Here is a 72,089-nt window from a genome sequence, read left to right on the forward strand (position 1 = left end):
GACCCTCACACTTCATCTCGTCTATAGAGACTCACACTTGTGCTCATCTATAGAGACTCACACTTGTGCTCATCTATAGAGACTCACACTTGTGCTCATCTATAGAGACTCACACTTGAGCTCATCTACAGAGACTCACACTTGAGCTCATCTATAGAGACTCACACTTGAGCTCATCTATGGAGACTCACACTTAAGCTCATCTATGGAGACTCACACTTCAGCTCGTCTACAGAGACTCACACTTCAGCTCTTCTATAGAGACTCACACTCAGCTCGTCTTAAAGATTCACAGTTCACTTTTCAGATCGTCCATAGGAACTAAATTTTCAGCCCGTCTATAGAGATTTACTTTTCAGCTTGTTTATATTCTCTTCCGCTCGTCTATAGAGACTCACACTTCAGCTCGTCATAGAGACTTTCTATGAGCGATCTGTCAGCTAATATAAATACTTTGTGCATTTTAGTAAATTTTCCACAATTTTTTTATTTAAATTAATTTTAATTTTGATTTTATGGAAACTTTGTATTGCAAACAGCAACGGTTGGATGATGATGACCAAGAAAGAGACCATGATTTCTCTGGAAAGTCAAAGCTCTTCGCTTATTGTAAGATATGGAATAGACGCATTTCATTCAAATACAATTTTTATATTCTCTACCAGGTCATACCTATTATTGATATACTACAATTGTATTACTTATATTTACAAGTGTATTTTATATTGTATCATCAACATATTTAATGCTGTCATTAACACTAATATCACCCACACCCCTGAGCTTGCAACACAACAATATTTATACATCCAACAATTCATCCTCCAAAGTGAACTTAAGTCCTTAATTTTAAACACCATTTATTGTCTATGTAAGAATGAGATAGAGTGTTTTCCAATCAACCCACCAAAACTCCGTTTGTAAACCTAAATGCCCGGTTGTCATTGAAAAATGTTGGCGACAGGCGAAATTATAGCTGCTAGAGTAATACATTGCCAGGGCTCAACTGCAATGCCTTTGACAACCTGATGGTCTGTAAAGGATTAAACTTATTGTGAAATCCTCTTAAGTTTCGAATTAAAATGTGGTTTTCAAACACAATACACGATGAATGAAGGGCCGGATCAGCTGACCATGCTGTTAAGCAACAAAGACTTTAATCGGACCACAATGCGAAATACAATTGCGAATGATGGGCGACAATAGCAATATAAATTGTGAGTTATGGACAAGGGTGAAGGTCATAGTTACTTGAAGCATGACCTATGACAAGGGGAATGATTTATAAATCTACGAAAGTTGTAAGTCCTATGATTTTTTTCTGGTAGTATGTGGGAAATAAGATGAATGCAGGATTTAAAGTAATGTTGTTTTGCGGGCACCTTTGTGATGAGTTTATGGAAAAATTTGTTGTCAAAAGTAAGAAAGTCTTAGAGAACAAAACTATACGTAGCTCGTGTTTATTCTATTAATAATGTATTCTTTTCACTTTTTGTAATGTAACTGGACATAATACTAAGTAATTAAAGTTTTTGTCTTTTGAGAAATTCTTTAACTTACCAAAGAGTATTCAAAATGCAATCACAGTATCATGGAAAAACCGCTTACCTGTAAATAAGAAAAAGGGAAAAATGGGTAAATAATCAAACTCACATTAAAAGGAGAACAATTATTCAAAATCGTATTATTACAGACTAAAAGTCCGTATCTTATGAGCTATGGAATTTAAAGCCGAAGTCCAGTGTATGATTTATTTCAAATTTACCCAATATCCCAGCAAAAACTTGGGGGCTATAGGAGTCGAATTATACATTAAAATATAATGTAAATTACCATCTGCATCGGTCCCACCTAAATTATTACAATTAGATATTCTTTGAACAGTTTGTTGAAAAATTTAAAAGTCAATTTACAGAACAGCCAAGCAATTGCTATCCAGACAATCAAGTTTATACCAAGCGTACAGTTATACTAAATTCGGTACAATTTGGGTTTGGTTGAACAGATTGATCTAAAAATATAAAATGTTGGTATTGGGGTCTATGTTGGTGTATGGGGTTAAGAAGTGGTTCGTCTTGCGTACGAAAGGTACTAAATTTGGTATTGCGTGAAAGGATACTGCACGAAATTGCGTGAAAGGATACTTCACGAAATCCGAAATTTGGCATTAGGATCATTGTTAGATTGCAAGCTGCGATTCGAAGGTAGCGTTGGAAATACGTGCTAATCTGCTACTAAAGGACTGAGTTGGAAGTTTGAAATTTCGCATTACGATCACCTTTTGTGCAGTTTGGTTGATACAAGGTGGGAGAATTGAATTGAATTGAATTTGAAACAGGGTTGATGTTAGGATGAAAGTTTGGATATGTGTACCAAGTGTAAGAACTGTGCTAAATGGTACTAAATTTTGTCCATTTTCGTTTTAAGTGAACGCATGAAGCTGGTAATTTGAAATTTTGGTATTGTAAATGTGACTTAGAAAGAGGTGGTTTTGGAAATATGCATTACAAGTGCACGAAAATCACTTAATAGTACTTTGGTACAATTCGGTATTTTACGAACAGATAGTGCTTGAAATCGAAAATTTGGCATAAGGGTCGCTTTTCATGTGCAGCTTGGACAAATGGAGGTAGTTTCGGAAATGTGTACTATAATTGTACGAAAAGTACGGAATAATATTATATTTGGTATTGGGCGAAGGAAAGAGAGATAAAATTCTGAAATTTAATATTTTGATTAGCGATTATATCTTCGTTTGAGATTTGACGGTGATTTGGAAATGCGTCCTATATTTGCAGGAAAAGTACGAAATGACACTAAATTTGCTATTGAGTACATGAGTACATCCCAAAATTTAATATTGAGGTCTCTGTTATTGAGATCTGTTGGTGGTTTAGCAAATGCGTAAATATAAGTTTTCGAAAAAAACCTAAATAGTGCTGAGTTTGAATCAATGTTTGTATCTAGTATGTTTTTGATATGTGTACTAAATGTTACTATATTTTGCATTGGGTTAAGAGATAGAGCTAAACTTCTGAAATACGATATTTACTTCATTGATGGGTTCTACATGTGTGTCCATTGTGTCCATTCCGAAAACTACAAAATTAATTAATAAATGGGACAAAACAGACGGCAATCTCAAAGGGATTTCGGTAGACAAATACCTATGTATACGGTAATGTTAGTTGTGTATACAACAAAATTAATTTTTGCCACCATTATCTGACACAATCAACCACGTTGTGTCCCCCATTTCTTGGCCTCCTCATTATCAGCATGTAATGGACCTCATTACCGGACCATGTGGTGGAATATGTGACGCGAAGGCAATGGCCAGAATGTGTGTTATATTTGTCATTTATTTCCCGATCTGCACATTATTAATATCCGTTTGGCTAATTAGAGAAACTAAGGCTGAATGATGTTAGCCCAAAACTAGTCCATTAGCCAATGATTGCTCAAAGAAGAAGTCTGAATAAAAATTTAATATCAAAATGTATATTATTCCTATAAAAAATTAATTACACCTAAGTCTGTTTTTACACGGTCTTTTTGTACACGGTTTTGATATAACGCGGTTTGAAAATTGAATATTTTTAATTTTTTACACGATTTTATTCCATTTAGCACGATTTGAAATTTTATGTATTTAAATTTTTTTGTCAAATTTTTGCGAGGTATGTTCATATCACAAAAAAAGTATTTATGAAAGAAAAAAGTCTGAAACCATCGATAGTTTGCGAACACTAGCTTAAAGATTTAAGTGAATTCCCCTTTAGCGCGTACAAACAATTTTTACTGGTCAAAGCAAATGTGAATAGCACTATGTGCATACAATAAAATTTACTGGTCAGAGCAATTGAAACGTGTTAATATTTTGTGAACTGTTAATGCAATAAGATGTGTTTGGTAAAAAAAAAAAAAAATCTTGTTTTTCACTAATTTTAATAGGTTTTAGAGATTAGGGACAAATCACCCATTTTTGTATAAGATCAATGTCATTTTTACCCGTTTTTTTTTTTTACACGTCTTCTTCTGGAACCAATCTACCGTGTAAAAACAGACTTAGGTGTAATTTGATTCCGATAATTTGCTTTGGCAGTCAGGAGCTGTCAGATTTGTTGAGTATTTTAATTATTTTCGTGTGCCTAAAAGCATGCAATGTTCCTTAAAATGTTTTTTATTTGCATAAATATATTTTACGTTCTTCTCAAGAATCCGTCAATGGTCAGTTAACACATGATGTTAAAAATGGTGTCAATTCGGGCATTTTTTTGGAGATTTTACTCAAAAGCGTAAAAACATTAAATGTATTCAATTTTAAATAGTACCAAGTACTAACCAGTAAAGAAAGTTTTAAAGTCGGGCGGGGCCGACTTTAGGATACCCTACACCACTTTGCTAATTCAGTAGAGCTCCACATAACAAACGTTTTTATGAGAGAATTCAATCATACACGAAATGATTATAAACATAATTTTAAGTTCAAAAGACTAAATATGCCGAAGCATTTGTATTTTTTTAAATTAGGATTTGTATTGCCCATTTGGTGCACAATTAATTTGAAATCGGATAAAGATATATATGGGAGCTATATATATCTGAACGGATCTCGATAAAATTTGGCAAATATATTTCTGAGTGGTATTTGATATATTTCCCTGAATATCGTTGTTACGGAGCTCATATTACGGCCGTGGGTAACAAATATAACAAATCGGATGAACATTATATATGATATCTATAGCTATATCTGAACCGATCTTCACGAAATTTGACATACTAGCTTCTAGACTCAATTCGGTGGTAAGTGCTAAATTCCATCCTATTTGGACAAATATTAGACGTTTGGTGCACAAAAAAGTGTAAATCGGACGAAGTTATATATGGGAGCTATATCCAAATCTGAACCGATCTCGATAAAATTTAACAAAGGTATTTTTGAGCTGCATTTGATGTATTTCCACAAATATTGTTGTTACAGAACGCATATTACGGCTGCGGAGGACAAAAATAACAAATCAAATGAACAATATATATGGGAGCTATAGCTATATCTGAACCGATTTCGATCAAATTTTGCATACTTATTTTCAGGCCTAATTTGGTTGTATGTGCAAAATTCCATACTATTTGGGCAAATATTAGACGTTTGGTGCACAAAAGAGGGCAAATAGGACGAAGATATATATGGGAGCTATATCCAAATTTTAACAGATTATCTCCAATTTCAATAGGGTTCGTCCTTGGGCTAAACAAATGATATGTGCAAAATTTCATCTGGATAGGCCAATAAATGCGAACTGTACTTTGTTTACAAAAATACATGGACAGACGGACGGACATGCGTAAATCGACTCAGAATGTGATTCTATGCAGATCATTAAGAGGAACTATGGGTGTATCTCGTTTCCTTTTGCCTGTTACAAACAAATGCATAAAGACATAATACCCTGACCACCTTGTGGTGTAGGGTATAAAAAGTATGTATGTGACGATGTTACCATGTTTTGCGATTTTCAAAGTCATTACTAAACCAGTAAAGACAGTCTTAAAGTCGGGCGACTTTATGATACCCTACACCACTTTGCATATTTTATAGAGCTTCGTTCAACAATTAAAATTATTTACGGGGAATTTGTGAGAATTATATCATACGAACTATGAGTTCAAAAGACTAAATGTACAGCGTGCATATTGCAGCTGCGGAGGACAAAAATAACAAATCGGATGAGCAATATATGGGAGCTATATCTGAACCGAATTCGATCACATTTGGCATATTTTTTTATTTGGTCGTATGTGCAAAATTCCATACTATTCGGGCTGATAATAAAATAAAAGGCAAATCGGACGAAGATATATATGGGAACTATATCTAAATTTTTACCGATTATCTCCAATTTCAATAGGGCTCGTCTTTGGGTCAAATAAATAAATTGTGCAAAAATTCATCTTGGTTGGGCAATAAATGCGATCTGTACTTTGTTTACAAAAAATATATGGACAGACGGAAGGACGAACATGCATAAATCAACTCAGAATGTGATTCTATGCAGATCATGAAAAGAAACTATGGGTCTATTAAATTCGTTATTGCGAGCCATGGGGGAGTTTTTGGAGATTTGTACTTAAATGAACATGAGAATACTGAATTCAGAAATTTCAAAGCCAGGACTCTTAAATTTGGTCACAGTCAGATCCAATTAGTCAATAGGAATAAAAACAAGGGTACCAATGGTACTAGATGTGGTATGCTGGGAAGGAGACGGGCAGATTGAACTTCAACATCTTGAACTTGACACCAGGATATATAACTGAAATTAATGTATTTTTTCTAGTTAGATGTAGAATTCTGATATTTATGAAAATTTTTACCATGTGCACAGTAGATTGATTTAAAAATTTTTAAATTTGTCATTAAAAAGGGTTTTTAGAATTCTGATTAATATTGTGAAAAAAGTACTGAATATTCTAAATTTGTGACGAGGATCGATATTGGTATTCAAATAAGTATAAATCAGTGCCCACCTTTCTATGAAATTTTGACTTTATATGGCAATGCACTCCACGAAAAGAAAGCATCTCCTCCCCACACAACAATTGTTCTATTGTATTTACTATTGCTATTGTTCTTAACTTTTCTTTTTCGTTCGCCTGTTGTGATTTTGGCTCTTTTTTACTCCAATTCTTTTATTTAAGCCTTCATTTAATATGAATGAGTATTTGGGGCAAAGATGAAAAACTATTATGCGGGCATAATAAGGAGAACTGTGCATTATATTGGAAGTAATGATGGAGAACAGCGGCTTTCAGGGATATTTAAATATTCTGTCAAGTTACTCCTTCGAAAACAAAATATTTGTATTTAGTTAGAAAAAGTTTAAAAATATTTTATTTTTTTTTTAAGCTTCTGCCCCAGAACAGCAAGGAGTCACAAAGTCATTAAATCAAATTGTGTATTGCATATATCTAGGGGCTCCCCGGCCGATACATTTTCAGCTTTTATATATGGTTTGTTCACGTTGTTTCCGGTATTTTATAAACAAAACCAACACAAGTACACATGTCTTCCGGTTAAATGACAAACAGTTTTACCGGAGGTAAAGTATTGTTGGATGAATGGGACAACGAATGAATGTGTAACGGAATATTTTTTCGCATATACTAGGATGGAAATATATATAAGTTTGGTTAAATTTTTTATTCGTCTTTAGTAGAAGCCTTAAAAAATCCATGATTGTGGATCAGATGGTACAAATATTGATTAAAAAATCCATGTTTCCCAGTCTTTTATAAAGAATTCTCTAAAAATTCACGATAGTGAATAGATTTGATCCCAAACCGTTGAATTCCTTCTGTAAACATCAACATCTGTATATTTAACAAAGTATCCTTTAAAAATCTATGATTATGGATAATAATTTACAAATTTTTGACTAAAATTAAAGATTATGAATCTTCAAAATTTCAAAAATCTTCAAAAATTCAAGTTTAATGATCTATCAGTTCTTGAGAAAAAATATATGAAAATCGACGGTGTTTAACTTTCACGAAAAATTCTTTAAAAATCCACGTTTAATAAGCTGTTAGTCGGTAAAAAGTCATTTAACAATCCATTTTCCTTGAAAAAAATTCTTTAAAAACCAAGTTTGACAACCTGTTGGTCGGTAAAAAAGTTCTTTAAAAATCCACGTTGGATCTTGAGAAAAAATTTATTGAAGATCCACGTGGGTCCTTGCAAACAATTTCTTAAAAATGCACGTTGGTCCTTGAGAAAAAATTAGTTGTTGAGGAAGAGTTTCTTAAAAATCCACATTGGTCTTTGAGAAATATAAATCTTAAAAATCCACTCTGATCCTTGAGAAAAAATTTTTAAAAATCCAAAAATTTTTAAATCCCTTCTGGTTATGGAGAAAAATAATCTTTAAAAATTCATGTTCCATGTTGCTCTTTGAGAAAAAGATAAAAGTATCTGAATTCCATTTGAAACTACAGATTGAGAAAAAAAAAGAACTGCAACAAAGTCAAATGCCATAACTTATACATTTTTAAAAAATATATATTGAATGAAAGCAAAAAATGTCGGAAATAGCATCAAATTTTAGAATAAGTTTAGATTTATTCGAATTGGTCATCTTTGGCACGAATTAAAGCCTTCAAACGGCCAATGAAACCATCACACGCTGCCCAAATGTTGCTCTGCTGTTTTCTGGCCCATTCCCGGCGAAGCGCTTGCTTGAAGTAATTGACACTTTGGTATTTTTTAGTGCCAACCTTGCTTTCCAAAATACTCCAGACACAATAGTCCAACGGATTGATATCCTGAGATTTTGGTGGCCATTTTGCGCTGGAAATGGAGCGAGGAACCTCATTTTGTAACCATTGCTGGTGCTGAGTCCAGTTGGAATATCCATGGTCTGCGGCACCCTCAAGAATATTTTCGCGATAATATTCGGCTTTTATTCTGATGCCACGGTCGATTAATACGAGCGGAGAGCGACCCTCGGCGGCGCACCATCTCCCTCACCTGCGCTTGAGTTCTGGTGGCCATCTGAAGGTGCACATTTTCAGCTGACCTCTTTGGCAAGTAAACACGATAATTTTGTTTGTGCGCAAACTGCTGGACAACGAATGTTTTCTCATCGGAGAAACCCAAATTCGACAGTTCTGCACTTTCGGCCAAACGAAACAATTCTTTAGCTCTTTTGAGTCTATTTAAGTTCTTGCACTTTTTGGAATTTCAATGGCTTTACCCCGAGCTCAATTTTGAATATTTGGCGAATGGAATATTGATAGATATATTTAACTCACGAACCATTTTTCGGGCACTGCGGCACGGGTTTCGATCAAGTCGTTTCTTTACTTTTGGAACCAGTTCTGCTGATGTTGCTGTTTTCTTATATACATATATACAAATTATATATATATATATATTTTGTATTTTAGTTATGCATTTTTATTTGTATTTTTTGTTACATTTATTTTTATTTAATGCTGTATTTGGCTACTCAGGTTAAAAAAACATAGGTCTTGAGCAAAAGATCTTTTTTTGGGAGTCCCACCCTAATACCCTGACACAAAAATGGTATATGGCGTTGAGTTAATGACATATAACTTTAAAAATGAATGTCACATATACGCAGAGACTTATATTTTATAATTTTGCATGCATATCAACAAACTCAACATGACGTATGCGACCCTATTTTTCTTCCCATCGCCATTGCTACTATCCACAAATACCTTAATATGAAACCCTGTTGCATTCATAGGCACATATACATATTTCAGGAGTTTTACCAATTGTCAGTGTACCATGTTTGCTATTGTCTTCGAGAATTCTGGCGAATGAGAATTTTGTATCGTACTAACGAACGATAAAAAATATTTTCAATATAAGCATAAATTCGCAAAACTTCCGATACAATAGCAAAAGATAAATGCGAAAAAAAACTGAAGAGGAAATAGTCATCAGAGTGATGAGAATCTATATCTATAAAAGAGGAAAATGTTTGTATGTTTGTTTGTTTGTTTGTTTGTTTGTTTGTTTGTTTGTAATTTATGGACTCGAAAACCGCTGAATAGATTTTCCTGAAAATTTCCATATATACTGCAACATCGCCTGAAAGTAACATAGGCTATATACATTTCTGAATTTCCACTTGGAACTGGAGATATAGCATCAGAATCGGAGGTACCTCCCAAAAATTCAGATTTTATATGCACATATCTATTGATTGGTTGAAGATACAGTCTCCAAATTTGGAATACGTAACGGAATTTGGAACAAAAATAAGTTTGCCAAATTATATTGTAATCGGTTCAGATTTGGATATAGCTCCCATATATATTTTCGACCGATTTCGTTCATTTGATGCCTCAAACACAATATGAATGTTCGATTCCAATGAAATTTGGAATGTGTGACGGGATTTAATCCGAAAATAAATTTGTCAAATTATATTGAAATCGGTTCAGATTTGGATATAGCTCCCATATACATTTTCGGCCGATTTCATGTATTTGGTGGACCAAACACGATATGTATTTCCAATTGTAATGAAATTTAAAATAAGTAACGGAATTGGGAGCCAAAATGAATTTGTCAAATTAAATTGAAATCGGTTCAGATTTGGATATAGCTCCCATATATATTTTCGACCGATTTCGTTCATTTGATGCCTCAAACACAATATGAATGTTCGATTCCAATGAAATTTGGAATGCGTGACGGGATTTAATCCGAAAATAAATTTGTCAAATTATATTGAAATCGGTTCAGATTTGGATATAGCTCCCATATATATTTTCGACCGATTTCATGTATTTGATGCACCAAACTCTAATTTCAATGAAATTTGGAATGTGTAGCGGAAATTAAAACAAATATACATTTGTCAAATTATATTAAAATCGGTTCAGATTTGGATATAGCTCTCATATATATTTTCGACCGATTTCATGTATTTTATGCACCATGCACGATATGTATGTTCGATTCCAAAGAAATTTGGAATATGTAACGGGATTTTGATTAAAAAAAAAATTAGTCAAATTATATTAAAATCGATTCAGATTCGGATATAGCTCCCATATATATTTTCCGCGATTTCACATATTTGATGCACAAAATACGATACGTATTTCCGATTCCAATGAAATTCGGCATGAGTTGCTAAATTTGGTACAAAAATAAATTTGACAAATTATATTCAAATACGCTCGGATTTGATTATAGCTCCTATATATATACTCAGCCGATTTCACATATTTGATGCACCCAAAGCGAGAGAGACAAAATCTGGCACCAGAAAAAGTTGCCAAATTATATTGAAATCAATTGAGGTTTGGGTATAGCTAACATATATATATTTCGGCCGATTTCATACACGTTATGCACCAAACATGATATATATGACCGATACCAATGAAATTCAGAATGTGTGGCGGAATTTGGTTACAATAATAAATGTGACAAATAAATTGGAAATTAGTTAAGATTTGGATATAGCTCCCATATATATATTTTCGGCCGATTTCACATATTTGACGCACCATTTTCAATGAAATATGAAAGGTGTGGCGGATTTTGGTGTAAAAGTAATTTTTTTAAAATTATATTTAAATCGGGTCAGATTGGGATATGATTTTAATAAGAACCATTGACCCACAAGGCCTTATGCTAACACTAAAAAACAACACAACAATTAATTTGAAATACGCTTATTACGGCGAAGTATGTTGCTATCTCGAATTCACTAATTGCAATAGAAATGCCACTCAACTTCAAAAGATTGCAGTTTACTGCACGCTTGGTATTTGCTATGAAATAAATAAATCCGAAGGACAAACCCTTCGTGTATGTATGTCATGTTACTGCTTTTCTAATGGTTTTGGTTATTTACGCATTAAAGTAGTGCAATAATTTTTTTTTTTAATTTTTAAAATTGTTTTTTTTTTAACCAACATATATTCGTAAATAAAATTTTGAATGCATATAAAATCAAAAGGGGTAGCGAAGCGCACCGGGTTCAGCTAGTATAATATAAAGTTTCACAAAAGCGGAAACGGAAGCACAGACGCATGTCATTCACTCATTTATGAATATTATGCGAACAAAAAATATTAGAAATATAACAGTAAACGAAATACAAATTAGGACAAAGGAAATAGTGGATCGTAAGGTGCAGAAAATGCATAAGAAAGTTATGAAGTAAAATAGCAGTTTGTGCGTCCATGCCGATCTTCGAATATACTCCACCATTTGGAAGAAATTTGCAAATTTCCAAAAAAAAAAAAATATTAAAAATAAATAGATAAATAAATAAAACAAATAGGAAATTTAAAACAATTCCGGTGGATAATGTTGCTAATATCATCAAAATACCAAATATAGGGAAGTATAGGCATTTGGAGGCTATGCCGAAATAAGTCAATACCACAAGTCCTGCAGACCAAACACACATCTGAGTTAAAATGTATTTACCTACTTTAATTTGTTCGGAAGCTAGAGTGATTTCCAAAGACGGACAGACGGACGGACAAACATAAGGACAGACATAGTTAAATCGACACATAATTTAATGTTGATAGAGAATATATATACTTTTCAGGGTCTAAAATGTATGTTTCGAGGTGTTACAAACGGAATGACAAATTTAATACCGAATATCAGGGGGAACAGTTATATGAGGACTATACCAAAACGTATACTTATATTGACAATTCAAGGATGTTTCTTATATAATGGGAACACATGCTGCCAATTTACGGGGCCTATACCCAAAAGTTCCTTAGAACTAGCAAGCCTCTAAATAAAATTGTATCAACCTACTTTATTTCGTTCAGAAGTTGGAGTCATTTTCACAGACGGACGGAAATTACTAAATCGACATAGAATTTTATGTAATGCAGACTATCGTCATACATGGTTTTCTATTTGAATACCATCTAAATAAAAGGTCAAGATAAATAAGGGAGATACCGTATTGGATCATGTCAACGTAACGCCATCGAAGCTTTTATGACTATGAAAGATAAAAAACCAACCAATCCATTTGACATAACAAATTTTTGAATATTTATTTTGAATATATATTTGAATATTTTTCTGCATAAGTCCTCTCGAGAGCGTGCCTCCCAGGAAGTGTCTAAGTGAAGTCTCCACATTACATGAAGCATCATGACATTAAAGACAAAAATATTCTTCATCAAATTTTACTGTACGTCACCAAAGAAAAGAAATCTCTATTCCAATCATATGTGAATGTTCCATAAAATAAAACCGAAAATATTTCAAATTTCTTTTTATCAATTTTCCCCGGATTTTTTCTATTTGACCTTCTAGGCGTCATTCGGGGTTTATTTGATTCTTTTTTCTTATATATATTTTATTATTAAACATTTATATCCACGAAGGTCCCAAAATAGAAAAATATGGCACGACCTCCACAATAAATAAAATCTCGGAATAAATAAAGGCTGTACAAAAAGAAGTCAAAAGGTCAACATTTGGAGAAAGTATGTGGAAAACATGTCTACAACTTAAGAAACACTTTAAATGGGAGTTATCCTTACAAAGTAGACCAGTATGACACATTTTCTGCTCTAATGCTTCTGAATTGGATTCAATCCTTTCACTGCGTATTTCGCTAGTAACCCCAAAGACGACGAATGCCGAATGCTGCAATTCAGAATTTGACTACAAGACATTACATAGCTAATGAAACTGAAAAATGGATGCTAATCCTGAAACAAGATCTGTGTAAGTCGATGGTTTCTAGTCAATGATTATTATCAATGAATTTCTTGTTTTCCTATTGTGGAGAGCCTTGAGGTTCTCGTTGATTCAGCACCCTTAAAGTTCTTCTGGATTCTCATCTTTGTTTGGAGAGTATTAAATTAATGTTGTACCAGACTACCAAAATAAATTTTTCCAGATGCCGACCTATTTCTTATTTTTTTCTCACAACTGTTTGGTGTGTAGAGTAATATCTATAATATTCTATAATTTTATATTCATAAAATACTCCCAACGATTATTTTAATCTAAACCCAGCCTTCGGCGGAACAAATTTATCATCGAAAAATGACACTTACTTCTAATAAATTCATTCCATTGAAAATATTTCGGTTATACTCACCTTTTCTCTTAACATGTCTCGTATACGGCCAACTTGATTCTTTGAACGATGTAATTCCAATTGAAGCTCCAAGCAGCGCTCACCCTAATCATTGCTTTCGCGGAATTATCAAGCCTACCTCCGGTACATCCTGCGTATAATTATTGACCTGATGATCATCCAAATTTTCCGTCAACGATGAAAAATGAAGCCATGGAGCATCCAGTGATGCAGCTGGATTCACTTGCTGTTGTCGTTGTGATTGTTGATATTTTAACGTTACATTTTGGTTTGAGGCAATGGGAACGGCTTGCGATACCGCTGCGCCGCTGCTGGTGGGCTTAGCCGGTAAGGGAGGTGGTTTTTGGGTCCGCCGAGGCATTAAACATGGACTATTTGGTGTCGATTGGACTGTAGCTTGGCTACGTTGGAAGGCAGCTGCAGGACTGTCCAGGTTCAATTCCATTTGCTGCGACTTAGAGGCCGCTAAAGGAGATGACCCATTTGGTAAGCAATGGAGAAGAATTCAAAATATGCGAAGTGTCATATAGGGTTGGAAACGAATGCTGTTGTTGTTGTTGATGTTGCAATGCCCCTGTCATGATCATCAAATGCCCCTGTTGATGATGATGATGTGTGATATATTGCCCTTGATAATGCTGTTGCTGCTAAAAATAATGACTTTGATTTGCTCCCGGCCCAGAATATTGAGAACGCAGAAAGTAATTATGTGCTTGAATTAAATACTGGTACTGGTCTTGGAATGCCTGATGTTGCTGCTGCTGCTGTTGATCATGGTGATGTGAACTACCGCTACTTCCAGCACTGCCCACACTAGCAGCACCCAATGAAGCTGGTGTTGCCCGACCCGATGTTGAGGGTGATGGAGAGGAGGAATTTCATCTTCTTCTTAGCAGGCTGTGCTGTTGTTGTTGCTGCTGCTGGTAATAATGCTGCTACTGATGGTGATGAGTGCTGCCCGGCTGCTGCAAGTTGGTAAGCGGATCAAAATTTTGAGATAATCTTCCCGAAGGCACTTCGTCGGACATTTAGGTGGATTTTTGTTGGTTACCTCTTTTTAAGATTACAAAAAACGGCTTTTGTAAAAAAAAACAAATTTGTTTTAATATTGACTTTAAATTCACTGGTATTATGGTATTGAGTTCCACTATTGGTTTGTAGTCGTATACATTTTGTAACTGAAAAGAAAAATAGAATGGAAAAAATTTAAATATTTTGAAAATTGAAAATATGATATGAAAACCAAATCAAACCAAAAAAAATTTTTTTTAGGAGTCATGACTCCCTCTAATTAAAATAGTTTTTAGAAATATGAACTGAGCATTTAAAGTGGATTTTTAATTTAAGGGTGATTGACATAGGATAAGCATCGAGTTTAAAAAGCATTGTTTAATATTTTTGCAAGGACTTTTAGAGTATTAAACAGGTTCGGTTGAAGGTGGTTTTGGATTTGTGTATTAAGTGTGCGAATTTTTTAAATGTTGCATTGAGGTCTCCGTTGGTGGTTGGTTTATGATAAAGAGACAGTTTCGGAAATGTGTGCTACAATTTAAAAAAAAAAAAGCACTACATAGTACATAAAATAAATCGTGATAGTGTAGCCTGGACATATGGAGGTGATTTCGGAAATGTTTAGTATAATTGTACGAAAAGTACTAAATGGTACTAAATTACATATTGAGTAATGGGATAGAGTAGGAATTTCGAAATGCGATATTAAGGTCTCGGTTAGAATCTGGGCTTGAAATATGGAGGAAGCTTTGAAAATGCGTACTATAACAGTATCAAAAGTACTAAATGAAATTAAATTTGCGTTATGTAAATGAATAGAGTTTGAATCCTGAAATTTGATCTTGAGTTTTCTGTTAGTATCTGAGATTGAGATATGGTGGTGGTTTTGCAAATTTGTACCATAATTGTTCAAAAAGTTGAAAATTGTTGAAAAAATTTAACTAATTTTGGATCACTGTTGGTGTCTCGGATGGAGAGATGTAAATTATTTTGGATATGCTTACTAAAAGCTACCAAATTTGGTATGGGCTACTGAAATTTGATATTGTAGTCATAATCGGTTTCTAGGGTTTATATGTGGACACTTTGAAACAGTTTTGGGCCGAAAAAATTGATGTGGGCCCATTGTTCAGTGGTTCTACTAATAACATAGTCGCTAAACATCAAAATAAAAGCTTTTGAAGACATTTTGTGTAAAAGGTAAACATTTTCCTATTATTTTTTCCCGAAAAAGGAAAAACATATATTAATATATAAAACCTTGAAACTTTGAAAATTTAGTACGATGCAGTTTTGATTTTTTTCAAACTGAATTTGTGCTTTTTGAGTACATAAACATTTGGAAAGACTCTAATATTTTATGGTGGACTTTTATCTGACAAAATAGCGGGCACTTGCTAGTTTTAAATATTTTTTACTGTAGCATTAAATGTGGTTTTTTAAAAATCTTTTCTAAAGCGGCGAACGCGTTTTTATACCCTCCACCATACACAATATGTGGGGTATATTAAGTTCGTCATTCCGTTTTTAACTCATCGAAATAATAATTTTAGACCTAACAAAATATATGTGTACTTGATCAGCGGAAAATTCGAAGGAGATTTAGCCCTGTTCGTCCGTCCGCCTGTCCGTCTGTTTTAATCACGCTAGAGACAAAATCAATAAAGATAGGAAGCTAACATTTTGCACCGATATATCCTTTGTCTGCAGGCAGGTCAAGTTCGAATATGGGCTATATCAGTCCACGATATCGTATAGCCCCCGTGCAACAGTACCCCCGATATTCATTATTTTGATGATTTTAACAACATTTTTCAATGGAATTGTCTGAGGTTCTACACAAGGGGTTCTTCGTAGGTCAACGATATCGTGTAGCCCCCATATAAATGTACCTTCCGACATTCGATATTTTGATGATTTTACAAAGTATTCCCTCTGACCCTGGAAGAGAATTGTCTATATAGGTCTACGGTTTAGTGTAGCACCCATAAACGGAACTCCGAAATATTCGGAATTTCCAGGATTTTCGCGACATTATTCACCGAGTTGCGTCAAATTTGGTATTTGAAGTTCGTAGTGGTATGATAGAAAATTATCTATGCAGGAGCACGTCTTAGTATATATCACATACAACGGTACCTCCCTTAATTCGGTATTTTGATGATATTAGCGACATTATTCACCGGAATTGTTTCGAATTTCGTATTTGAAGTTCGGAATGGTTACTACAGCCTATGACAAAAATTTGAGCGGTATTTTACGACGGAATTATTTTTGAAAATTATCAACCTTTTTCCGAAACTTTATTTGTTTCACTTCAGAAATATTTTATAGATATAGATAGATATACATTTTGTGTAGAATATTTCTTCCCTTAACACTTTCAGCTCATACCTAAAATTCAAGGATTTGAAGAATTTTTTTTTTTCGAAACTTATTAAAAAATGAAAAAAGTGGGGGAAAATGCCGCCTCCATTTACGTTACTTTCCGATGTAATTTTTCAAAACGCCGATACATGTGTCTTTTATTTTGAATTCTACTTTCATTATCTCCTTGATGTTTTTTTGGTAATTATTTATTGTGTTGCATAGCGTTATTAACGGTAATTTGAAAAATATTTTTAATTTTTTTACAGTGACTGACTATTGACTGTTTTCACTTTTTAATTACCGAAAGACGATTAAAGTCTTGCCATCAAATCCTAACTGTTGCAATCTTATGTATCAAATCCATGTCATATCACCCTTTTGGGAAGTGTTCCATGTTTAAAAGTCACTCGAACATTAGTTCCCATAAAAGTCTGAGAGCATTTGTCTCCAACAACTTTATTAGCCATTGTTCTGAGAGAGTCGTCTTCTCATGGTGACATTAAATTATGTTCATATTCATGTTCTACTCCTCATGTGAAAATACCTACCATTACTTATGACATAACTTCCTTTACGGCCTGATAAGGAGACGGTAGCCGATGCATAACCATACCGATTTAAACATAATAATATAGTTATAGGTAGCCAGCTTTCTGAGAATGCCTGGAGACGTTTCCACTTAGCATTCGGATACTTCTGTGTGTTGTAACCAAAAAGATGAGTAAATTATGCATTACTAGCTAAAAATTTATGGCCACACATTGTACCACCGAACATGTGTCCATATTAATGGCAATCCCCCGGTTTCCAATGCATACACAATGCCGCACAAAGAATGTAAGAAGGCCGTCTGAGGCACACAAGTATTTTGGGGGACTTACGATGTGGCCCACGATTGTTTGCCGCTAGAAGATGGCACTTGGCACTGCCAATGGTCTGGAAGACACTCAAAGGAACAAATGAACGAACTCAAGCGGAAATGTCAATTCTCAGAACAATATTTATTGGGAAAAAGACCATATCGAAGTAAGGAGTTGTTGTCCAACTCTCCGTAGATAGAATGAAATGAAGACCTAAGCCTGTGTATGTGTGCGTATGACATTCTGGTAAAAATGCAATTATTGCATATTTAATGTATGGCATGTTGTTTCTGGCTAGTGTTACTGTCATGCCCAGTGACTGCCAGCCAGCCAATATGCAATTGGTTAATAATGAGGAGTGCACATTTAAATTATTACCAAGAATTTCAATTGTAATTAACCAGGTAAAAGCAAAAGAAAATTGTTGTCCGTTGAAACAGAAGAGAGAATCGGTGGGGCGTTTATCATCATATTTGTTGAATTACAAGTAAATGAAAAATCGTTGTAATGATTTTTTGTAACATATATAAAACAGTTGCACAAGAATATTTAAAGTGAAGAAAGAATTCATGGACTATTGATGCACATTTTGTTCATTACAGGTGGGTTTTAATAATTAGCCCAAGTCCAGATTGCACTTCGTGTATTATATATAGTAAATATAATGTATAATGTGTTGTATATATTATAGTGCAGTTAGTGTATTATACTTTAACATAATAGGATAATATAGTGTATATTGGTATTAGGCGAACCCAGCGAACCAAACTGTCTGAGTGCGGTCCGTCTTCGGTCGGAAGAAACTTCAGATTTCAAATGCGAATTCGGTCCGACTTCCGATCGAAAGTTATATGGAGTGGTTGGCGTGTTGTCGGCGAAGGGTGGAATAAAAGTCTGAAGTTTTTGCTGACTTTTGTCCGAACTCTATTTCGGACCGAACTCGGAAGTAATATCGTGCTCGTTTCTGATTTTTTGCCCTTTGGTGCACAAGTAACCCGAAATCGGTTGAAGATGTATATGGGACCTATATCCAAATCTGAACCGATCTTGATAAAATTTGGTATAGATATTTCCGGGCTGTATCTGATATTTGGTACCAAAAATCATCGATGTCGAATGCACAATACGCTTGTGAGGGTCTTTAAGCTCCAAATTGGATAAAACATATATAGGAGCTATAGCTATATCTGAACCGATTTACAAATTTGAAGTATGAGTTTATAGGATGAATTCAGTCGTAAATACCAATGCAGTTATCGATAACACTCATCAAAGGTATTTCCGAGCTTTATAAGATATCTGGTGCCAAACATCATTGTTGTCGAATGCATATTAAGAATTTGAGGGACTTAAAGATCAAATCGGATAAAAACATATATATAGCTACATTTGAACCGATTTTCTCCGAATTCGATGTACTTGCTTCTAGACTGAATTCGGTTGGATGTACCAAAATTCAGGACTTTTGAATAGATATTAACTCGAAATCGGTTGAAGATATATATGGGACCTTATTCAAATTTGAACTAATCTTGACAAAATTTGGCAGAGGTATTTTTGAGCTGTATCTGATAACTGGCATCAAATATCATTGTTGTCGAATGCATATTACAAATGTCAGGAACTTAAACACTAAGTCAAATGAAACATATATATGGGAGCTATAGCTATATCTGAACCGATTTTCTAATGTACTTTTGTCTAGTTTGAATTTGGTCGGATATGCCAAAATGCAGGTCATTTGGACTGATATTGGCCATTTGGTGCACAATTAACCCGAAACCGGTTGAGGATATATATGGAAGCTATATCCAAATCTGCCAAACAAATAATAAATGCGACCTGCATTTTGTTCACAGGAATACATGGACGGTCTGGCATGTACAAATCGACTCAGAAAGTGTTTCTATGAAGATCCTCAAAAGTAACTATGGGTCTATTTCGCTTCTTTCTTCCTGTTACATCAAATGCACAAAGACATAAAACCCTTACAACTATGTGGTGTAGGGTATAAAATCCCTCCGAAATTTGACAGAATTTGGGCATACAGACATGTCGGAAAACACTTCCGACCTTGGGCAGACGTGACGTCCGACATTTGGTTCGCTGGGGAACATAATAATGAGTGTATATCATAGTACGCATTTTTTTAAATGCCTTCCCTTTAGATTGTGGAAATATAGCTAATAATAGAAGTGTTTGTAAGGCGTTTTGAGGGTTTTCATCGCAATGTAATCAAAATAGAGGGAATGATTTCTCCCCGCTCGCCAGCACTTATTTAACAATTCACCAACACTTAACATTTAAGATACCTTGAAATCCCTGCATTTTAGGTATACTGTTGACAATACGAGAAATCGTATCCCTCAAGCGAGTCACCAAAGGGTCTTTTTGGTCCTTTTTTAAAATATTATTAATGATTTGCTTTAAACAGGATCGCAGCAAGTCCAAATATTTTTCAAAAATATTAGTCATAAAATTCTACTGTATGTAACAATTTCTACCAAACTTATGCTCATGTTGTTGTCTGGAATATGTCCGAAGATACTATATACCTAAAATCAACGGATTACAAGGATTCTAAGTCCGGAATTATCAAAAAAAAATTTGGAGAGGGGGAACTTCCCCTCCATTTTTGCTCTTTTTATACCGTCCACCATACTATGGAGGGTATATTAATTTTGTCATTCCGTTTGTAACTCCTCATGTCAGACCCAACAAAGTATATATATTCTTGATCAGCGTAAAATTCTAAGACGATTTAGCCATGTCCTTCTGTCTGTCTGTCTGTTGTAGTTACGCTATCTTTCGAACAAATTGAGATAGAAGGCTAACATTTTGCACACATGTATATTTTGCCAGTAGGCAGGTTAAGTTCGTAAATGGGCCATGTAGGTCCAAGTTATCATATAGCCCCCATATAACGGTACCTACCGATATTTGGTATTTTGATACCGAATATAAATATTGTAATAACTTATGACAAAAGTTGCCTATGCAGGACCACGTCGTCGTATAGGCATTCGGTATTTTTAAGATTTTAACAGAATTTTTAACGGATTTTATTAATATTTTTTTTTTTTTTTTGGAAATTGTCAAATTTGTACCAAATGGTGGAGGGTATTAAAAGTTCTGCCCGGCCGAACTTACAGCTTTTCTACTTGTTTATAATCTTTTGGATATACCATGTAATTTTTTTTTGTATTAAACATTATTATTGAATCCGAATACATTTGTTTTCAAAGATTTCTTCGCCTCATGATGCAGTGTATTTAACACTTATTTTAACATTTATTTTATTTGTTTTAGCTACTAAAATATTTCAAAATAATTGATATTAAATATTTTTTGAGAAATTAAATAAAACTCCCCTCATTTAAAAATCATTTAATGTCCGATCACGTTTTCATGGTTTAAACAATTTATGACGGACTCCCCATTCATTCGTGTAAGGATGTTTATGCCGTGGAAATAGTTTTACCCAGTTGTCGTATACAAGCTCAGTTTCCCTTTTGGACAAGTAACTTCTCAACACACGCTCAACAATATTAATATTTTTGTAATTGTACATGACAATGTTAGACATAGCTTCAGAACCCGCTTACATTGTGCTGGGGTAAGACTAACAACAAGAAAAAGCCATCATGCTGGTGGTAACAACAATAGTTGTGATTGTTGCCATTGTTACTTGCCACTGCAATATACAAAAGAATTCTCTGGATGTATGTCGTTTTTTTTTTTTTTTGCTTCTCCTCAGCATCAAATGCTCTGGAACTCCAACAAAACATTATCAACAACAATATCTACCACAAAAACCAACGTTAACTTGTCTAAATTCATATAAAATATGCGAGCATGTGTCGCACATTTTAATTAGATTCTATCGATATGACACCAAAATCGAGTGGAGCTCGAGTGGAAACCCAACCAAACAGGGCGAACAAAGTAACACTATGCGTTAAACACGGTATAACTATTGCAAAAAATTCTAAAACGTTCATCGCTAACGCTCTGTATTATGCATGGAAACGTTTATTAGTATAACATATTAAGTAGTTATAGTAGCGCAGTTACACTTGTGGCATAAAGTTGATAGTTGAATGCACAATGGGTACATAATATCCTGAGAGCAGAAAAGAATTGTAATAAAAAACGGGTAAGGAAAAGTCAAAATTCGGGGCCGACTGTATGATACCCTACACCACTATGCATATTTAGTAGAGCTCCCGTATCAAAATAATTTATTTGAATATTAGCCATTATTTGCACAATAAACTTGAAATTAGATTAAGAATATTTAAGGGAGCAATATGCAAATCTAAGCCAATTTCGATAAAATTTGGAAAAGGTATTTCCAAGCTCTAAAGATATCTGGTACCAAATATCATTGTCGTCGAATGCATATTACGAATGTGAGGGTCCTAAAACCCTAAATCGGATGAAACATATATATGGAAGCTATAGCTATATCTATACCGATTTTCACCAAATTTCATACACTTGATTCAGAGCTGTATCTAATATCTGGTACCAAAGATCATTGTTGTTGAATTCATATTACGCGTGTGTTGGGACTTTAAATCCCAAATCGGATAAAATATGTAGATGGGAGCTATATCTGAACCGATTTACATCAAACTTGAAGTACTGGTTTGCCAAAACTCAGTCTATTTGGGCTGATTTTGGCCATTTGGTGCACAATCAACTTGATATCGGATAAAGATATATGTGGGAGCTACATCCAAATCTGAACCAATATCGACAAAATTTGACAGAGTTATCTTCGAGCAATATCTGATGTCCGGTAAAAAATATGACTTTTTTGGAGTGTATATTACGAATGTGAGGGACTTAAAACCCCAAATCGGATGCAGAATATATATGGGAGCTATAGCTATATATGAACCGATTTTCTCCAAACTTGATGTATTTTTCTAGACTGAATTCTGTGGGATGCACCAAAATATCAGGTCATTAGAAATTATGTTGGCCATCTCGTGTACAATTAACCCGAAATCTGTTGCAGATATATGGGAGCTATATCTAAATCTGATCCGATTATCACCAATTTCAAATATAGTTTGCCAAATTTCATCTCAATCGTATAATAAATGCGACCTGCATTTTTGTTCACATGGACGGGCCGACGGACGAACTGACATATATAAATCGACTGAGAAAGTGATTCTATGAATATCTTCAAAAGTAACTATGGGTCTATATCGCTTCCTTCTCCCTGATACAAAAAAATGCACAAAGACATGATACCCTTACCGCTATGTGGTGTAGGGTACAAACATTTTCAACATGAGCCTGGTTGGAATTAAGACCTACGTTCTCGCCGGCGTCTTAGCGTTCTCAAGTCTACAACTCACTTGTAAAACTTTCGAACTAGAAGACAAATACAATTGAGGTAGGAAAAGTCCTACCAATGTATATGTCAAGCATTGATAACATTGATACAGTCAGAATATAGTCCAACTTGGAATGAAAAAATGTTTCACATCAATTCGTATATGCATTTATCAAATGCTGTACGCATAAATGGAGCTTTTCAAATTAAATTAGCATCTAATATGACTGATGACCAAGGTCAACTTAGAAGGTTAGCATGTCATGTCCGAAATTATGAATCACAAATTTCATCAAAATTATATAAAATTTCATTCATCTTTTTTATTTCAAAAACCATCTTTCTCATCTCTTTTTTAAAAAAACCAAGACTCAAACGAGTTTCGGTTTCTTAGGCCAAATATTTTAAGGTCCTAGCTTTAACCATAAATCCAATATTTTGAACTATATTGCAGAATAATCGCAACATGAATCTTAAAAATTAATGGAGAGCTCTGGTTTACATCAAGAATCGTATGGGTCAATTTATAAAGACAATCCCTGATATCAAAATTTCTTACTTTTCCGTCAAATTTTCAATCTAATTTGACTAATTTTGATATTTTGACTTAAAATTTTGGTTAAATCCAACTTGAAAATAATCAATATGGGTCCAGGATTTAGTATAGCTTTCGTATAAAGAAATCCCTTGATTTTAGTTATTTCGAGGTTCTTGGCCGTGATTCCCAAAATATTTAAGTTTATCTTAGTTTCCTGAAGCGTAGAAATTTTTTCGCAATTATTACAGTGCAGATCCATGTTTCGGAGTGGCATGCAGACTTAGGATGCCCTTGATTTAACTTATTTCAGGGATTTTTACCACAATTTCAAATGTGGTACCGACGTGGACCTGCATACGAAATTGATTGCCATAGGTTCTAGTACCCATTAAGATCTTCCAACATGAAGTTTGAAATGATTTCGGTAAATAATGTCGCTTAATTCATGAAAATACAGAGTATCGGGAGGTACCGTTATATGGGGGCCATACGAAGTCGTGGACCTGCACAGACAATTTTCTATCATAGGCTGTAATATCCATTACGAACTTCAAACACCAAATTTGAAACAATTCCGGTGAATAATTGTGCAAAAATCATAAAAATATCGAATATCGGGAGGTACCGTCATAGGGGGGCTATACGAAAACGTGAACCGACATGGCTAATGGCCCTATTGGTGAAATATGCATGTGTGCAAAATGTTAGCCTTCCATCTCAATTCGTTCGAAAGATAGCGTGATTACAACAGACAGAGGGACATCGCTAAATCGTCTTAGAATTTTACGCAGATCCATACTTTGTCTATTATGAATATTTCTATGAGTTACAAACGGAATGACAAAGTTAATATAACCTCCATAGTGGTAGGTATAAAAACTGTAAGCTAAATAAAACCAATTGTTGCATATTTAAAAATCTGTTTCACACTATGAGACTCCGGTACAGAGTTGAATTTCTCTAGTTTCCTATCTTGTTGAGCGATGGTCTGAAACTTTCCTAACATCCTTTCGAATAAAAATGATTTAAATGGATCTTTTTGGAAGAGTTTTAAATTACTGATATTTCTCAACATTTAATAAAAGAATATTAAGAGACGCTACTTATGATGAAGTCCAAAAATTAATGGAATTTTTGACCTGACCTTGTACAAGTAGCACTCCCATATTCCCCTTAAATAATTTCACCAAATCATTATAAAACCATTCACACCACCAAGAAATTCTCGTGCAGAAAAATTCCATAAAAATATTCTGTTTTAATAAAAAAAATCGATGTAATTTTCATGTTAAGAAGCATGTATCTGCACTTGAACTCGCTCACACCAATTCTCTGCGTGAAACTAGCACCATATCAACTATTCACAGCCGTCGCAGCTATCAGTGACGGGTTGAGTACCGTTTAAAGAGTGTTAAAGTGTATAGTAGCTGCAGATGATGGCTGTATATATTTGCATGTTGGCAGCCATACAACGCCGGGATTTTACGTGACATAAATGCGCGCTCACGTCCTCAATTAACATAACAATTCATAGAAATATTCGGTGTATCGTTAACACTGTGGAGCATGATGTCGCACTAATATTTAAAAGTTCGTTAGTTTTTTGCTTATCTACCTCCTTCTACCTTGGACTAGTAATAATTTATGGAATTTGTTCCATGTACGATTCAAACACGTATCCACATACACACATCGTAATATATGAAAACATTGTTGTGGGGGTTCTGGGAGTGTTACATGTGTTTGCATTGCATTGTAGTTATTTTCAATACGAAATTGAGATTGAGTTGAGATGATATTGCGTGTCAGTTTCAAAATTGATTTGTTTCCGTTTGCTTCGACTGCATTTGAAATTCGAAGTGACTGGATTGAACAATGTGTTTTCCTTTAATGACAGAATTTTCGAGCAAAAGCAATACTAATTGTGACTTGAAAGAAACCGCAAAATTGTAACCTCTGGGTCTCATGGCTCAAAAAGGGCAATAGGGAGTACTAAAAGTTTAAGGAAGAATTTCGTATACTGAGGGTACAAAATGGAATACAATTTTGATAGCTTGTGGTAAGGAACAAGAAATAAATTAAGACTATTTTATATATTGGCCTCTTCGAAATTTGAGGTTTTAAAACCATTATTTCAATGAGCCAAAATTTACCAAATTATACGGGTTGAGATGAAAAAACTGCGACTATCTTCAGACTGCTGTCATTTCTAAGCCATTCGCCGACAGCAGCGTACAAAAGCAATTTGGTGAGATTTTTCATTTGGCTTTCTGGGTAAAGCCATTGAAATTCCAAAAAGTGCAAGAACTTGCACCGCAACAGAAAGAAAATAGACTCAAAAGAACTAAAGAGTTGCTTCGCTTGTCCGAAAGTGGTGAACTGCCGAATTTGGTTTTCTCCGATGAGAAAACCTTTGTCGTTGTCCAGCAGTTGTAAACAAACTAAATTGTTGTGTTTACTTGCCAAAGAGGTCAGCTGAAACTGTGCACCTTCGGTTGTCCACCAGAACTTTAGCGCCGGCCATGGTGATGGTGTGGGCCGCTATAGCAGCCGATGGTCGCTCTCCGCTCGTATTAATCGACCGTGGCATCAGAATAAATGACGAACCTTGGACATTCCAGCAGGACTCAGCACCATCGCACTTTAAGAATGGTTACAAAATGAGGTTCCTCGCTTCATTTCCAGCGCACAATGGCCACCAAAATCTCCGGATACCAATCCGTTGGTCTATTGTTTCTGGAGTATTTTGCAAAGCAAGGTTGGCACTAAAAATACGAAAGTATCGATCAAATACAAATATACCGCAGAGCAACTTTCGGGCAGCGTGTGACGGTTTCATTGGCCATTTGAAGGCTATAATTTGTGCCAAAGGTGGCCAATTCGAACAAATCTAAACTTATTCTAAAATTTTATGATATTTCCGACATTGTTTGTTTTTGCTCAGTAAAATAAAAAAAATGTAAAAATATTGCGCTTGACCTTGTTGCTGTTGTTTTATCTCATCCTGTAGATTTACACATGCAAACCTTATTTGTAAATATATTTATGGGCAAAATGTTGCAGATACATAAATAACTATATATAGCCACTGAAAAAAGTATGTCAATTCGAGTTGCATGTCAGTTCAGGTAATCCTGACACAACAGTGGCACAGCTGTTTAACTTTTTAAAGAAATGAGGGAATGGCCAGAGGTAATTCGAACCCTTTCTTACATTTCAACAGATACAATTCATATGCAAATAAATCCTCACAAATATGCATCATAATGCAACAACATATAAATCATACAACCATGATTTATATGTTGTTGCATTATGATGCATATATACGTTCATACATATATGTGATATGGGGTGCAACAGCGAAGGGCGTTTGAAACATATGTGTCTTGTCGTGTCATTTGTAAGCTTATTTTATGTCACAGTGGCGAGAATTTGCTTAGAATTGTTGTTATTGTAAGCGGAATACTTTGAAAATGTCAACTGTGCTACACACTTGTTCAGCGAATATCCATCAGCAGCGGTAATATCCGCTTGTGGTCTTTATGCCACTGTGGTTTTCAATCAAGAAGGAGTGAATTGTCAGCAAAATTCTCGGATATAAAAATTTACAATATGGTTTATCGATCTTATTGTAATGAAGGGATGTCAACATTATTTATTGTGTCATGGCTGCAGAAGCTTTAAAGGCAATGGTAAATGTGTAACTCAAAAAATGAGTTCGATAATCTCACTCCTCGTTATAATTTGATACTTGCTTATCGGTAGAAGAGAAAACAAGTAAAAAAACATTAAGTTCGGCCGGGCCAAACTTTTAATACCCTCCACCTTAGGGTAAAAGAAACATTAGAAGAAATGTGGCAAAAACCATTAAAATGCCGATTATGGGGAGGTACCGTTATATGGGGGCTATACCAAAACGTGGACCTATAATTACAATGTTTCGCCACCGGAGCTGGAACCCATTATGACCTACAAATACCAATTTTAAGACAAATCCGTGAAAAAATGTGGTAAAAAAAACTAAAATACTAAATATCGGGAGGTACCTTTATATGGGGGCTATACCACAACGTGGACCTATACATGCAATGTTTTGCCACACGCTCAGGGACCCGCTATGACATACAAATACCAATTTTAAGACAAATCCGTGAAAAAATTTGGCATAAATCATCAAAATACCGAATATCGGGAGGTACCGTTATATGGGCACTATACCAGAACGTGGACCGATATATCTCATTTTCAATACCAACCATCCTAGACACAATGCAAATAGCTCTGCTAAATTTTGGAGCTCTACGTCAAATAATGTGGGCTGTATCGTGATTTCAACAGACAGACAGACAGACGGACATCGTTAAATCGACTTAGAATTTTATGCTGATTATGAATATATATACTTTATGGGGTCTAAAACGAATATTTAGGGATGTTACAAACGGAATGACAAATTTAATATACCCTCCTTTCCAAGGTGGAGGGTATAATAACTACGCAAAAAGGTTCAAAATGGTACTCTCATGATGGTGCCTATAACATTTGTTATAGTCGAACTAAACTTCGTTGTTAATTGCTACTTCAGACCCCGCTTCCTGTTTGACTGTAACGCTTTAAAGTCCCGGTTTGTTTGTTTTTGTACCCTTCACCATAGTATGGAGGGCATATTAAGTTTGTCATTCCGTTTGTAACACCTCGAAATATACATTTTAGACCACTCAAAGTATATATATTCTCGATTTAGCTGTGTCCGCCAGTCTGTCCGTCTTTGAAAATCACTCTAACTTCCGAACGAAAAGAAGTAGGTTGATAAAATTGTACTCAAATGTATTAACTTTTGGTACTGAAAATGGGCCATGTAGGTCCTCGTATTCGTATAGCCTCCATATACCTCCCTTGTTTCGGTGTTTTGATGATTTTAGCGACATTATTAACCGGAATTGTTTCAAATTTGGTATTTGAAGTTCAAAATTGACAGCCTAGGACAGAAAATTGTCTGTGCAGGTCCACGTCTTTGTATAGACCCCATATAACGGTACCTCCCGATATTCGGTATTTTGATGATTTTAGCGACATTATTCACCGGAATTTTTTCAAAATTTGTATTTGAAGTTCGAAATAGATACTACAGCCTAAGATAGAAAATTGTCTGTGCAGGTTCACGTCTTCGTATAGGCCCCATAAATCAGTATCTCCCTATATTCGGTTTTTTGACGTGTTTAGGTAGAACACCCACCGAAATTGTTTGAGATGCCGTATTTGAAGTTCGTAATGGATGCTACAGCCTGTGACAGAAAATTGTCTATGCATGTACAGGTCTTTGAATAGCTCCGATATAACGGTACCTTCCTATATGTGGTATTTTAATGATCTTAGCTACATTATTCACCGTTTATTCCAAGTTTCGAATTTGAATATGGTAATGGCTTATGTCAAACAAAGTCTTTGTAGGTCCATGTCGTATAGACCGAAACGGCTATATTCGGTATTTTTAAGATTTTAAAAGAATTTTTAACGGATTTTATCTTTTGAAAATTTACAAATTCGTTCCAAGAGGTGGAGGGTATTCAAAGTTCGGCCCAGCCGAACTTACTGCTTTTTATCTTGTTTAAACTAGAATTAAAAAATACGAAATGTGGTTAAATTGGTAAAGTAGAATTCTGTGGAGTATTGCCTAGTATTGAGCTAAAAATGTACAAAGAGAATCAAAATGTACTAAATTTGATAACCCGGTAAGTTTGATAAGCCTCAATGTCATCAAGTTACACAAAACTATGCAATATAACCTCACAAGCTTCAAGTTATGTCCCTTTCCGTTTCTTATTTGTTCGGTTAGTACGATAGTTGCTAAAATACCTTCCACAGTTTCCAATTGCATAGCATTACCATTAACTATTCTGGTATTCATATCTGTGAAAAGGACATTTACCCCAGTCACACATAGACACAAGAAATGCTGGATAGTCATCTGCGGATATCCCGCCAGCCGGTTGAACCGTCAGCCACCCAGGTAGCCAGCAAACCAATAATGTTAACATTCAAATCGCATTGGGATATTTGTAGTCATTGATAGGATTGAATTTGTATTGCCACTGCTGGAGGAACACATCTTGCATTGCATTTCAACTGAAACAGACAGAGTTTATCAGACGAGGATAAGTGGAAGGGAGAGCAAGTTCAATACATCATTGTCCGGAATAATGAATGTTTAATTACGCATAGAGGGTGTTCGGAGCATCGTTTAATGGCTGCATCGATTTAATTGATTTCGTAAAATGACACTAAAATTGTTACACGGCAGCATTGGTAATGAATGAATGAATTGGTTTAATGCAATTATACATGAGTGTTTTTTTTTTTTGAATTGGGATCGGATCGGAGCAGATTGTGAAGTATGTCGCACTATTTTAGGAATTGAATAGTAAAAGATGAAAATAAATTCAAAATCTCAAATAAGTGTATTTGTTTTGTAAAATGTGTTATTGTGCCTAATAATCTGGTTCTGGATTTAGCTCCAAGTGTAAAAATTAGGTACTTCTTTGGGGTAATGGAATATAAGCTGCGCTGAGTGGGCGCCTGCACCACATGCTCGACAGATAAGATAGGTGGGCTGGTATAGTGCTCCAAGAATATTTGCTTCTGGAGAAAAACTTATAGTGGTCCGTTCTCAATTTAGTCTCAAAGGAGGTTCATGACATTTGCTGAAAATCGGTTCAGATATAGCTAAACCACCCAACACCTTTTACACTATTTGACATTTAACCCCACAATGCAGTAGTATGTACTATGTAATAATGGTACAATATATTAAATACAGCCTTTAAATACTTTTGTCAATTACTTTCAAAATAGGTTAAGTTTTAGATATGACCCCCATATACAGGGTGAGATGAAAAAATTGGAATCAACTTCAGACTGCTGTTATTTCTAAGCCACTTGTCCGACAGCTTTTAAAATATTCCAGTGACAGCTCATTATATTGTTTACAAGCTTACAAAAGCATGTTGGTGAGAATTTTCCGGAAAAAAGTTATTCGTGATGGAATTCAAGCGTGATTTCTTTATATTTGACTGGAAAACCACAAGTGGCTATCGTTAGAGCACTCCAGCATTTAAATGTGAAAAAATCTTTTGTGTCTCCTACCATCTTATGTGTCTCGTTACCTTGATACTGGTAGCGTAGCCCGCCGCCAAGGAAGTGGACGGAAGAAAACAGAAACATCAGCAGAAATGGTTCGAAAAGCATAGAAGCGACTTGATCGAAACCCGCGACTCAGTGGCCGAAAAATGGCTCGTGAGCTGAACATATTGCAATATACCATTCGGCAAATATTGAAAAATGAGCTTGAGGTAAAGCCATTGAAACTCCAAAAAGTGCAAGAACTCACACCGCAACAGAAAGAAAATAGATTCAAAAGAGCTAAAAAGTTGCTTCGCTTAGCCGAAAGTGGTGAACTACCGAATTTGATTTTCTCCGATGAGAAAAAATTCGTTGTCCAGCAGTTTGTAAACAAACAAACTGATCGTGTTTACATACCAAAGAGGTCAGCTGAAAATGTGCACCTTCGGATGGCCAGCAGAACTCAAGCGCCGGCCATCGTGACGGTGTGGGCCACCATAACAGCCGACGATTGCTTTCCGCTCGCATTAATCGGCCGTGGCATCAGAATAAATGGCGAATATTATCGCGAAAATATTCTGAAGGCTCGTAAACATTTTGGCCGCAGACCTTGGACATTCCAACAGGACTCAGCACCATCGCAGTCAGCACGCGCCACCTAAGAATGGTTACAAAATGAGGTTCATCGCTTCATTTCCAGTGCACAATGGCCACCGAAATCTCCGGATACCAATCCGTTGGACTATTGTGTCTAGAGTATTTTGGAAAGCAAAGTTGGCACTAAATAATACCAAAGTGTAGTTTACCTCAAGCAAGCGCTTCGCCGGGAATGGGCCAAAAACACCCCAGAGCAACATTCGGGCAGCGTGTGACGGTTTCATTGGCTGTTTGAAGGTCATAATTCGAACCAAAGGTGGCAAATTCGAACAAATCTAAACTTATTCTTAAATTTGATGTTATTTCCGACATTTTTTGCTTTCATTCAATTACAGTAAAAAATGTAAAAGATATGGCGTTTGACTTTGTTGCAGTTTTTTATCTTAGCCTGTAATGGTCAGAAGTGACCTTTTAATGCGTTTGTGCTGTTTAAAATATTCGCGGTTTATGGTAATTATTAGCCGCTAAAGATTGTCCGATGACCATCCGAATTGGTAGGCTTCTGCCCAGCACTAAACTATTGTGGCCTGTGGAGCCACATAAATATTTTGCTATCATATCCAAAAACAATAGGCTTTTATTCTGACCCTAACCCTAACCCCATCTCCATTTTAAATTTCGTAAGGATCGAGCCATAATTGTGACCTGTAGCTTGATTGCAAATTAATATAGACAGACGGACAGATGGATATACATAGTTGATCGACTCAGCTCGGCGTGGGGGACCAATATTTCGAGGTGTTATATAAATTTCGGCCCAATCAAACTTATAATACCGCCAACACATAGTGTTGCAGGGTATAAAAACTGGAAGTCTTTGCGAGAACCTAAGATTCTAGATATCAGCCCATGCCGCAGAAAACAACAAAGACCTACTATTTTTTGGCCCAGATTTCTGATGCTTTAGAAGACTTGGATAGATTTTTTAAGCTGGGATTGTCCTGATGGTTCGCATTAAGTCTAGTGATTTAAAAAGACCCATGAAACATGTTGTTATATTGGTTTGGCCTGTAATTTAGAATTTTGATTTCCGCAGATTAAACTGCAACAAACGCGAGTACGTTTCTGGCTGAGGGTCAATAGGGCTGTATTTAATTCTCTCAAGATCTTTAAATATCCATTAAGAAAGGGGTATATTCTAAAGAACTTACCTGTTTATCTATTAAAGTTTATTCTGTCTTCATAAATTCAACCGATCAATTTTATGAATCTGAAAAATAAAAAGCAAAAGTTACAAATTACTGGCATACTTTTAAAATCTTTTTCTAAGAGTCATTTAAATGAAAATAAAGCTTAAATTTACAAATTCATTTCTCACAGGAACCCTGCATTGCCCTCTTATCAAATAATTTAATTTTCAATTATCGGATGACCATCTTGCACTAATTGCGTATCTAACACAAATCTCTCTTCATTTTCTCAACTTAAGTGTCAACAAAACACATTCGTAAACTAGTTGCCAATTGTTGCTGTCATGCCTACGGAGAAAGTACAATGATAATCTGCTGTAATTGAAACTGTCAATACAATACAAAATTTGAAATATAATAAAAATTTGAAATCGAAAACTATTCTCCTCAAATTTCAATTAAATTGTTTTTATTGTCTTGCAACTAATTTAGTTTTGTACATTCACCTGCTGGCAATGCCTTCCACCCAACTCACAATTGAATGAAAACCTTAGTGTTAGTTACTTTTCATTTAGTTAGCTTATTGTTGTCTCTGCTGCCACTTGTTGACTTGTATTATGACTTTAGGGAACCCATGACAGCACTGCAACAAGCCACCATTCAACAATGCAGCCATAATAGGAATTCTCAGGCGGCTAATATACCACAGAAAAGTTGTAAGAAAAGAGTGTGCTAAGGTTGGCCAGTTAAAACAACTATTTTGACATCAAAAAACTAAAGCAACAACAATGTCGAGAAATTGTTGGGAGAAAATTTGCTAAGTTTTCTTCTTAATCTGCAAAAGACCTGTATGTTTTCTATTGACTGTAGACGGCTAAGAGGTTTCCCATTGTCTGTAGTAGTCCTGGAGATATTTCACTGCATATAGATGACCTAAAACTCTTCTATGAATTACGGACCTGCAGACTTCTATAGTCTGGGTAGACGACCTGGAGGTTTTCTACTGGCTATGAAAGACCTGGGGATCTTCTACTGGCTATAGAACACCTGGAGTACGTACAGATCTTCTAAGGGCTATAGTCTTCTGAGGCCTATAGTCTTCTACTAGCTATAGTCTTCTCCTGGATAAAGTCTTCTAATGGCTATAGAAGACTAGAAGAAGAAGACTTATACTAGCTATATAAGACTATCTTTGGGACAACTGGAGGTCACCCTGGATGTCTTCTATTGGCATGTGAGACTTAAAGGACTTCTTCTGGCCACAGAAGTCTTGGAGGTCTTCTACTGGCCACAGAAGACCTGGAGGTCTTCTACTGGGCATAGAAGACCTGGAGGTCTTCTACTGACTACAGAAGACCTGGAGGTCTTCTACTGACTACAGAAGACCTGGAGGTATTCCACTGGCTATAGAAGAACCAGATGTCCTTCGCTGGCTTCAAAAGGCTTTTGAGACCTAGAGGACTTCTTTTGGCCACAGAAGGCTTGGAGGACTTCTACTGGGCACAGAAGACCTGGAGGACTTCTACTGGCCACAGAAGACCTGGAGGACTTCTACTGGCCACAGAAGACCTTAGGGTCTTCTAAAAAAAATCGACTAGGTATAGAAGACCTGAAGGTATTCTGACTTGAAGGTCTTGAGCTTGCTATAGAAGACCTGAAGGCGGTTCTGCTTGCTGTAGAAGACCTAAAGGTTTTGTAGACCTTATAAGAGAACTGAAGGTCTTCTATTGTCAATATAGGTCTTCAGCTGGTTATAAAAGACAGCAATCTGAAGTTGGTTGCAGTTTTTTCATCTCATCCTGTGGAAGACCTGAAAGTCTTCTACTGGCAATTTAAGACCCGAAGTTCTCCCACTGTCTATAAAACTCCTAGAGGTCTCCTACCTACTATAAAATACTTGGAAGTTTTCCACTGGTTATACAAGTCATATAGATCTTAGTTATAGAAGACATGGAGGTCTCAACTAGCTACAGAAGACCTGAATGTCTCTTACCAAAAAATCTACTAGCTATAGAAGACCTGAAGGTATTCTGCTTGCTAAGGAAGACTTGAAGGTCTTGAGCTGGCTATAGAAGACCTGAAGGCTGGTCTACTTTCTGCAGAAGACCTAAAGGTTTTGTACACATTAAAAGAGAACTGAAGGTCTTCTATTGTCAATAGAGGTCTTTAACTGGTTATAAAAGACCTGGATTTCTCCTACTGATAATAGAAGACCTGGAAGTCTTCTGCTGGCTATAGTAGGCCTGTAAGTCCTCTACATGGTTTTGGCAGCAGCGAGTTGCGACAACACAATTGAGGTACTTTGTTTTTATTTATTGGTGCAATAATTATTAACAGAGTTTTTGCTTTTTCTTTTGTTGTTCCATCAATGAATAAAAAAAATATGAACAAGAGCAGCAGAGGCAAAAACAAGTTGACAACTTTAAATTCATTGACCCCAATTTTGTAAACGTTTCCAAACAAAAACAACTTCAAATGAATAAGGCACTCGCCATCCAGCTAAAGGTGCTTTTTTTACTCGGCATAATGTTTGTCAGTTGAATTGGTGTCTGTTCATTTGTTCAGACGCTCGAATGTTTGTTTCACAATTTGTTGCTGGTGTTTTAAGCGATCAAGTTTGCCAATTTTAGCGGGTGTTTGTTTTATGTGTGTGTGCATGCGGTTTGCTTAAACCCATGTCGTCAGATGCAACAGGTGTTAATGTGGTAAAATTTCGTTTTTAGCCATCATGTACTATTAAAACCCCATTATTACTTGTTTGTTTCTCACTGATTTTTATACCCTCAGCCATATTGCTACAGAGGGTACATGTCATTTCATACGACCAAAACGTGCCTCGTCGAAATAATGTCTAGAGTCTCTTTGGACTAAATCGTTTCAGGGCATATGGAGTGGATCTAAAGGTGTCTCTCGGAGGGAGTATCCTATTTGATCCAAATTTTGTGCAACGTAACATTATTTTCAATTTTAGATCGCGTTCGGAGATGGACAATATTGGTCAACTCCTTCTGCTACCTACCCAAGAAAAGGACCCAAAAATAATTTGCTCATAGAGCAAAATAGGATCATGCAATTTTGTTCAAATTTTTCAAATTCTAATATTTGCCTAAGTGCTAGGTCGGGTGCGAAAATGGACGATATTGGTTCACTCCATCAAGTACTGCCCTATTTTGACTAATCATAACTCTTATGAGTTGAGAAAAAAGTCAGATTGTCTTCGAATTTCGCACATCTCAATATTTCTACTAAAACAAGATCTAATATGAAGAAAATTGAGCATCCATCACGGATAAATTTCTTCTCTGGAAAATTCTCTCCAAAATGCTTTGCACGCTTGTAAACAATATAATGAGCTGTCACTGGAATAATGTTAACAGCTGTCGGACTAGTGGATTAGAAATAAGAGCAGTCTGAACTTGGTTGCAGTTTTTTCATCTCACCCTGTATATTAGTTTCCTCTGAAACAAAATTATAACTGGTCTAAAGTCAAATGTTGATAGGTGGTATGATTTACTTGAAATAAATTATTTTGTTACGGAAGCTCTACAAAATATGCATAGTGGTGTAGGATATCATATAGCCGGTCCCGCCCGACTTTTGACTTTTCCTTACTGGTTTATTATCAGACATAAGCTGAGGTTATATATCTATCGACAAAACCGACTGAAACTTTTTAGTTTTTTTTTTCTTTTAAATTTTAGGAATACTTGCTTTGGACTTATTCCTATTAATTTTGAACCAATGTCCTTTTTTCCGTAAGGATATTACATAATTTTTAATAAAATTTTTCTCATTTTTTTCACAGTCAATGAAAGCCTCTTCTAGATTTGATTTTAAATCATAAAATTGTTCCTCACTTTCCCTCATCACGTTTTTACAATCATCATAATTTCAAAAACTGCATAATTGTGATTTTTTCTTTTCTTTCGTTACATGGAAAGTTACACGAAGACCTGAAATCTCTTGAGAATTTATATCACTTTCATTTCAAATATTTTTTTATGTTTTCGTTTTAATTGGGATGCCGTCAGCTGACATGACAAATACGTCGTGTCTCAATGTCCCAAAGTAGACAGACTAAACACCCAATCTCCAGCTACTTTCCCCCTACTTTAAAATATACATAATTCAGCATACCAGAGCTCAGTGCTATGGGGACAATCCATCACAGGCTGCATGCCGTCATTGGAGTCATTTAGTCATGGAGTTCTTTTAAATTAAACTTAATTAAAATCTATTTAATATTACAAATTTATTTTTTTGTTTATGTGTGTGCGCAGTATGATGCACTAGTTATGGTCGGAGTGACAGCACGACGTTTGTCTGGTTGAAATAAAAATGGGATCTGTAAGGAACGGGAAAGAAATAGAGGTTGGAAATGGAAAAATAGTGAATTATGAAGATGTAAAGAATTCAGATTATGAGTGAAAATCCACTAATTGGAAAAATGTAGTTTGAAAACCCTATATGCCTCCTTTTTGTCTTTATTATAATAGCTAATTCGTCGTTGTCTTCCATAGATACAAATATTCGATTACATACGCCATGCCACTTTATGAGATTTGTGACACTGTTTGCATGGCCATTGACCCCCAAGTGACCAAATGGTGTGAATTACCATCACCATCATCTTGGCAAATCTTCTGGCAAGTCATCTGGTATTTGTCGCCTGCAAGCAGAGTCTGAAATTGTTGTCATGCTGATGCACATTTATTTGTCCAATTGCCATGAGCGTGTCATTATACCCTCCACCATGAAAAGGACATTATTTATCGAAATTGTTTCAAATATGGTATTTGAAGTTCGTAGTGGATACTACAGCCTAAGACAGAAAATTGTCTGTGCAGGTCCACATCTTCGTATAACACCCATAAAAGGGTATCTCCCGATATTCGGGAGGTAAATATGATAATTTTAGTGGCATTATTCACCGGAATTGTTTTAAATTTTGGCATTTGAAGTTCATAATGAATACTGCAGCCTAAGACAGAAAATTGTCTGTGCAGATCCACGTATTAATATAGCCCCCACATAACGGTACATCTCTATATTCGGTATTTTAATGATTTTCACTGATTTTTTTTCAACTTTCGCATTTGAATATTGTAATGGTCTATGACAAAAGTTGCCTATGCAGGTCCATGTTGTAGTATAGTCCCGAATATAAGGGCTACATTCGGTACTTTTAAGATTTACATAGAAATTTTTAAGGATTTTATTTATTTATTTATTTATTTTATTTTTTTTTTTTTTAAATTGCCAAATTGTTTCAAATGGTGGAGAGTATTCAAAGTTCGACCGGTCGAACTTACATCTTTTTTACTTGTTGTTTTTTAATGCCTTAAACTTTTAAAATATTGTATAATTCTCTCTAATCCTTGTGAAAATCTTCCAAATCTGACAAAATAACATCAGAAACCTGAGGCTGGATTTATGTTCTATGTAAATATGAAATAACAAATATGTTCTTTATAGAGCTTCTGACCGCTGTTCTTTTCTTTTTTTTTTTTTTTTTTTTTTGTTTGCTAGCTTCACTTCTTGAAACCAAGCAGAAGGCTGCTGTTTGTGAAATGTGTGAGATTTCTTACATAATAAACATACATGCATTAACATTTATAATAAGCTTGACAAATATTCAACCAACACATTTCTATCAAAAACTCTTATTTTTTGTCTAGGTTTACGACTTATTCGACGAATGTATGATACGTCAGAAAAGTATGTCACATACGTCATAATTTCTGACAGCACATCTATGGTAGTTACATTTTCTCTATGGAAATGTTTATCGAACTTAACAGTCCTTTTTGCAGTCTCATCACAGCATTGTAGATATTCTGTGAAGATAAAAGTGTTCTCCCTAATAATTCAGTAAACAGAAATAGAACTACTGCTCTAATATTGTTCAACATTATGTTGTTAACAGATGTTACATGCAATTTTCACCGATGTTACATTTAAGAACTCGCTATCCAATAAAAGAGTTCATTTAACAATGCTTCTCTTTTCGGTTGGTTCAACCGATTCAGTGGCTCTGTTAAGGCCAATACAATTCAGTCAATTTCCTTCATTCAATCAAGCATCCATAATCTCTTAGAACAACACCCTCTAATTTCGCTCGCTTTTGTTGTTGAATTTTTATTTTTGTTTATATTCCTTTATTGCTCTATTTTTCTCATTAATGTTTTGATAAAAATTGTATTGCTGCTACTGTAATGTTGGTTGTTTTGATTGACTCTTTTGCCTTCTATACATGTTCGTGTGCCTGTTTGCCTATTCGAAGCTATTTCAGTGCAACGAACTTTTGTTTCAAATTGCTGTTGTTATTTTTGTTGCTTTTTAAAGTTTTCTAGTTCGTCTTCTACTGCTTTTGTGCCATGCAAAATAAATTCTAATTGTTTGTACATAGTTCGCATATATTACTACTATCTACATAAATATGTAGATACATAGATATTAAAATGTATATTAGGGTGAGTAGAATTATTTTAAACCGACCGACTTTTAGGAGACGTGTATCGATATTTTCGATGTTTACATCACAAAGTAATCTAACCTGAAGTCAAAGTTTGTCATTTACTAACATTTTAGGCTATAGTGTATTCGGCAATGTTGCTGATAATACGACGTTAGGAGGAGTTTATGCAAAATGTTCCTACATATCATCATTTTGAAAGGATTGCCTCAAATAAACATTCAATGTCACCATAATTCATTAACTCCCTATATTCGATATTTTTAAGATCGTAATTCCAATTGGTGGAAGGTATTCTATGTTCGGCATGGCTGATGTAAATGCTTTTTAACTCGTTTATACTTTAACTTTTTAAGTAATTCAATATCTTATTCAATCGATCGAACCGTTCACGAGGCGGGCATCGTGCATATTTTAATGATTCTTATTATAAGATAAGATAGAAGAACGTGAACAGATGACAATTCTCACAACATTTACACAGAAGACGGCTACACATGCTCCGATGATACCGTGAACTAGATAGGTAGTTGATCAGTCACTGAACTTTTTTTTATGAATTGTTTAATCGTGGGAATCTTTGGGTGGACGAGTCGATCATTTTCCACAACATCACATTCTCTTCTTCATTACATATTTTCATAGGTAACACAAGGAACCCCCAGAACTGGCATATATAAATCTAAAGAGTAACCTTCTGAGATCGCAAATGTAATAAAGTCCTTTTGGACAAATAGGGCTATAGACCTATAAATCCGAATATTAAAGAAGTCTTTGATATACATGTAATAAAAAACGGCGCTTCTTGAAGTCTGAATCATGAATAAATCTTTCGGCTATCTGTAGCATTCATTCTGAAACAGCGGTCCAACAGAGATTGTGGTATTGCTGATGCTGCTGCAGCCATCAGTCTGTTCATTTTATTGATTGCTGCCACAGCAGCAGCAACAGTACCACTAGCCACAGAGTGTGCCACATAAATATCTCGATTTTTTTCCATATTTGAATGTTTTGTGTTGTTGGTGGGTTTTCTTTGGTGTTTATTTATCTTGGGATTTGAGCTCTAATGAAGGTCACGTTTGTTTATGATTTTTAATAAATGTCTGGTTTATTTGTGGTTTTGGGCTTTTGGCATGTGCTTGTTTCTGTGATGGGTTGGGCATCGAACGAGGGTTGCCATGTGCAACAAAAAATATATTCTTTTGTGGAATTTTAAGGGTTTTGAAAATCTTCTTATCGAATTGAGAGTGCTCTTGGCAAACTTTATCCATCCATAATATATTATAACATACCACGAGTTTCTCAAAGATTAACTCATTGATTTATCACTTGATGGTGGCACTTGATTTATTAAAAGCTTTTGATACAGTCAATCACACCATACTGTTTGAGGACATTGAATACACCGCCTTCCGGGTAAGAAATCGAATATCCGTGATATATCCGTGAACTGTTTAACGTCTACCTTTTTGCATCTCACACGTTCCAGACGGCACAGATATAATTACTTACGCTGATGATTGTACACAATTGGAGTCTGGACCCATCATTGATGAAATTTGTGATCGGTCAGACGCTTACCTAGTTGATCTAACCCCCTTTTTCCAAAAGGTCAAAAAAATCGATGGCCGCGCTTTAAATAACATGGGCAGAGGAGATGAGGCTGTCCTTTATTGTACAAGTGTATGGTGTCTTAATTCGGAGCACCTACTACCCCAAGGTCATAGGGTTCACATTCGATAGCTGATTTAAGCCGTCCGCGCATACCACAGCTTTCTGCGACAAGATTAGAAGTAGGAAGGAAGTTCTCAAATATGTGGCCGCCAGCACTTGGGGATGATGAGGTCTGTGGCACTTGGGGAGCTGATTCGGTCTGTGGTAAACTGTGCTGCTTCTGTTTGGTGCGCCAACGTTAGTAGAAAAATGCGCAGTGGAAAAATATGGAGCCCTGTCAGAACGCCGCCCTTATAACGGCAACAGCGTGGCTCGTCATGACACCTGTTGACCATCTGTATGAGGAGGCGATGGTTTTACCAGTGCGACATCATAAAAATTGCCGTCAATGCAATATCTGCTTGGGTGTTACAAACAGAGCAATATCATGCACCATTTAGTGGATTGGCAACCTCCGACTAGGCACGTAAGGGAAGACCTTCATGATCTAAAGAGGGAGGTACAGAGTTATTAGAGAGCGAGCCTCTAGATCAACAGGACTGAGTGTAATTCAGTCTGATGCGGTCTCAGAAGTCATGGAGAATATAAGGTGAATATAGTACTAAGAGACCATTTCCCCTTCCATCGCAGCTGAAGACCGAGAGCTACCCCACAAAACCGAGTTAGTTTGGAGCAATTAAGATCCAGGTGGAATAGCCACCGCAATTTGAATTTGGACCAGACCATCCGGCCAGCATGTGGCGCAGGCCCACAAAACATGCTTGACCTACTTCTCTGCTGAGCTAGACTTATTCAAATAACTCCATTGTCTTTTCTCTTTATAGTATCGCTGTGGCCCCAACCTATACATGCTGCGATGTTCCTGAGGCTGGAGTCACATGCAGAATCAGATTGAAATTAATCAAAACAGACACAGCATTAGAAGCTGCTACAACAACAACATACCCTCTGCATTACCAGTAAGCTTAAGAATAATCAGTTTTTCGAACACTATCTACAAGGCAAAACAACTTACTTTTACCATACCAAGACATGAGTAATGGCAGTAGCACATTCGACAACGAAATTTAACGGTACTGGGTTAAAGAGGTTAAATTAAACACAAAATACCCTCAAGACATCGAAAACTTCTTGAATTTATTATTGGCTCTTGGTAGCAGTTTGCTAAGTATTTAGTTTTTATGACATGCCCATGCTAAAAAAGGGTGTTAAGCTCTGTTGTATTAGTATATACTAAATAAACTCAATTAATTCAATGTTTGGTATTGAGATTTTTTGAAAAGATTCAGAAATTCAAACCCATAATCTTTCATATTCATATTTCAAAATAGGATGGCAACACTGTTTTCTTAGTTTGTTTCGTTTATTACAAATAGTTGTCACACCATTAACACCCCTTTACCTTTGCTCCTTCCAAATATGTGTGTATGTCCATGATTGATATTTACTTCAATCATCGCTACTGGGCTCAGTTTTTTTTCACTCCATGTCGCAAAATTAGCATTTCAAATACACGAATTGAATATTTGCATAAAAAAAGCAAATTTGGTACTGATTGTGGGTTCTTGTGTCACGAAAATGAAATTATTTGATTTGGCACGCTATTTCAGGGAATTGAATGCTCACAAAAATTTACAGTTTGGCTATTGTTGCTTAAATTGGAAGCTCAAAACAGGGGGTCAACTGGAGAAAATGAGAGCTAATGGAAGATGTATCGGGACTGCATGAAAACATAGACCCGTATAGTCTATTTTCGATACCCAATAGAAAAAAATTGAAAATTTTTGATGAAGACTTTTAAAGCGAACCGTACATGACAAATAAAGACAAAAAGAAAAACCGGTTACAGAAAGAAAGTAGGTACTACCAGATCGACATTAAGACCTTGCATCTACGTTCAATGCGATAAACAGAACTTGGAAATTTCAGAACAAAAAAAAAAAACGAAAACTACCACTTAAATACAAACCGTTATATGGGGACTATACGAAGACTTGGATCTGCTTACGAAATTTTTTTGTCATAGGCTGTAGTACCCATTACGAACTGCACATACGAAATTTGTTATAGTTCTGGTGAATAATGTAGCAAAAATCATGAAAATACCTAGTATCGGGACCCGCATGCGATTTTTTTGCTATAGGCAGTATTATCTATTAAGATCCTCCAATACGAAATTTGAAACTATTCCGGTGAATAATGTTGGTGAAATCATCAAAATATCGACTATGGGGAGGTACTCTTAGACGTGGACCAGCATACGAAGAAGTGGACCTGCATACAAAAATGTTTGTTATAGGTTGTAGTACCCATTAAGATATTCCAATACGAAATTTGCAACGATATCGGTGAATAATTTTGCAGCAATCATCAAAATACCAAATATCGGGATATGGGGGTCATTGGAAGACGTAGACCTGCATACAAAACTTTTTGTCATAGGCTACGAACTTTAAATATGAAATTTAAAATAATTCCGGTAAATAATGTCGGTAAATCATAAAAATACAGGATATCGGGAGGTATATGGGGGCTATACGGAAGCGTGGGCCGACATGGCCCATTTACGAACTGTAACTATGCGTGTATGCAAAATTTAAACCTTCCACCTCAATTCGTTCGAAAGATAGCGTAACTACAACAGACGGACGGACATCGCTAGATCGTCTTAGAATTTTACGCTGATCCCACAAGTATATAGTTGGTACTAATAAGAATATTTCGAGGTGTTACAAACGGAATGACAAAACTAATATATCCTCCATAGAATGTTGAAGGGTATAAAAAGCCAGTGCCATCGTTATCTACGAAAACCCAACATGATAGGTTCGATATTATCATTATTTTTTTTGGGGGGCCTGTTTGATATGCCAAATAAATGTACCCTAAACGAATGCCTTCATCGGTCTCCGTGGGGACTACCTCCTTGGAAATATGTTAGTCATTTGAAGAGCCTACAACCTTTCAGAATTTAGCCATTTGCCAGCTGAAGACCAAATCCTTTACATGTAATTTTTTTTCACCCTTCTGGCGTGAGCCATCTTCGAACTTTAATGGGTCTCTCTCTACCTCATGCTAGAGTCAAAATAAATTAAGATTGGAAAGCTAAAATTTTGCACATTCCAGTTTTTGTCTGCAGGCAGGCTGACCGATGGGCTTTATTGGTTCCACGATATCGGTACACCCATATAACGGGCTAATCGGTATTTTGATGATTTTAGCCATATTTTACCGGATTTGTCTGAAAATCCACACAAGGAGTTTCTTCTGAGTACTTTGCCCCCTTGAAGAGTATTGTCGATATAGATCAACGATATCATATAGCCCCCATATAATAATACCTTCCGATATTCTGTATTTTTATGATTTTAGCCACATTTTTAAAAAATCCACACCAGTTCTCTTCCAGAGGCCAAAGCACTCAGAAGGAACTGACTGTATAGGTCCATGATATCGTATACCCCCATATAACGGTACCTATCGGGAGGTACAGCATTTTCATGATTGTAGCCAAATTATCTTCTGAGTACTTTGCCCTCTGGAATAGATCTGACTGTAACAGTAACTTCCGATATTCGGTATTTTCATGATTGTAGCCAAATTTTTCAATGGAATTGTCTGAAAATCCACACAGGGAGTTCCTTTGGAGTACTTTACCCCCTAGAAGAGAATTTTCCGTATAGGTTCATATCTTCGTATAGCCCCCACATTAGGGGTCTCATTTAAGTGGTATTATTCGACGGATTTTTTTTGAAATTATTCACGATCCTTCAAAATGGTGAAGGGTATTAAAAGCTCGGCCCGGTCGAACTTAGCTGCTTTTTCACTTGTTTAGCTTTATTCGGATATGTCTATGTCTCTAAGAAGTCGGTGTCACCGAACCCTTCTCATTAATCCTCACCAACTCAACCCAGAAAACGACAGCATAATGAAAGTGATTGCCCTGCTTTTTGCTCAAGAGAAAAGTTGAAAGTCTGCTTTAAATCTCGCTTAACTATCCCTGCACAGTACCATTACAAAGACATAGAAGTGTAAAGATAGGACAAGACAGAGTCAAGATATGGTAACCCTGTGAAAATACCTCTGTTGTTACGATATCATAACAACATAGTTAGAAATGTTAACTGATTTAAACCGCTAAGGCAATATGCTAATTTTTGAAAAAGTCTATGAAATAGAATTTGGAAACCAAAATTTTGGATTTTTTCAATTTTCATTTGTTGTTCGTTTCTGCAATTGTAGTTTTTATATTAACATGTTTGTGCAATGAGCTGTTACTCTATGTATTGTAGACATAAACCATTTGCTCAAAATGAATTTTGTCTAGTCTTTACCATTTTAGGTCTTTGACCATTATGTAACTTCTACTGAATATGAACTACCTCACTTACTGGAAATTGGCCATCCTGAATTCAACACATACTGTAATCCCCATACTCTATGGGTTATATAAAAGAATTGAGTTTAATTCCGCACATCAAATAATTTTGAAAATAATAAAACTTCTACTTTGCCACTAGCTTCGTACAATCAGTTGATGGCGTCTTTGTGCAATCTACTGTTGTTTACACAATTTTTCAAACCACTTAACCTATTCTCTTTCTACTCTTAATGTTCGCCTTATTAAAATTGAATAATCAATTGCTTGAGTTGTTCAAGCAGAAATCTCTTGACTTTCTGCACATTTCACTTTACCTCTTTTGCTGAAGATGTGATATGGGGGTTGACAAAAATATAAAGCGGAAGAAGGAAAAGAGAGAAAGAAAAAAGAGTAAAAATCAAACAATAGACCTCTTAAGCTCAATAATTGGCACTTGATGGATTCTCCTGTCGTTTTCGCTTTACACCTTTCTTTTGTGGGGTTCGCAGTATCAGCTGTTTGTTTGCTTTTGCAATACAAAAATAAAAGCATACTTTTAGGCACCTCAATGAGAAAAAAAGAAAGCAAAAGAAAATCGAAGAAAATTATTTTTTTTGAATAAAAGGGGATTAATTTTAAGTAGCAAATTAGCCTACCAATATTCTTCCAAAGGATTGCCGACTAAAGGGCAAATACCAAATTAAAGTCTCCAAAGTGTGGTCAACTCTCCAGGCGCACAGGTCTCTTGATACTTATTTTGTTTTGAGGTTTTGTTGCGAACATGGAGATCTTCTTCTCTTCATTCTTCCAATTCAACACCTTATAAAACTTAAAATCTCAGCACATGAATTTTATTTTTCATGTACGATTTTCACCTACGCTTAGCTTGTGCCAATTCATTAATTATTAATTCCATCAATAGCGACGTTGGTTTCCTGTTGCCAGAGTTTGCCAGACTATGCCTGTCCGGCTGGCTGGCTGTCTGACATGCTTGAATAGGTCTCATTGAGTTGCTTGGTTGCTGGGTGTATCTAACCGTTGGAAAATACACATGTAGTTGGCTTAAAGTTACGTGTTGCATAGTTGATTGTTTCTTCCATCTTCATAAAAATGCTCACCTCTTTCTCCGGGCAATACTTCTTTCACCTGCACGTAAATGGAATTTATTGCAGTGGCAATATAAAGCCACGGTAAACGGAAAACGCCATACAAAAGTTTGCTGAAAATATACCAGTATATGTTTGTGATACTTTTGTGAGAGACTCTTCCGTTTTGAGTTATTGTTGAATAATTGATTAAATTACGGGCCATAATCTGAATGTGGAATAGCACTTTCTTCTGTATTCCAATATAAAATTCAGTAAATGAAGGAACAGATAGGAGGTGGACAATAACTGTCAGCCACTTTCGTTTAAGAATTTTGGCCAATTTCAGAGTAATAGTCTTTTTTTCAAGGTGGAAAGAAGTTCTTCCTCTGCCCACTTGCATTAACTCGCCAATCCTGTCGAGATAGCGTCTACATAAAATCTCGCACATGTACTGCTTGTGAATGTTACTGAATAATAAAATTGTTACAGCTTCTAATGTCATTCGCCAAACGCCAGCTTCTGCGATTGCCACACATAATCACGGTGATAAACCAAATGATTACCTCACCACTCCCTCTTACCAAATGGTGAATATTCACATCCCTTTTAATATTTATCCTCTTTAAGTGTTGTTAAAGCCACTTGGCATCATAAACATTCGGTGGTAAAAATAAAGATGATGAAATGTATCTAAAATCTAAAATTTGAATGGCAATGCCTGATACGTGAAGGGTATGCTGGATAACAAATATTTTTTCCGAATGGGTTTAATTTGGTGAAGGTCCATATTATTGCATGTGTGAATATTGACCAACTCCTGATGGCGGTACATTATCTTATAAGGAATTTAACCGAACCGCATTCAGCGCGGGCCACCTTTTTCACAACTCTGCTACGAATGCATCATCGGAATTCCAGAAATAGCATAAAATTTTAGAATAAGCTTAGATTTGTTCGAGTTGGTCACCTTTGGCACGAATTATGGCCTTCAAACGGCCAATGAAAACTTCACAAGCTGCCCGAATGTTATTCTGAGATATTTTGGCTCATTCCCGGCGAATCAATTTGCTTGGGGTGGTCGAAACTTTGCTATTATTTAGTACCAACCTTTTTTTCCAAAATACTCCAGACACAATAGTCCAATGGATTGACATCCGGAGATTTTGGTGGCCGTTGTGCGCTGGAAATGAAGCGATGAACCTTATTTTGTAACCATTCTTGTGCGGCGCCTGCTGAGGGCGATGATGCTGAGTCCTGTTGGAATGTCCAAGGTCTGCAGCCAACATGTTTGCGTGACCAAGGCTTTAATACACCCTCCAGAATATTTTCGCGATAATATTCGGCATTTATTCTGATGCCGCGGTCGATTAATAGTGGAGAGCGACCATCGGCTGTTATGGCGGCCCACACTATCACCATGGCCGGCGCTTGAGTTCTGGTGGTCAACCGAAGGTTCACATTTTCAGCTGACTTCTTTAGCAAGTAAACTTGATCATTTTGTTTGTTTACAAAATGCTGGAAAACGAATGTTTTCTCATCGGAGAAAACCAAATTCGACACTTCACCACTCTCGGCCAAGCGAAGCAACTCTTAAGCTCTTTTGAGTCTATTTTATTTTGTTGCGGTGTCAGTTCTTGCATTTTTTGGAATTTCAATGGCTTTATCCCGAGCTCATTTTTCAATATTTGTCGAATGGAATATTGTGATATTTTCAGCTCAAGAGCCATTTTTCGGCCATTGCAACGCATTTTCAAGTCGCTTCTTTACTTTTCGAACCATTTCTGTTGATGTTGCTATTTTCTTCCGTTAACTTCCTTGACGTTGGGCTACGCTACCAGTATCACGGTAACGAGCGATGGTACGAGACACAAAAGATTTATTCACATTTAAATGCTGAAGTGCTCTAACGACAGCCACTTGTAGCTTTCCAGTCAAATATAAAGAAATCACACTATCACGCTTAAATTCGATCACGAATAGCATTTTTTTTTTCTTTAAAATTCTCACCAAAATTCTTTTGTACGCTTGTAAAAAATATAATGAGCTGTCACTGGAATATTTTTAACAGCTGTCGGACGGATGGGTTAGAAATGACAGCAGTTTGAAGTTGGTTGCAGTCTTTTCATCTCACGCTGTAGAGCTGTCGATCCAAATTGGAGCGCTTATATAATAAGTTCACTATTCATCTTTTACGACCCGAATATCCTCCCAGTGAGAGACCGATGCGAATACGAATTGTTGTAAAACAAGTTTTCGATTACTTTCAAGTCATCCCAACATTACTCCGGATTACATGCACTTCGTCTAGTACTAGTATTCCAAAAAATGCTCGATAATCATTCACTGATCTGAACAATTATATGCTGACTTCACGTGTCTAGAAAGGGAGTTGTCAGTCTCCCATCGGGTCCGTCCGGTGAAGCTTAAGCTCGACCCTTCAGAGAACAATAGCAAGTCTGTTTCGGACTCCGAATCAAGTGCAAACAAAATCATAGTTGGAATCCCAACTAAGGAGGAGGCCAACAAAATGTTGAACGAGGTGAGCCACCGCATTTGCGAAATTCCTACGAACCAAAAGAGGCTATCCGTGGTCCAAAGGCGTAAGCGTAGAAATATCAGAAGGGAAGTTGGTTTTCAAGCCACCTCTTAGGAATTAGGAAAGAGGATCAGATCCAGAATTAGAAAAATGCCGGCAAGCCTTCTTCAAAAAACAAAAAGATCTTCCCCGCAGTTAGTGTTGTCGGGTCAGTTACTTGTAAATGGTGACAATGACAGGGTATTATAAATGAAGCTACAACAAAAACATGGAGAACGTGGCCGCATACCCCGACGTGAAATCTGTTGCCCCTGCAAAGGATACTCAGCTAATTCAGAAGATAAAGAGAGGTGCGGAAAATGGACAGAAGGCGCCGTAGTTTTCTAAAGTTGAAAGGTAGTAATATGAGGCCGAGAACTAAAGGCTGACATACTAACGCCTCATTGATTTTCCCGAAACTAGTTCTGTTACCTGAGCTGTTACCAAATACAAATCCGCCTTTTTTTCTTTGGAAAGATTTATATAACTAAGTGCTAAGATCCATATATAAAAGGATATTGAAATTGACATAGTCAACATCACTACCACACGAAGGGGGCCTAAATAACAGATCAGCAGTATAGATTAATGGCAGAAATTGACTACTTTATAGTCAGCGTAGACTCGAGTCATGAAACCACTATCCGTGCAAAGAAAAGCTGGACTTCAAATAAATTCGGCCTTCTGAAGGGTATGTATCGATTCACAAGAAATGAAACTCAAGTTGGAGGTCTTGGTACATTTTTCAATTGATTTGGACCTTATTTGGCATCTTGGTTCTAAGGGGTGAAAACTATCCTTGCAGAAAATCCTCAATGAAGGACAATGTTTCGGAGTATAGCCCATATAAAAATACCTCCAGATTTTATCTATTATTTCGGCGACTTTATGGTGTAGTTCCCATATAACGGTACCTCCCGGGTCCGCGTTCCAAACCAATATTCTAAGGGGGTAGATTAGCTAAATGCAAGATCTTAATATAAAAATATGATCTGTGAAACCGTCTGCACTGACATACTTTGCAGTACTGACCACCAATTGATTTTTTACCATTAGAAAACATTGATTATAAAAATGGACCATATATACAAAATGTAGACTTAGGAATTCGATCAATCAAGTCCTAATTGTAATCCGTCTTCACAGTCCAACCCTCACAAGATACGCTTTCGCCTAGACCATTTTCCTCCAACGACGAATAGATGGTTGGGCTAGGAACATTACTTCAATATGTTTTCTTCGAAACACTTTTGAAAGCTTCAAACTTTTGAAACATGCCAACAAAAGGCGACATAACATGTCTAATGAATCTTTAACCAATATCCAGAGAATATCATTCGTTTAATTCCCCTTTGTTCCACTGTATCTCTCTTCTCAACAGAAGCAAACTCATTTCCTGATTAGGCCTGAAAATAAGTATGCCCAATTTGATCGAATTCGGTTCAGATATAGCTATAGCTCCCATATATATTGTTCATCCGATTTGTTATTTTTGTACTCCGCAGCCGTAATATGCACTCTGTAACAACAATATTTGGGAAAATATATCAAATGCAGCTCAGAAATACCTTAGCTAAATTTTATCGAGATCGGTTCAGATTTGGATATAGCTCCCATATACATCTTCGTCCGATTTACCTTTTATTGTGCACCAAACGTGTAATATCAGCCCGGATAGTATGGAATTTTGCACATACAACCAAACTAGGCCTGAAAATAAGTATGCCAAATTTGATCGAAATCGGTTCAGATATAGCTATAGCTCCCACATATATTTTTCATCCGATTTGCTATTTTCGTCCTCCGCAGTATTTGGGAAAATATATCAAATACAGCTCAGAAATACATTTGCTAAATTTTATCGAGATCGGTTCAGATTTGGATATAGCTCCCATATATAACTTCGTTCGATTTACCTTTGATTGTGCACCAAACGCCTAATATTTGCCCAAATTGGATGAAATTTGGCACTTTCGACCGAATTGAGTCTAGAAGCTAGTATGTCAAATTTGGTGAAGATCGGTTCAGATATAGCTATAGCTCCCATAATACTGTTCATCCGATTTGTCATATTGGTTACCCACAGCCGTAATATGCACTCCGTAACAACGATATTCAGGGAAATATATGAAATACAGCTCAGAAATATCCTTGCAAAATTTTATGGAGATCGGTTCCGATTTGGATATAGCTCCCATATATATCTTTATCCGATTTCAAATTATTTGTGCACCGAATGGGCAACACATGTCCGAATTTAAAAGATACAAATGCTTCGGCATATTTAGTCCTTTAAATTATTACAATTATAATCATAGCGTGTGTGATTGAATTATCCCATAAAAACGTTTAATTGTTATGCGCAGCTCTACTAAATTAGCAAAGTGGTGTAGGGTATCATAATGTCGGCCCCGACCGACTTTAAGACTGGTTTTTCAATACCAAAAGTCCTGTATACATAATATAAATTTGTGTAAAATTTTATCAACCTACTTCATTGCGCTCGGAAGCTAGAGTGATTTCCACAGACGGAGTGATTTCGACAGATCAGATTTTATGCTGATTAAGAATATTTACACTTTGTGGAGCCTAAAATATATATTTTAAGGTGTTACAAACGGAATTACAAACTTATATATTCTCCATACTATGGACGGACAGACTGAGATGGTTAAATCAACATAGAATTGTATGCTTATCAATGATATACATTCATTGTATTGTCATATATGCTTATTTCGAGGAATCACAAATGGAATCACCAGCCTACTGTCCATACTAAATGAAAATATTCCATTTTTTCTGGAAGCTTCAGGAAATTTTGTAGTTTAATTAAATTTTCGGTGTTAAATATACTTGAATATATGCTCTCTTCTATTGACATTTCATATGTTTGCCCAACCAAGTGTTACATTTCACCAAGCCAGTATGGAATATTTGCTTTCTTCCCATATTTTCCATTTGTTTCAAACTTTCCACTTCTTCTTAACTTCCTTTCAAACCACAAAGTAAATAGTTGGATATATTCCAAAGACACTCTGTGTGGCTCTCTGTAACTACTCACATCACACCAATATCCTTTTCCCCAGATGACCACAAGAATTTGAGTTTACAAATAAAACTTTAAGCTACGTATTTGATATGGTGCTCTTGGTGTTTGGTAGAAGTCAACACCCCCGGCTTAAATGTATTCATTATGGACATTATTTGCCATTTCACCAGGTTTGGACTATGGAGGGTAAGGTGGATGTGTCCATGTATGTTTTAAAGCAGTAGTAACCAGATCGAACAATTTACCAAATTCAATCCACTACCTCAATGGTTTGCTGGCTGGCTCTTAATACCGTTAATGCAAACACGCTACCTTCGTCTGGAGAGACACCTAACAACACTACACAACGCTTATTCAGTCGCTTGTATTTTGGAATTTACAATGATGGTGACGATGATGATCATGAGTACCATTATGAGAATGATGGTCCTTTTGAAGAAAAATTTTCCACTCTAACGCCCTCTTCCCACAGAAGTGGACATCAAACAAAAAACCAACACCTTTACGGCTTTGGTATCCAGAAATTATTTGTCCACTGGTTGTTGTTGCTGTCCTTGTGACAGTAGCCCTTATGTCCACCATAATCTCTTAGCCATAGCCTACACTGATTCATAGTGACGTTGGTATTGAAGGCCAGTACTTACCGGCTGTATAACGATTTTAATGTATATCTGTCTCTCCAGCCGGACAAACAGACGGTCTTTACGTGCATTCAACCAGGCGTTCAATCTAGCTATTGGCTCTTTTCGTAGTAACAAGCGTCAGTCAGTCAGTGCAAGGCCAGCCAGACAGTTAGTCCGCCAAACAGTCGAACAGCCATAGAAAAGACTTTCAACCATGCAGAAATCCACAAGTAAACACTGTCAATGTCTATAACCACCCACCCAGCTAGCCATGCAACTCATACATACAACCCAGTCATACAATCACCTACATAGTGCAAACTTAATTTCATTACATTGAGAGAATTGTCGTTGCGACGACTGCATATGGCACACAAACCGGCCAGGCAATAAACTTGGTCAACTTTTGCCAAGAGCATCAAAGTGTGGCACATACACGACACACAAACTCACACGGCAATCAAACAAACCGTCTGCATTCTAGACAAACGAAATATATGCGAATGACAGTGACGTCGTCCACTGACGCACACTAATACAGCAAATAATATTTCGTAGATCTACGCAAGTGGTCGAAGCTAATAACCAGCAAAACTATGTGGGATACGAAAATTATCTGACTTTCCGGCCAAGGAAAATTTCAACTCAGAAGAAATTCGTTTTCCGATATAGGAAAAGTGAAAAATGAATGAAAAATTCTTTGGAAGTCAAAAGTCTTCAAGAGCGTTTTCTGCTACACCTGTCATGGGAAACATCGGTAAAAGCAATTTTTATACCCTCAGCCATATGGCTAAAGAGGATCAAACACTCTGTTTGGTTAAAATCCGTTTCAGGACATTTGGAGTCGATCTAGAGGTGTTCTTCCATCCGTCTGTCTGTTCGGCTGATTGGTGTGCACGGTAACTCTCGAAGGGTGCAAGTAAACTTATATAGAGTTCGGAGATGGACAATGACGGCCTCTGCTTCTAGTATCTCCCCACAAAAGGGCAAAATTTTCTTAGACAATAATTTACCTCCTATAAGATTTTGCACATCCTAATATTTTTATCAGTGCTATGTCTGGCGAGAAAATTGACAATATCAAGTTCCTTTTTCACACATCTCAATATTTTTGCCAACACACGATCTGGTATAAAGAACTGATAGAACCTACCACTCCCTCTGGTATCTCCCCTACAAAGCACAGTGGTCACATATGTATGGAAGAGTGTGACAAAAATGTTTCTACACAACTAAATGATTTTTTTAGAGCAGCTTCATAATGATTAAAAAATAATGTAATTATAAAATTGTGAAAATTGGTCCTAGTTTAGCCATAGTCCCCATATAACGGTAGCATCCGGCTAAAAAATTTAAGATTTGAACTACATTTTATATTGAAATGGTCTGACATTTGAAATCTGATGTTCTTAATGAATACCTGATGCCTTTGCAAAATAATTTTAATATATGTCCACAAATTGATATAGCTCCCATAGGACCATACTCCCGATTTCATTTCATTGAAGAGTTTTTACCGTATGTCTTCCATCTTGTTTGGGATAGGGTAAAAAACTAATGTTCTAAAAATTGTCAAAATTGAACATGTTTTCAATATAGCTCCCATAGAACCCTCTCCCCGATTCGAGAACCCATAGAACCCTCTCCCCGATTTCGTATTTGCGGTTCGTAACAGATACTACACCCTGTGTCAGAAAATTTCCTATGCAGGTATAGGGTTGTCCATATTCGACGGACCCATCTGGCAACGCCATAACTTTTGACAGAGACATCACATCGCTTAATGACATACCGCGTTTGAAGCGTCAGTCCAAGCAGATTTTTACCATGAACCATTTTTTTTACCATCTGAAATTTACATTCAACAGAAGAAGTCAAGTGTGAAAACTCAACGTGCTTTTAAAACATTAAAAAATGTGAGATGTGCGCCTTCTAAGAACACCATTAAGCGGTTATACGAAAAATTTTCGACTGGTAAGGCTCTTTCTAATCCGAAGAGGCCATATAAAAGTCGACCAAGGCGATCGTCCGAGAATATCGCTGCCGTACGAGCCAGTGTTGAGAGGTCCCCAAAAACATCTCAAAAACGCCGTTCTCAGCAGTTGGGCATGACTCGGTCCACTTTACAACGGATTATTCGCATTGATTTGCATTTGTTCCCGTACAAAATTCAATTGACGTAAAGAATGTTGCCTGCGGACAAGCCTCGTCGATTGGAATGGTCCCAAAGAGTCATGGGTCCGTCGAACAACCCTTCTTCTTCTTCGTACAGCCTCCATATAACTGTCTCCTCCCATTTTTTTTTTTTTTTTTGAAAATTTTCAGATTCCTGGTAGAGGATTTCAAAATTTGACACGGCCGAACTTAATGCTTTTTTAATTGTTAATAATAATAGGTTTCGGAAAAACCCACCAATTCTCATCAGTTCCCTAGTTTTTTGTCTAGGATATTCTTTTTTACCGAAGTGACGAGATCGAAAGCCCAATAGAAGAGGAACCAAAATAAAACTAAAATTCTTTTGAAAAAAAGGACGAACCCTATTGAAATTGTATGGTGTTTTTTTTTTTTGTGGTCTGCGTTTGAATTGGAGTTCACCTGTATGTGAAGACGAAAGGATTGAAATTAAAATTCCCCTGCGTTCTTAAGTCTTCTCATTGTATTTCCAAATAACAAATATAATATAGTCGAATTACAATCGATTCTCCATATCAGTTATTTATGTTCTGAATTGTATATGAATAATATATAAAATGTAAATCCAAATTCTAGTACGAAAAGTCGACTTTTTCATCGATGGGTGTGACCAGCCAAGAAATCAACGATACCTCCTGCAACATGATTTTTTACAGACCCGCAATAGGGGTTTGGTGAAGTTAGGTTCTTCCGAAGACTTAATCTATTTGCTCCGTTTCGAACATTTTATCCACATCTTGGACAGTTTTCGCTTCATTTACTCCATTAACTTTAAGAACTTTAAGGGTCTTATCCTTTCACTCATAGAATTAAAGCTTCTCTACAATAGGTTACAGGTCACATATGTATATCAGAACGATGTTTTTGTTTACGATCGCTACAAAATTTTTTAAGGTCGACTTTTGATTAAACTTCTTATGCTATAGAAAGTCTAAAACTATTTAATAAACATTACAAAGTAGACTTTTTGTAGAAAAAAACTTGATTTTGGATAGCAAATTGAATTCCGAACAACATTGTGCTATTTCTTTAAAGATCTTAAGCTCTTCAACGTTTCGAGAATAATGAGAAAAATTCCAAATCCTGTTTGGAGTGTAGTCCTGCTTTACCTATTTGCTTTTCTATTTTCAAAATTAATGATTATCATTTATACTAGGTTATTTAGGACATCAACTGGTGAATTTCTCCTCTTTACCCACTTCCATCGTTTAGTACAGAGGAAAAATTCTTGAATTGATGTCCTCTGCTTTGGAAAAAACTCTGTGATCAAAGTTCGAGCAGACTTATTCTCTGTTGCGCCTTATGATCTATATCTACCATAAACTTTCAGTCGTCACTCAACACCCAGGTAGAAGTTCATTTTCTCTATAAAGGGAACATTTAACCTTTTGGAGTTAAATTTTCCTTTTTCTAACGAATTATGAAATTTTGAAATTTCTTTAAGGAAATAAGTATTGATTCTTCTTTAAAGTATACATTCTTTAAAAATTTAATTAAGAAAGTTATAATTATTATCTATCGAATTCCTTTTCCAAAGCGTCTGCTGGGTTACTCAAATAGTCAGACATCAGCGCAAAAAATCTTTAAAATCATTACACCGTTTTTATACCCTCCACCATACTATGGAGGGTATATTAACTTTGTCATTCCGTTTGTAACTCCTCGAAATACTCATGTCAGATCCAACAAAGTATATATATTCTTGATCAGCGTAAATTTCTAAGTCGATTTAGCGATGTCCGTCTGTCTGTCTGTCCGTCTGTCTGTTGTAATCACGCTATCTTTCGAATGAATTGAGATAGATGGCTAAAATTTTGCACACATGTTTATTTTTCCAGTAGGCAGGTTAAGTTCGTAAATGGGCCATGTAGGTCCACGTTTTCATATAGCCCCCATATAACGGTACCTCCCTATATTCGGTATTTTGATGATTTTAACGACATTATTCACGCGAATTGTTTCAAATTTGGTATTTGAAGATCGTTATAGGAACTACAGTCTGTGCCAGAAAATTGTCTGTGCGGGTCCAGGTCTTCGTATAGGCCCCGTATATCAGTACCTCCCTATATTCGGTATTTTGATGATTTTAGCGACATTATTCACCGGAATTGTTTCAAAATTGGTATTTGAAGTTCGTAATGAATACTACAGTCTAAGATAGAAAATTGTCTGTGCAAGTCCATGTCTTCGTATAGCCCCCATACAACGGTACCTCCCTATATTCGGTATTTTGATGATTTTAACGACATTATTCACGCGAATTGTTTCAAATTTGGTATATGAAGTTCGTTATAGGAACTACAGTCTGTGACAGAAAATTTTCTGTGCGGGTCCAGGTCTTCGTATAGGCCCCGTATATCAGTACCTCCCTATATTCGGTATTTTGATGATTTTAGCGACATTATTCACCGGAATTGTTTGAAAATTGGTATTTGAAGTTCGTAATGAATACTACAGTCTAAGATAGAAAATTGTCTGTGCAAGTCCATTTCTTCGTATAGCCCCCATATAACGGTACCTCCTGATATTCGGTATTTTGGTGATTTTAACGACATTATTCACGGGAATTGTTTAAAATTTGGTACTTGAAGCTCAAAATGGATACTACACCCTAAGACAGAAAATTGTCTGTGCAGGTCTACGTCTTCGTATAGCCCCCCTATAACGGTACCTCCCTATATTCGGTATTTTGATGATTTTAGCGACATTATTCACCGGAATTGTTTGAAAATTGGTATTTGAAGTTCGTAATGAATACTACAGTCTGTGACAGAAAATTGTCTGTGCGTGTCCAGGTCTTCGTATAGGCCCCATATATCAGTACCTCCCCATATTCGGTATTTTGACGATTTTAGGTACAATACCCACCGAAATTGTTTGAAATGTGGTATTTGAAGTTCGTAATGGATGCTACAGCCTGTGACAGCCAGGTCTTTGCACAGCTCCAATTTAACGGCACCTCCTTATATAGGATATTTTGATGATTTTAGCTACATTATTTACCGTTTATTTCAAGTTTCCAATTTGAATATGGTAATGGCTTATGACAAGCAATGCCTATGTATGTCCACGTCGTATAGACCCCAATATAACGATTATATTCGGTATTTTCAACATTTTAACAGAATTTTTTAAGGATTTTATTTTTTAAAAATTTCCAAATTCGTTGCAAATGGTGGAGGGTATTAAAAGTTCAGCCCGCCCGAACTTAGTGCTTTTTAACTTGTTTTTTTTTTTTTTTGTATTTTGTTGTGTCTATCTTCTACAAAACAAAAATTATTGTATTTTTTCTTTACAGAATATGTACTACGAAATTCTTGCCAACAGATGTGTGTGGACACCCTTGCCCTTCCTTCGGGCGGAAGAACTTTCTTCTATTTTTAAATAGAAACAACATTGCACTTGACATGTTTAGATATTTTTCTGCAATGGGTTCGGTTGTTACATTTTTGTTAGCTTTTTTTTCAGTTTTGTTTTTGGTAGGCGTTGCTAGTTTTGTGTTTTTGTCTTCTTTTTTTCGTTATTGTCAATTATTGCCATAGTTGGCATATTTCTTTCTTCAGTTGTGTCATGACAATAAATTTTACATTTTACTCTCGTCACCCACCCCGTTAGGAGACCAGTGCCGTCAGAAGCTCTAATTTCACATTCCACTAAATGTGTCGGGACTGTCAGTTATGTTGGAGATTGCAAAAGATTGTAGCATGGTGATTACAATCTAGCCAGCCGGAGAGAGTATATTACGTGATTTGCTGAGGTCATGAGCCAACACATGACCTAAGCCACAAAAAATGTTGTATCGTAGTATTTTGCAAAAAATTGCTTTGAAGTGACTTTTTATTATTTCTATTTTTGGAGGCTTACCTGTTGTCGGCCAAACCCATATTCGAGGTTATGATTGGTCATATCGACAGCTATTGGAAAGCCGTTGCTTGTTATTGAAGCTTGTAAAAAATAGTTTCAATTCTAATTATTTGCAGTTCTGTTTCATTTATATTTATGAGCGCCAAAGGTTGTTCAAGTTTGCATCAATTCTGAATCTAAAGAAGAAAAAGTCATTAAACGTTTTCTTGAATTACAATGAAATGTCATTGTGCAAATGAAATTTCTAATATTGTGAACGCATGCTTCATTGATACAATCATGAGATATTGAGATATAAATACCAACAGCTGTAGGTAGTCGATTCCAGTGGAGCAGATTGCAGTCACATTCGAGATAATCTGTACGCTCAAAATTTTTCTTTATTTTCCATAGGATTATAAAACGATTTCATCGAATCGTGGAAAACGTGGCAGTTTTCGAGAAATACAAACTATTTTGAAACTTTTTCAAAAAACGACAATAAAATAAATTTAATTCTAAAATGTGAAATATTTGTAAGCTTTTTTTTTAAAGGTTTCTATTCAAAATAATTTTTTGGAATTTTTATACGGTAAAAGTTTTTTTTAAAGAAATATTGACTATACATTTTGTTGTCGGTCAACGTGGAGATATGCATTTGCGTTGTTTCAAAATTTTAATTAATTTCTACCTTTATTCTACCTTCTGCAATTATGCCGTGGCTAGACAGTTACAGAAGATAGAACAAAGCTACCTCTTGAATATACTTTTGTTGGTTCCTTCTGTCAAAACATATAACTCCGGTACACAATTGCATTTTTCCTTGTTTCTTGAAGTTGAACATACTTTCTTACCGCGCCTATAATTCCTTTTTGTGATCAGCATTGAATAAAATTCTGAGTCAATGTATGCGTTAAATTTTTATTTAAGTTTGATAATAATATTATGATTTACCAAGCTTGGACCAAATCGGATATTCCCTTTAAGGGTAGTCGTGCGCACCAGCCAGTAGAGAAACAAATAGGCGACCTAGGGTTTCAAACCGTTATTACAATTACGCAAGCTATACAGGGTGAGATTAAAAAACTGCAACCAACTTCGTACTGCTGTAATTTCTAAGTCACTCGTTAAAATTTCCCAGAAAAAAGTTATTCGTGATGGAATTCAAGCGTGATAGTGTGATTTCTTCCTATTTGACTGGAAAACCACAAGTGGTTATCGTTAGAGCACTTCAGCATTTAAATGTTAATAAATCTTTTGTGTCTCGTAACATCGCTCGTTACCCTGAAACTGGTACGGTAGCCCGAGGTCAAGGAAGTGGACGGAAGAAAACAGCGACCTCAGCAAAAGTGGTTCGAAATTAAAGAAGCGACTTGATTGAAACCCGCATCGCAGTGGCCGAAAAATGACTGAACATATCGCAATATTCCATTCGGCATACATTGAAAAATGAGCTCGGGGTAAATCCATTGAAATTCCGAAAAGTGCAAGAACTTACACCGCAACAGAAAGAACATAGTCTCAAAAGAGTTTCGCTAGGCCGAAAGTAGTAAACTGCCGAATTTGGTTTTCTCCAATGAGAAAACATTCGTTGTCCAGCAGTTTGTAAACAAACAAAATGATCGTGTTTACTTGCCAAAGAGGTCAGCTGAAAATGTGCACCTTCTCGGTTGGCCACCAGAACTCAAGCGCCGGCCATGGTGATGGTGTGGGCCGCCATAACAGCCGATGGTCGCTCTCCACTCGTATGAATCGGCCGTGGAATCAGAATAAATGCCGAATATTATCGCGAGAATATTCTGGAGGGTGTATTAAAGCCTTGTGTGACGACAAAAATCCTTTGTCAATTTTGCCCACACAATGTTACTAAAAACATTTAATAAACCAAATATGTCAACTGCATACTTCGCGTATTTTATCTGGCTGGCTTCAGTCTCATTGCAGGTGAACCGTTATCACAACAACAAATCAGTGTCCACTAATCGCTACCATTGGCGGTGATGAGCACATGTGATGTTGTTGTGATAACCATATTTTGTAAACAAGTTCCCGTTGCTCCACTGTGAACACGTGCTGGAGCCGGGTATAAAATGGCAGCCGATAGCAAAATCGAGACAGTAAGTGCAAGACGTTCAACGTGACAACACCAATCCGATCCTTGTAGCGGAAGATCTCTTGCAGCCGTATTCTTGAATATCTTGTAGCCTGCTTGAGTACTTATCCAGGTCTCTCGCACAGAATCCCTCCCGAATCCTGAACACCCTACTTCTGTATCCTTGAGTACTTATCCAGGTCTCGAGTGGAAGAACCCCCAATCCCGGACCGAAGACGAGTAGGATAGTTGTTTTAATCTATAGTTCTTATATAGTTCAAGTTCTATTTGAAATAAACAGATAATATAAAAACGTAAACCACTGTCTTTCTCTTTCTGTCTCAATAAATAAAACATCTGTACGAACCCCTGGATCCGATGAGCTTTTCCAGCCCAAGGTAAGAAATCCTGTCGTTATAGTGGCACCCGAGCAGAGACCGAAACAGTAAGACAGTGTACGTTTTAACGTGGGATAGGCAAAGTGTCATTGCGTTAGTGAGTGAAGTGTAAGAGCGAAATTGGATTGGAATTGCGAGTATCTTGGGCATACATCCTCCGTAAAGACGACCTAAACAGTTATTTGGAGGAATTCGATTGTGAAGTAGAAGGAACGGTGAAAAAACAGAAATGGAGGTTTGCTAAGTTCTTAGACTAATTGCACGACCCTGAAGTGATGAAGACACTGCTGGAACTCGAAATCGTGGAGAGACTGGAAGAACGAGCCGAGATGTACCAAATCACTATTAACGTTCTCGTAAAAATGATGCCTGAGGTTCTACACGGACGGGCATTAATGTGGTTCCGCAACAATCGCAAGTCATGGCAATCTTGGGAGACATTCCGGAAAGACCTTTTAAAGTTCTTCCTCCCTCCGCGATTCATGGAAAAATTAGAAGACGAGATACGCCAAAGTAAGCAGAAGACTCAGGAGTTATTTAAGGACTACATGTTGTCCATGCTGGACTTGATGAGGAATACCGATTACACCAAGGAGCAGAGAGTGGAGCGAATTTTTAAGAATGCCCTACCTGAGTATATGTGGTACGTCAGGAGGAAGGATTTTAGCGACCTGGCAGGCCTCCTGCAGATGACTGAGGACCTCGAAGACATACCGAGCATGGTCAGAGATCATCATCGGCAGATCAAGCAAGTTGAACCGAGGGATAACACGGGAAGAATTACCAATTCCTCCACGGCCTGTCGTCGTTGTGGCCAAAAGGGACACTTCGCAGCCGGCTGCCGTAATCAGCAAAAGCTCTTCTGCTGGGAGTGAGGACTATTGAAGGTTGTCGGAAGCGATCGGGAAACGACCAGCGAGCCCTCAGAGAGGTAGGAGATGTGGGTTCCGGGACCAGGTATCCTACCTCTAACCTCTTTTCAGTTCAAAGAATCACGCTTAATAGCATAGAAGGACGCCGCTGGTCGGCAACGGACGATACAGGCACGACAAAGTGTTTCGTTAGTGAATTCTGTGCACACACAATTGATCCCAGAGGAACAGCATCATTGGAAAATATTGCCATTTGTTTAGCTGACGGATGACCTTCTCCTTGAAATACCCCTGGCCATCAACACTGCGATCTCAGAGTCAACAGGATGCAGTCCAGCTTATTTAGTCCAGTGTCGTGAACCTAGGCTGCCGAAAAGTTTGTACGATGAGACTGTTCCTGGTACCAGCAACACAAGGAAAACGCCTGAGGAGCGATTATCCGAGTTACGAGAGTTATTTCAGATTGTCCAGAAGCATATGAGTCAGGCCGCAGAGGAACAGCGTAGGCATTATAACCTTCGTCGGCGCCCGTGGAAACCCGTTGTGGGAGAAACTGTTTTGGTGAAGCAGCATCCACAGTCAAAGGCTATCGATCAATTTGGCGCTAAGCTCGCACCAAAATATGATGAGCCATTCGATATTATTGACTTCGTATCTCCTGTAATAGTTAGGTTGCAAGGTCCAGACAAACGCTCGACCAGCTGAAATCATATCTTACCCATTAACATGCGCTTCTTTTCATTCACAGATGTACACCAAAGACAACATGACGTCCACCAAAACTAAGGCAGCCCTAAAACAAGGGAATGATTTCCCGACTACAAAGCCATGTGTTGTACCCCTGGTAAGAATGAGCCCACGGGACATTATACAGGCTATGCGGGAACTAAAAGCACCATCCTGTCCTAAATCAGAGAAAGTTCGGGAGGTGTACAAAATACTTTGTACATACTTTTGAGTGCGATTGAGGCGCTGGGAAAATGTAGGAATAAAAAATAAATGCTCTAAAATTAAATATTTCCCAGCCGCCATAAAACATCACATGTGAACAATTCGGTGATCTTGTGCGCTGACGCATACGATAATGTGTCAGATAATAAAGGTTATGACCCACACGCACAGATATCGATGCGCTCAGTAGATGCACAAGACCACTAGAATGAAATTACAAGCAGCCCTGCAATGTTCTCCATTCAATATTAGAATAGATAAGAACAATTGTGTGGCTGCGACTAGGTTAAGTTAGATTAGTTTCAGTAGTACGTAAGGAACATGTATTTTAAATAAAAACAGAATTGAATCAACAGCCAAACCATACGGTTGGTTTTCTTTTCTCACTCAGGAGGCATTATATACTCTCAGACGCCGTGGACTGGTGCCAGAACCTGTCGCGAAAGTTATGGAAATCTCCTCGGGAGACGAATGGCACACTCCACCAAGACCCCTGAAAAATGCACGTGGAGAGGCCGAGACTCCTTCGCCTGTAGTGTCGCCCATATCATGCGACGACTCAGGGTCCCGATTAGCCCCTCACGGAGACTGGGACTGGCTAACACAGAGCCCAGTATGTACGCAATTAAATGGACTCCCGATCACCCCAGGGAAAACATACTTGTGACATCACCGAACAGCACCGTCCTCGGCAGCCCAGGCAATGATCTAATATTCATAGAGAATATCCTTGGGAACGAAGAGTCTCCAACGAGGCTAACTGTTCGGAATGAGCCGAAAATTCGGAGCAAAATCGTAGTGCCGGAAAGAGTCGAGGAGGAAGTAGACTTCGCGTGCAAGGATAAACTACCCCTGGACATAAAACGAGAGCTTCAGTATTAGCGCTGCATCGTCCTGGGGAACAATATAAGACAGTGGTCACCATCCAGGGGCGTTAGTTCCGAATCTTGGTGCGGCGCAAAAGACATGTTGTCGTCATCCCTAGAGACTAAAAGAACCCCATCCCAGGAAGGGGGGAAATGTGACGACCAAAATCCTTTGTCAATTTTACCCACACAATGTTTCTAAAAACATTTAATAACCCAAATATGTCAACTGCATACTTCACGTATTTTTTTTCTGGCGGTCCTCAGTCTCATTGCAGATGAACTGTATACCATTGGCGGTGATGAGCACATGTGATGTTGTTATGCTAACCAAATTTTGTTAACAAGTTCCCGTTTCTCCACTGCGAACACGTGGTGGAGCCGGGAAAAAAAGGGCAGCCGATAGCAGAATCGGGACAGCAAGTGCAAGACGTTCAACGTGACAACATCAATCCGATCCATGTAGCGGAAGATCTATTGCAGCCGTATCCTTGAATATCTTGTAGCCTGCTTGAGTACTTATCCAGTTCAATGGTACAGAATCCCGAATCCTGAACACAATGTTCCTACATCCTTGTCCCGTTCCTTGAGTACTTATCCATGTCTCGAGTGGAAGAACCCCCAATCCCGCACCGAAGACGAGAAGGATAGTTGTTTTAATCTATAGTTTTTATATAGTTCAAGTCCTATTTCAAATAAAAAGATAATATAAAAACGTAAATCACTGTCTTTCTCTTTCTGTCTCAATAAATAAAATATCTGTACAAATCCCTGGACCGCCAGGCATTCCAGCTCAAGGAGAGAAATCCTGTCGTTACACTTGGGCATGCAAACACTTTTGGCCGCTTGGACATTCCAACAGGACTCAGCACGCGCCACCCAAGAATGGTTACAAAATGAGGTTCCTCATTTCCAGAACACAATGGGCACCTGGAGTATTTTGGAAAGCAAGGCTGTCACTAAAAAATACCAAAGTGCCGATTACCTCAAGCAAGCGCTTCGCAGGGAATGGGACAAAATACCGTAGAGCAACATTCGGGCAGCGTTTGGCCGTTTGAAGGACATAATTCGTGGCAAAGGTGACCAATTCAACAAATCTAAACTTATTCTAAAATATTCCCGATGTTTTTTGCGTTATGGCGTTTGACTTTGTTGCAGTTTTTTTATCACACCCTGTCATCTGCGTCATCAAATACCCATTTTTTTGAGATCGTGGGTATGTTTTTGGAAAATATTGGTTTCAGATTGCTTTCATTATGAAGTATATATGGGAAGTTTGTTAGTGAAATCTTCTTTCTATTCAAAGGGTTTAAGATCTGCGGAAACTTTACCGCAAATTGTGGGGTATCAAGTTGTCGGCCCGGACCGTCTATAGCCTTTGCTCACTCTTTTCTATTAGAGTCGAAGTTAATAGCTAAGACTGTGTCCATAGAGGCAAGTTTGCCCTCACTCTATTCCTGTTTTACGATTCCTCCGAAAATATCTTGGCTAATAAACTGAACAAATGTTCACTGAAGCTCACGATAGTATTTCTAAGATCACAGAAAATAATTTATTTAGGGTTTTTTAATTTTAAAACCTAATGATAAAATGAGTATAGCACTTACTTTGTGCGTTATTCGTCTGCCTGAAAAAATATCACCACCACCCCAATGTTATATCCTAAGAATTCAACTGTATTATTTTATGCGGCAAAACGGAAGTGCATTTCAGCTATAAATTGCAGTCGGCAAAAAAGAGCCGGAAGTAAGCAAAGACTGCGAATAGTGTGGGAGACGTAGTCTTTTAAGTTATTTTGTGTGGGGGGTTTTCGTAGCTTTCTCGTTTTGTCAAATACAAATCCTCTACAATATGGACATGTTCGTTCGTTTCTATAAAAGGCAAATTATGTTTTTCCTTTATTTTGCGGCACTACTAGACCGGTAAAAGTGAAGATGTAGCACTGAGAAAAAAAAAAACACTTATGTTGAAATACGTCGTACCGACTGCGAAAAAATTGATATTTGGTCACAGAATTTTTTCACATTTAAACTGTGTCAGAGAACATATTTTTTGGCTTTTCCCATTTGCGCCTACATTTATCTTATTCTTTGACTGGGAGATTCGTTGGAAAACATATGTTTTCAGTTTACTTGTTTTGTTGTTTAGCGGAGCTAAGGAATTTTTTGTTTTGGTTACGAGATTCGCCGTTGTTTACACCACTTACATACTCTCCGATAGATAGAGAGACAGAGAGTAAAATTGGAGCAATGAGTATTGTTATTGCTGAAGATGAGAACAATATTTGGGGGAGCCTTATTTTGCCATCGATGTGTTGCTTTTGGTTGCTCCACAACCGCTCATTGGAGACTCTTATGACAGCTAGCACAATGTTGGGCGCATGTTAATGCTTGTTTTGACGTTTGTCGTGATGCCTGTTGGGGTTTAGCACAACCTCCCACTCCACAGCACCAACCACACACTCTTTTTTTCGAAAAAAGCCACAATGAGAAATAACAACAAATATAAATACAATGACTTTTTTTATAGGGGCCCAAGGCGGAGGAAGAGAGTAGGGGCATTCCAGCGGCAGGATGAGGGAGCCCCACCAAAATATGTAGCTATGGACGTGAGTGAATATGACAGCCAAAGAAACGAAGAAATATCGCAAAAAAGGGAGTTGGTTTTTAAGGCAAATTAAAGATTTTTCATTTAAACAAATTTGCTCACAAATTTAAAGAAACAAAGCGGTTCTCCAGCTTTATTTGTAAATAATGTGCAGAACACTTTAATATATTTAAATTTCTTCTGTTTTAATTTTCAATTTTAATATTTTCCACACAATAAATTTTTAACATATTTTTATAAATTTTTCACAAATTTATTTATTTTGAAAACACTTTGGGGCAACTTTTTTAATAACTTTTCAATGTTTCATTGAAATCTTCTCTTGTTTTAGAACTTTTAATGATTTTCTAAAAACAAAATAGGTAGGTATTTTCATTTACATTTTTTCTTCCTTACACTTTTTTCGGATTTTTCTTCCTTCTTATTCTCGTATTTAATATTCCAGGCACACAAGCACACGAACGCACATCGAGGAGCACACACTCAGGTTAGACACGGAGAAAAAAAGGACACGCACGACACGACTTGAATCACACGAATACCGTCTTCGCGTTTAAGCCTGTGTTTATCCCAAGATAACAGACGAAAAACTGCTCTTACTCAATAAAAAATTCACTGAACTACTACGAACAGTTGTTGCCGTTGCCGTCGACAACGAATGCAATTGGGGCTCACCGCAACAACAAAACATCAACAGTTGTTCCCAGCCGTTTGTGGTGATTCCCTTTCAAATGACTCTCTGACTCTTTTCTAAAATATAGGCAACTTTTATGCTCTCTGTTATTATGCTCTATGTTATTCTAAATGTATCCCAACATGGCGAGCTCCACTGAAAGTAATTGAATTGTGGCAGTTCTATTTAAAAGTGTTTGTGCTCTGTAAACCTCATAGCAAATCTTGATAACAGAGAATGTTTCTGTTATTTGCAATGTATTAAGCATGTCATGTTCAAGTATACTGTTATTAAAATCTCTATGGAAATAAGCTGTTATTGTTATTTCAATTGCCATTCAACAGGGTGATTCTAATGAATAAATAATAAGCAAATCAAGTTCCTATTCTGTGGATCAAATTCGAAACAGTGCCAATTGGAATTTTAAATTTCGACTTTATGGCCGCATTCTTTGTGGGAACTGTTGTCGAAAATTGACAAGTATAATTAAACAACTATAAAGGCATAAAAATAAAATATTGTAAGTAAATGTAAAACCGTAAAATACTAAATCTGTAATACTTGTAGGGTTTGTGCGACAATTTCGGCATGTCCCGGTATTTTGTATTTTGTATTGGGGGTATTATAAGTTTGATTGGGCCAAAAATTATGTAACACCTCGAAATATTGGTTTCCCACATATGAAAGTATATATGGATCATCCTATCTCGCGGAACTGAGTTGATCAAGCTATGTATGTCCTTCCGGCCGTCTGTCCATGTAAATTTGTAATCACTCTACAGGTTGCAATTATGGACCGATCCTCACAAAATTGAAAATGGAGGAAGGGGATATTAGCTAGAGTGCTTATATCTCAAGAATAGCTGGACCGATTTTGACAATTTTTGTCAATTCAGAGTGTCCTCTTGGCATAAAGTATAAAATCTAAAAAATTGCATAAAAGGATGCCAATAATGATGTTATTATAGATTTTGTAGAATTTTGTGACATTTTTTTTATATTTTTTATCGCATGCGATTTTTTTAATTTGACTTAGTATTGATGTGTATATTTTGTAATATTTTTGTATATATGGGGTTATTTTATACAGATTGCAATTATCGTCCGATCCTCACGAAAATTTTCACAAGGGAAGGGTTAGGCTGAGACGGGCTAGGTCTATCGTTTTCAAACATGTCCGCAATATATTTAGAGGTTGAAATGGACCAACATCTAAAAATGTTCCTGATTTGCAACCGTTATAAAGGCCACAAATAGAAACTGGAGATAGAGAGGGCCTCTTGCTTTTGGAGATGAACACAAAATATTTACGGGTTCAAATAAACCAAAAACAGAAAAAATTTCCTGATCACACAATAGTAGCCAATCGACACACCTGAGAAGAAGTTAGGGACAGGGAAGAATTCTAGCATTTTGGATTACCATTATATTATATTTAGCTGGGCTGGTGCTCCGTGACATAATTTCAAAAGCGAAATTTTCTAAAATGGGTTTGGACATAAAGAGGCTTCTAACATATGTAGTGTTGCAGGGTATCACATGGTCGGCCCGCACGACTATAGCCTTTGCTTACTTGTTTAAATGTAAACAAATAAAAAGAACAAATAAAATCTTAATAATACCGAATATAAAGAGTTGCCTTTATTTTGGGATCCATACGAAGTTGTGAACCTGCAAAGGCAACTTCCTGTCACAATATAAGGAGGTACCGATATATGAGGGCTATACAAAATCTGGACCTGCATAGACAATTTTCTGTCGTAGGCTGTAGTACCCATTAGGAGATTAAAGTACGAAATGTAAAACAATTTGGATGAATGATGTCGCCGATATATTGGGGCTACACAAACACCTGGGCCTGCATATACAATTCTGTGTCATAGGCTGTAGTGCCCATTAAGAACGTTAAATACGATATTTTAAACAGCTCCGGTGGATAATGTCGCTGAAATCAGCAAACTACCAAATATAGGGAGGAACAGTTATATGGGAGCTATACCTAACCATTTTCAATACCAAAGGTCCATTTGAGTAAAATTTGATCAACCTATTTCAATTCATTCGGAAGCTTGAGTGATTTCCATAGACGGACAGACAGACTGATTGACGATCATCGACATAGAATGTTATGCTGATCATATATATATATATATATATATATATATATATATATATATATATATATATATATATATATATATATATATATATATATATATATATATATATATATATATATATATATATATATATATATATATATATATATATATATATATATATATATATATATATATATATATATATATATATACTTCGAAGGGACTAAAATGCGTATTTCGAGGCGTTACAAACGGATTGATAAACTTAATTCACCCTCCATACAATGGTGGTGGGTATAAAAACTTTACTATTGTACGTCGTGGCGTATGAAAAAAAACGTATGTCATACGCCTGCAAGCTTAATATTCAACGCCATAATATATTAAAGGCCTGCACAAGACGAATTATTTGAATTATGCTTTTTTCGACACACTGACTTTGTCTACTCAATCATGCGCTATGTATTTGAAAAGCAATGACAACCAACAACATCCCCCATTTTGATTCATGTGTGCCATTGTCTAAGGTTCGATCGTGGCATGGCTGACTCGAATATTTGCATGGTGTTCTCGAAAAATGCAGTGTGTCAACGATGACATGGAACCGTGTCATCGTCAAATTGTGTGTCATTTGTGTACGTGTGCTTAAATTGAGAGAGTGTGTGTGTGTGTTACTTTCGGCGGTGAGGATGTGTTTTTGTGTGTGCTGTAATTTTGAAGTAACAAACACCGCGTAAATATAAAATTGAGTTCAATAACAAAATGTGCATAGACATAAGCAAATGAATAGAAAAAATGAAATATATACTGAACAATCCCAATTTATTTGTGATTATCATAAAATTATGGTCATAAAAAAGAGGTAAATATTGTTTGCCTATTTCCTATCTACATAAAGTGTTCTTTTAAAATTAAAGTTTGTGGACAGAGATTTGACTATCATTCAAAAACAGAATATGCACAGAATTGATCAATGGAAGTATATAGTGTTGTTACGTGAATTACAGTAGCACTCATTCTCAATTACACCTCACTACCTGAGGCAAACATAAGAAAAATTTTCAGGAGATTATTGTTTTTTATAAGAATTTACATTTTAGATTGTTTCGTCAATAACCACGAAATGTGAAAAATTTGTGTGGACCAATTAGAAGTACCTTTAATATTTTAGTATTCGCCAAGAAATTCTTTATTACAATTTTTTTCACATATCCGAAGCAGGTAGCAATTGCGCTTTGCCTTCATCACGTGTATGTCTTTTTCGTTGGTAATTGTTTCAAAATTGTTGTTGTTTTTTTTTTTTTTTTGATAGAACATTTCTGATGACACACTATTCAACATTCCCTTTTATTGGTCATTACATGTTATGACGATGGGTTTGAGAGTTACCGACATGAAGAGACATCGAGCATTTAGTTGGATGTCGCGTACTGTTATGCGTTTGATCAAACAGGGCACAACATGACGAGCGTTTTCTCTCAATGGCATAAACAGAGAAAATTGTCACATTTGCAGCCCTTTATAATATATTGTGATATTTAATTTTAATTACAATATTTTACTTGAGGTATCAGATATATTCACGTACAGTTTAACATTTTCTAAAAACTTTGAGGAACTTTGAGGGTGAAAAATTTGAATAATCATAGCGGAAGTCAAAACATGTTTAAATAATCGAACATTGACTGAGGGTATACATCGGTCGGCAAAACCAACTGATACTATTTAACTTTTTTTTCAGATTTTGACACAAATTCCGAATCTTACGAATGTTGCGATATCTTGAAATCTCCGGGAATAATATTCCAATATTTTTCACATAACATTTTTTTCACAAACGACTAACGTTTCTGCCAACTAATTACATATCCTCCATAAAACTTTTAGAAATTGTTAAGGTGGCTAAGACGTAACTTCTTTTCCAGTCATTTCCCTGCTACACAAATTCTGGGACTTTTTACGACTCACACATGTTCAAATTAATTTCCCACACAATTACTAGAAATGAAATATTTATTTGAGAAACAATTCGGGGCATATTGGATGTGTATGGGTGTTTTAGTAGGTGTCAGGTGGCAAAGCAAAGGCATGGGGTTGGCTAAGTTGTAATGTCTCAAGGAGTGTAAACAGGAATTGTTAGGCGTAACATTAATACCTTTTGCCGAACTGAATTCCCTTCAAACTCTGAGGGTCGCACCAATCACGCACCGAACATAAACAATTTGGAAACACAATGTACATTGATGTACTGCGTACCAGAGACAGTGTGACAAATACCAATTAAAATATGAGAAATTATAAGGTACATTTGGTAGAGAGAGATAAAAATTATCCTTCCCTGAGAAACTCAAGTACATTTGGTAAAACCTTATGGAGGATATGCCTTAACTCCTCGAAATATTCATAATAAACCCTACAAAGTATATATATTCTGGATCAGCGTAAAATTCTAAGACGATCCGTCCGTCTGCCTGTTGTAATCACTCTATCTTTCGAACGAATTGAGATAAAAGGCTAAAATTGTGCATGCATGCATGGTTTACCAGTGGGCAGGTTAAGTTCGTAAATGGGCCATGCCGGTCCACGTCTTCGTATAGCCCCCATATGACGGTACCTACTGATACTCCGTATTTTCGTAATTTTTGCGACATTATTCACCGTAATTGTAACAAATTTCGTATTTGAAGTTCGTTATGGGAGCAATAGCCTATGACAAAAAATTTCGTATGCCGGTCCACGTCTTTGTATAGTCCCCATATAACGGCTTTAATTTAAGTGGTAGTTTTCGTATTTTTTTCCGGCCCAGTTGAACTTAGCTGCTTTTTACTTGTTCCATATAAAATGTCAGAAATGTAGCTATTCCGTACTGTGTGCGGCCTGAGGGCCCCAGTATAAAATTTACTTACATTTGTTAACAATTTCATTGGGCGCTTTTAATTTTTTAATCGTAATTTG

The 72,089-nt window shown here is 36.4% G+C and overlaps 1 protein-coding gene across 1 annotated transcript; it reads right to left on the bottom strand.

Annotated features, from left to right (window-relative positions):
- Positions 1–13,676: 13,676 nt before the first annotated feature.
- On the bottom strand, positions 13,677–32,770 carry LOC131800770 (uncharacterized). The gene is made up of 2 exons (XM_059118455.1): positions 32,712–32,770; positions 13,677–14,827 (listed from the first exon to the last, which is right to left on the bottom strand). Exon 2 carries the CDS (start codon positions 14,092–14,094, stop codon positions 13,738–13,740), a length of 357 nt encoding a protein of 118 aa, XP_058974438.1. The 5' UTR covers positions 14,095–14,827; positions 32,712–32,770; the 3' UTR covers positions 13,677–13,737.
- Between the last annotated feature and the right edge of the window lie 39,319 nt (positions 32,771–72,089).

This window comes from Musca domestica, unplaced genomic scaffold (genome assembly GCF_030504385.1).
Source record: "Musca domestica strain aabys unplaced genomic scaffold, Musca_domestica.polishedcontigs.V.1.1 13, whole genome shotgun sequence".
Taxonomy (NCBI): domain Eukaryota; kingdom Metazoa; phylum Arthropoda; class Insecta; order Diptera; family Muscidae; genus Musca; species Musca domestica.

What these genes read in the sequence shown, in the direction of transcription:
- LOC131800770 (XM_059118455.1), bottom strand. Translation starts at nt 14,094, where the DNA reads ATGGAATTGAACCTGGACAGTCCTGCAGCTGCCTTCCAACGTAGCCAA.